Below are 69922 nucleotides of genomic sequence, written 5' to 3'. Positions count from 1 at the left end.
CAACCTCTGCAGAGTTAAACCTATTCGAATAGCCGCGTCCGCGGTTATGGACAGTTGGAAAGGCCATACTGTTCCGTCATCAGAACTTTTCTAAAAATATGAATGGTGACTTGTGATTTGAATTGAAAGGTGACTTTGACTTTGAATCACAACTGAGTTGTGGGAATGACACTAATGTTCCCACTTGAGTTAGGCAAATGAAGAGGCTTTGATTATTAAAGAGTTTATGAAATAAAACTGGCTTTCTGCAAATGAAACTAGAGCTTAGAACCCCCTTACTATAGTTGATAGTTTTTACCTTAGTTTTAGTTTGCGAGTACTTTAAAGTACTCATGGCTGTGTCCCTGGCTATTCAAATGGCCAGACTATGAAGAAGAGTACCAGAATCCGGAAGAAGGACAACAGGACGTCTACGACAACTAGGATCACTCCTGACGTCAACAGTTGCCTGTGGAATAGATGGACTACTACTACGCTATTTTCGCTTCCGCTATGTGTTATGTAATGGATCAATAGAACTTCTATTTGTAATGAGACTGGATCATGTGATCCTTTATTTGTAAGACGATTATTTGTTGTAATGAATGATGTGTTGTGATATCAATCTATTATGTCTCGCAAAAACAATATTCCTGGGATTGCGAGGAATGGCATAATAGGCATCTGGACTTAAAAATCCGGGTGTTGACAAATACCATACTTAAGTTCTTTTGGATGTGCTACTCATTTATCTGGCAGACCGGTAAACTTAAATATTTAAGCCGGTAGTTGTGTTACCAATGTTTCTTTGGTTTGTTTTGATTTGCTTTGACCCTCCTCGTGAAGATTCCGGATTTGTTTCCGCATCCAATCTGATGCACACTTGGTTCTTTTGCTTTGGCTCTGTCTACCTCTTTTTGGGTGTTTTGGCGTATGAGACTCAAAGTTCTTTTGCCAAGCAAGCATTTTCTTGAACTTAGAAATAAATCGAAACTTTTCACAAAAAACCGGTATAACCGGGGTTAGTTAAACTTTTCTTCGGATTGTTTGCTTTTGGTTCCTTCTCGTTTTTCGCGTGCTAAAAACCTTCCGGTTTATCTTGCTTGCCATGAAGCCAGGTTTCGGACAGTAGAAGAGCGAAGACTCCTTCAGGTTTAGCACGCTACTAAACCGGAAAAGAAATTGCCCAACAATCAAACCGGTGAACAGAAAAAAATAAACAGATTGCATGCAGTTCTGGTAGAGGCAGTCCCCGAGAATCATTCGAGGTGCCGGTGTCTTTTATTCATAGCAAATAAGGTAAAAAAAGGAACTCCTTACATCACATCTTTAGGAATAGAAAGGGCGCAGCAAAGCTATGTTCCATGGGCGCTTGGTTTCATCTCCGGACATGTCCGCCTTTCCTTCCTTCCATTCCTGTGCATCGATTAGGTAATACGCATCATTTTGTAGAACCTTGCTCACAATGAAAGGTCCTTCCCATGGAGGTGAGAGTTTGTGGCGCCCCTCAGTGCGCTGCACCAGGCGTAGCACTAGGTCTCCTTCCCAGAACACCCTCGGATTAACCTTTCGGCTATGATAGCGTCTGAGGTTCTACTGGTATATGGCTGACCATGCCAAAGCCAACTCTCTTTGTTCCTCGAGCAAGTCCATATTGTTTTCTCGGGCCTCTTTTACCTCTTCTTCGGTGTAAAGTTGAACCCGTGGTGAGTCATGGATAATGTCAGTTGGTCTGACCGCTTCTGATCCATACACCATGAAGAAAGGTGTGTATCCGGTAGACCGGTTTGGTGTGGTTCTTATGCTCCACAACACAGATGGTAGTTCGTTAAGCCAACATCCGTGCATTTTCTGAAGTGGCTCGATAAGCCTCGGCTTGATACCGGAAAGCACGAGAGCATTGATTCTTTTCACTTGGCCATTGCCTTGTGGGTGTGCCACCGAACACAAATCCAACCGGATATTGTTGTCCTCACAGAATGCCTTAAACTCTCCTTGAGCAAAATTTGACCGTTGTCAGTTATGATACTGTGCGGGTATCCATACCGCAAAATCACATGTCTCAAGAACTTCACCGCAGTGTGCCCATCACATTTAGCAATGGGTTTAACCTCCAACCACTTGGTAAACTTATCCACCATCACTAGGATGTGGGTCATATTTCCTCTTGCTGTTATGAATGGGCCAACCATATCCAGGCACCAGACAGCGAACGGCCAAGTTATCGGTATTGTTTTTAGACCGGATGCTGGGGTATGATTTTGCTTTGTGTACCTCTGGCACCCGTTGCATTTCCGGACTAAATCCTCAGCATCCTCCAAGGCAGTAGGCCAGTAAAACCCATGCCGAAACACTTTTGCCACCAACGCTCTGGATGAAGCATGGTGTCTGCATTCCCCTTGGTGAATTTCTAGGAGCATCTCCTTTCCTTCCTCCGGTTCCACACATCTTTGGAGGACACCGGTGACACTTCTCTTGTACATTTCACCATTGATGATGGTATAGGCCTTGGACCTCCTCTGAATTCTTCTCGATTCTACCTCATTCGCCGGTAAGCCACCATTAATCAGGAATTCCTTAAGAGGTTTAACCCAAGTTGGTGTTTCTCGAACCAGGAAAACTAGCACATCCACGTCCATGTAATCCACAACCATGGTTTCCTCCGGTTTAGATCCGGAAGTCCCCGGGTTAGCTGTAGCATTCCCTGGGTTTCCTTCGTCAATGTCCATTGGCACAATGTGTGACTGCGGTACAAAGATTGATTCAGACTCCGGACTTGGTTTGATCGATGGTGTCCTTAAGTGAGCCAATGCTGTTCCAGGAGGGATTTCTTGCCTGGACGAGCCCAGCTTTGAGAGCGTATCGCAGCTTTGTTTTCCGCTCGTGGTACATGGTGGAACTCACACCCCTCGAAGAATCCGACAATCTTTTGCACATAAAACCGGTATTAGGCCATGTTGTCATCTTTTGCATCCCAATCTCCAGAACACTGCTGTACCGCAAGATCTGAATCGCCGTAGCAAATGATCCGGTGTACGCCGATTTCTTAAGATTGCGTTGAAGAACTGATCCGGTGGGTCTTAAGATTGACGAAGTCACCACATGCGTCTCGCTGTCGACGGGAACGTCCCTCCCACTAAAGAATATTCCGCATTTATGAGACACCAAAGTATCAAATCTGGGATTCGAACTCTGGTGGACTGAGGATGCCACTAGCCTCCTAACCATCCAAACACGGTTTGATTCTCTAACTCTGCAAACTTTTCAAACAATGAAACCTAACTCTATACATACACGTAAAAAAAGCCGCGCCACAAAGGGTAAACACTGGTAGGAGAGAGAGAACGACACCACAGAGCGCGCTAGGTTCATCTAGATTATGAAACAAGGAAAACCATAAGCAAAAGAAAATAAAACTGAAGTTCGGCCCGCGACGACGAGCAGTTGCAACTGGCAGAGAGGGTCGTTCCATGTGTGCGGCTTAATTAACTCGCAAAGTCGTCGTCGTCGTCGTCACACGTATCTCCGGCCCAACTTTAATTTGGTGGGTGCGATTGCGCGAACGTGCGTGCGCTGCTGTATCCATCTTCTATCTGCCAGGACTCGCCGTCTCCTCCGCTGCTCCGTGTCGCCAATCGCCGTTGTCGGTGGCGCAAGAGCAGGCGCGCCGAGGCTCGAGCGAGGCAGATGGCGGGGCGCTACGATGGGGGCAACCCCTTCGAGGAGGAGGACGTGAACCCTTTCTCGGTAAGTCTTCTTCTCCAGAACCAGGATCCCTTTCCGCCATCGCCCGGATGCTCCGGATCTTCTTCCCTTCCCTTCTCGTTGCCGTGGGCCTACGGCGAGGTGCTCGCCCACGTTCGATCTGAGCATGGCGCAGATCTAACCACGCCTCGCCGATGGATAAACCCATCCATCTTTTTCCTTCTTCTTCTTCTCCGTCCAATCTTGCCGTCACCGACGCTGCTAGTACTGCGGCGATTCGCGGTGGTCTGACGATGCATTGGTGCTAAAACCCTCAAATTTGCTCTCCAATTTGAAATTTGTGGGTGATTTCTTGGCAGGAACAAACGCGAGGCAAGGCTGGCGGGCAGTCCAACTTCGGTGGCGGCGGTGCGTTCTACATGCCGGTATGGTGTTCTACCACTGAATTTGGGACTAAATTTGCCCGTAACTGCTGGGTGCTCACCGCTGTGTGGTTTACTTGATTTTAACTGCAATGTAGAATCCCAGAAACGTTGCTCCTGCATCAAATTCGCGGCTTTCGCCCCTTCCCCCGGAACCGGCAGATTTCAGTGCTACAGTGGATATCCCTCTGGAGTCGTCAAAGGTTTGTGTGATTCTGCGGTTTATTTCTTTGCAACTGCAAAATGCACATTGGGAACTTGTAGCTACAAGCGAAACTGTACCTATGGCTTCCAACTAATGTGTGATTTATGAATGCTCTCTAGGACCTGAAGAAAAGAGAAAAGGAGCTGCAAGCGAGGGAAGCAGAGTTGAACAAGAGGGAGAAGGTACAATGCCTATTTATGCAGTTACAACGCACTTTAACTGTAGCTATCACGATAAATCAAGTCAATAACAGAGTTCGTTTGAGGCTTATGTTAGTTCATATTAGTAGTGGTCTTCGGTGTGAAGTAAATAAGCTTCACAAGAAATCCAGCTTTCGGCGTGAAGTAATCTTGTGAAGCTTATTTAGGATCATCAGGCATTGTTGGTTCCCTTTCAAATCCAGCTTTTTAGTTGCACATTGTGTTACTGCCACTGTTCTACATAGTTATTTGAGCCTAAAGTTTTATCAGGTTCTAATCCCCTATATTAACTATATGTGTTAGGAACTGAAAAGAAGAGAGGAAGCTGCAGCACGAGGTAAGTGTTTCTTTATCCTCTTTCATAGATGACATAGCAGTTCTCCTTGATAATTTTGTTCCTATTTGCTCTGAGAAAAATGAAGGATCATATAGTAATAGACTTGTAAAACAAGTATATCCGATAAGCATAAGAACCTTGCTACATTGAATAGTTTTTCCATATTTACATTGAGTTATAGATTACTGCATGATAAGATCAAACTATTCTTGGTACTTATATTGTTTTGTACTTTCTCCCTCTCTACTAAGGAATTATAAATTTTATCGTTATTCTTAAAATTGAAAATTTAATTGGTATGGCACTTGTGTCTTGTATAACTAGTGAATTTTATAACATATCTTGTTTGAAAATGAACCTATTGTAATTTTTTATTTTTTCTAGAATATAGCATCATTTTGAAGATGAACCTATTTTATAACATATCTTGTTTGAAAATGAACCTATTGTAATTTTTGATGATTATGCTGTCATTTTTCCAATAGAAAAAATCATCAATTGTTTTGTTCATGCGTAGCTAAACTTATGTTCCCTTATTCTGTTTGATTGTAGCTGGTATTGTCATTGAGGAGAAAAACTGGCCTCCTTTCCTGCCACTCATCCACCATGATATTGCTAATGAGATACCGAGTCATCTTCAGAGGATGCAATACTTTGCATTTGCATCGTTTCTTGGTATACTTCCTTCTAGTTTTCCGAATTGCAAGTTTTTAAGTTTGTTGAAGAATTTTCTTCTTTTTCTTCAAATGCGATGGTGGACAAACATTTTCTCCATAACTTGGGACATGTTATTCATATCATACTCCCTCCGTTCTGATTTAGTCTACATTCTAGAAAAAAAGAGACAAATTAGTAGTGCATTTATTAGTACTACTTAGATATTTGAACAACCAATCCAAGCTACATTGAAAATAACAACATCCAATAAAAAGAGTAAAACCACCTCGTTTTCAGTGTTGTTGTTGACTAAAAGCTAGAATGTAGAGTATTTCAGAACAAATTTTGGGGCTAGAATGTAGACTATTTCAGAACGGAGGGAGTATTTAAGAAAGATCCGTTTTCAGATGCTTAACCCTTTCATCTGTGGGATATGGGTCGTTGGTATCATAGGCATGGAATTTTATTCAACCTTCACAGCATGTCGCTAAAATACTACCATCACATTCATTTCTTCAGCTGCCAGCAATATCATGGTTAAATAAATGGGCAGAGGAAATTATTAATGCCATTAAGGGCTATATTACTATATGCATGCATTGTCTCATGTATCAAGATTATGATATAAATTAAACAGATTTCCAAAACACTGGTAAAAAAATTGAGACTGTCTTTATAGTATCAGAAGTCTGTATTTTATTTTCAAGTTTTATGACATGCTAAACTATATACTAATATTTTTTCAGAGGTAGAAATGGTAGGTCATAATAAGAATAAATTCTTCTTTACTACATATCAGCAAAACTAAGAAAGCTTTCCCTGGCATTGAATAGGTTTGGCTTGCTGTCTTTTCTGGAACGTCATAGCAGTTACTACAGCCTGGATCAAGGGAGAAGGTAATACTCAGCCTCTTTTGTTTTTCCATGTGCCCTATGTATTGGAATTATTTAATGTTTGAATAATGAACGATTTATCCATGTACAGGTGTGAAAATCTGGTTACTAGCAATAATCTACTTCATATCTGGGGTTCCTGGTGCATACGTGTTATGGTATCGCCCTCTTTATAATGCTATGAGGTATATATTTGAAAGATTTCCGTATTATTTTGGTTGTTTCTCTTTCTCCTGAATTTTTGCATATGTATAGATAACATCATCTTGCAACTTGTGTTATAGGACTGACAGTGCATTGAAGTTTGGATTGTTTTTCTTGCTCTACTTGGTAAGTCTTACGACTAGATTACTCAAGAATGCATTGGTTTATCTCTGTAATGTTTGATAATTGAAAACCTACAAAAGTACATTGCTTGAACTTTCTTGCTTTGCAGTTTCACATTATTTTCGTCGTATTTGCTGCTGTGGCTCCTCCTGCTGTCTTTGAGGGGAAATCATTGGCGTAAGTCTCTTGCTTGCTCATATTCTAGCAATAACATTACAGGATTGGAAACAGTGACTTGCCATAGTACTTGAACTTAATACAAATAATTTATGCTGAAGATAGTATAAGCAAGACAGTTGCATGCATGTTTTTTTTTTTGCGCACTTTGATGTCAGTATATTTCAATTTGTAACGAGCATCGTATCAAGCTTGGGTGCAGAGTTACCACTTGATTTTGGATCCCCATGGTTGGACCCACCTTGATAGAGTTACTGAATTCTATTCATCCTTCTACACAAACATTAAATGTCCCACTTCTTTAAAATTTTGTAGTCCAAAATATTCCTTGGATATGTGGTGTGGAACTTTACAGTGGACTGATTTCTGTTTTATGCTTGTGCAGGGGAATTTTGCCGGCGATTGATCTCATCAGCGTGAATGCTTTAGTGGGGGTAAGTCAATCAGCTTATTGTTAGCCAGCTAGCAGTAGATCAGCCTACATGGTTTTGAACCACCAGGACAGCTTCCTGAGCCGAGGAGTTTTTGGGCTGGCCAAGTAATTAATAAATTCTTGTGCAGATTTTCTACTTCATTGGGTTTGGATTGTTTGCCCTGGAGTCATTGCTCAGCATCTGGGTTATCCAGGTCAGTCTTCCGATGAGCAACCATTCCGATTTACTAAATATACTTTGAAGTGAATTGTCTGAGCCGTTTTGGCTTTATACGCTTGCAGCAAGTGTACATGTACTTCCGAGGAAGTGGAAAGGCTGCAGAGATGAAGCGTGATGCGACAAGGGGCGCTATGAGAGCAGCATTTTGACCTCAGACAATGATAGGTCTCAAGCGTAATCCCATGGATAGATCGCGCCATAAACAAAAGCATATGTTTTCCTTGGCTAGTTGGCTCTGACTTGTGATGAAGTGACATTGTATGACTAGTCCACTTTTCTTATCAATATAGAGAATGTGCAGTTTTTCACAGCCTATGATGCATCCTGGCTGTGAATGCTCTCTATCTTGAGAGAGTATAGATACATAGAATTTACCCTTTACGATCTGGCATGTTAGCATGTATGCTGCAGATTATTTTACTTTAGAGATTATCTTCAATTCTTCGACGTCCCCTTTGCTGGGGTTGTGGTTTTCTGCACACGCCTCACTGTGATATACTCCCATCTAGTGCGTTCACAAGGTTATAATGATCTCAGGAAAAAATAGCGAAGACGTCTCAGTGTGGTAGACTTCCCTTTTTTTTAGAGCAATAGGGATCGTCATCCCCGGTTCCATTGCTCAGGCTCAATGAAACCCCGGGCAAAAGCAGGTTCAGCCACTTACAGATCTCATGCAAAAGCATGCCTTTTTGAGAGAAAATAAAAAGAGCACAGCCGCAGTGAGACATATCAACTGCAGCAAGAGAGAACAGCCGAAGCTACAACAACTACACCAGCTTTCTTGCAGCAACAACGCAAAGACAGACTGCTCCTTTCTTTTTCAAGAAGCGGATTCAGCACACAGGACTGCTCCTTTCTTTTCCAAGTTCCTTGGATCGCCGGCCTCTTGGTGTCAGGAGATGAGCAATGTGGTAGACTCCATTCTCACTGTCTGTCAATTCTATATTGGCTATTGCGCTCACAAGGTTTAATGATCTCTGGAAAAAAAATAGCCCACACACTCACTGATATTCTCTGCCTCACTGTGATAGACTCCCTTCTCACTGTCAATTGTAGTGCGCTCACGAGGTTTAATGATCTCTGGAGAAAAAAAATAGCAGAAACGCCTCACTGATATACTTCTCACTGCCTGTAAATTCTGTGCCCTCACAAGGTTACAATGATCTCATGAAAAAAATAGCCTACACGTATAACGTTTAGTAGTCGAAAATGTGCAATAGTATGTGTTGCTTTGTCTTGAATGGTGCACGAATGAGCACAAACAGCCACCATGGATGAACACAAACAGAATCCTAAGCAAAATTGAAGGCCAGTCTCTCACCCCCTTGTGTTATTCAAGAGGAAGCAGAGCCAGCCCGCCACGGCTGGATGCTCCTGTTCAGCCAATCCTCGTATTGTCCCTGCCGAAGACGAACGTGGTGGTCCAGTTGACAGCCACGTAGAACCTGTTCCTCCAGCTGACGACCCGCGTCAGGTAGGCCGACCGCCACACGAACCAGCTGACGAAGCCCGCCATGGAGAACCCGCGGGCGTCCTTCTTCTCCCTGAGGTCCACCAGCGCCTTGTACCCTCCGACGGAGGCCATGCTCCCAATGTGCTTGTACACGAAGGGTTCCCCCAGGTCGGCGTTCTTGCTCAGGCAGTGCGCCTTGCCGGCGTTCTGCGCCGCCACCTTCTTGAGCAGCTGAGCCAGGTACTTGCCCTCCCTCTCCGCCACCTGCGCCAGCGCCGGCAGCACCGGCTTCCCTGTGCTCTCCAGGAACCCCGCGCAGTCGCCCAGCGCGAACACGTCCTCCACCGACGGCACCCGGAGATACTCGTCGATGCCGATCCTGCATCATTTCAGTGTTCAGTTAACTGGATGTTTCAGTGTGTTCACTCATTCATGCATGGAGGAACCGGAAGTCATTTGGTAGTAGTACGCGGTACCTTCCGCCGGGGGACTTGGGCAGGTTGAGGGACTTGACGAACTCCGAGGGGCCGACGCCGGTGGACCAGACGAGGAGGCCGTAGGGGACGCGGGTGTCGTCGCTCAGCACGATCTCCTTGGGCAGCACCTCCTTCACCACGCCTTTCACCAGCTTCACTCCGTACTGCACACGCAATTACCACCCGTCACCAACAAATTCTCCAAAGCGTAAGTATTGTGGTGAGATCACAAGCAAATTCAGAACGGTTTCTACTAGTCAGTACCTTAGATAGGTGTCTCGTCGCGTACTCCTGCAGCCCGACGTCGAACGACGACAAGATCTCGTTGGCCTAGCAGTTAACAGATTACAGATGAGGCTGATGATTAGTTCAGGTAAAATGACTTGTTTCGGAAAAAAATAAAGTTCAGGCAAAATGACTTGACAGTTCAGGTAAAATGACTTTGACAGTCAGTAGTGTCGACAGTTTGTATGCAAGATCGATCGAGAAGCATGCAAGTGTATGTAGTGTAGTGTACGTACCTCAATGAGGGTGACCTTGACGTAGTCCTTGACATGCGAGTACCTGTCCCGCACGTCGCGCATGATGAAGTCGCTGAGCTCGCCGCTGAACTCCACTCCGGTGGGGCCTCCGCCGACCACCACGCAGTGCAGGAGGCGCTTCTTCTCTTCCTCTGGCAAGCCTGTTCATTCGAGAATCGAGATGAGATCACCGGCTCCAGAAAGCAACGACGCGTAACACAACTGAACTGAACAAGAATTGCAACGTAGCAGCAGCTATGCTCATGTGCTCAACACGGAGTAAGATAGATTTGCAATGCAGAATTGATCTGGCAAGCCTGTTCATTCGAGATGAGATCACCGGCCAGAGAAAGCAACGAGTAACACAGCTGAACTGATTATAAGAATTGCAACGTAGCACAGCAAACAATGCGGTCTCTGCTCGTCATCACGGAGTAGACAGATTTGCAAATTGCAATGCAGAATTAATTGATCTGGCATTATATTATGTAGTACAGTACCTGGGTTCTCGGAGAGCATGAGGTTGGTGAGTAGCTTGCGGCGAATCTGCTGCGCCTGGTTCACCTCACGTAGGAAAATCGCGTTCTCCTCGACGCCCTTGATCCCGAAGGTGAGCGGCTCGGCGCCGCTGGCGATGACGAGCTTGTCGTAGGCGACCCTGAAGCGGTATGGCCCGGCGCCGGGCAGGCCCTCACCATCGGCCACCGTGCAGTAGACCTCGCGCTTCCTGGCGTCGACCCCGGTGCAGCTGGCGAGGAAGAAGTAGGAGCCCGGGCGCGTGGCGAGCGCCGGCTGGATGCGGCTGACGGGCTCGACGACGGAGCGGAACTCGAGCGTGCCGACGCAGGTGGACGCCAGCAGCGGCGTGAACACCATGTGGTTCCTCGGGGACACGCAGACCACGTCGTAGAGGGACGTGTCCACGTCCTTGAGGAACCGGCACGACGCCCACCCCGTGCCCAGGACCACCACGCGCGGCTTCTCGCCGGGTTTGGTCGGGCCCAGGTCCGGCAACGCTGCGGCGGCGTCGGAGGGTTCTGACGGCACGGCCGAAGTGGATGAGGGGAGCAGCTTCGCGGGCGTCGTGCTGATGCCTCTGATTGGGGGGTGGTGGTGGTGGAGATGGGCCGCGGCGCCGCACTTGTCGGCGAGGGCGACGGACGCGAGGCTGTGGAACGACGAGGAGGTGGTGCGGGGAGCGCGCTGCCCCAGCGCGGCGGCATTGCGGAGCGCGGAGGCCGCCGGGGTGGGCGCGGCGCCGCCCTCGGAGACGATCCTGGAGAGGGACTGCGAGAGCTGGGAGCCCCTGGTGATCCTGGACCACGCCATCGCACGCACGGTGGCCGCGCGCGACGCTTCGATCTCGCGTGAATGGCGAAGGCCGCTGCGGTAGTTCGGGAAGAAGAACTGAATCAGCAAAACAATGGTGCAACGGGAGGTAGCATTGCATACAAAACAACAAGAGATCAATATATATAGTATAGATCGACGGCGAGACGAGCGCAGGAAGGGCATGGGGGAATGGCACTTGGCTTCGCTTCGTTAACCGGGAAATTATGGCCCAAGGCATGAAGACCAGCGCCGTTGCGCAGTCAATGACGGCGTGGAAACCGAATCGCGTCCGCCGCCGCCGCCGCCCAGTTTGATGATTCCAAAGCCACCATTGCTTTGCCCCCCCGTCATCATGGTGCGAGATCATCCATCCATCCATCCTGCGCTCGAGGAAACAGAGGTAAAAGTAGAGGAAAATTACCAGGCGCGATGAGATCAGCACGACGGCGACGGGAGCATCATAGACGGGCGTCTCTCGATCACGGGATCGGTGTGAAAGGGATTGATTTTTCTAGGAGCAAGGAAAGGAAAGTGGAAAAGATCTGGGAGACGAAAGAAAGAGTCGCGTGCGTGCCTGGCCTTGTGTCTTGTCTTGGAGCCCCCGGCTTGCGGGAGCTCTGCTCGGCTTGCGCGGCAAGAAGAAGAGACCGGGGCCCCACGTGGCGGGCGCACAGAGCACCTCTTGTTGTTGATTCTGCTGTGGGATTCGCGGTTCAGTAATTTACTCGCCCATTCCTTTTCTTCCTCGGCACTGCATGCCTGCCTAGGTGCAACTAGCGGGCCGGATTTCTTCGGTTTCATGTCCGCGCAAAGTTTTGGGCCGCACCACAGGCTTCTCAAAGCACCACAGGCATGTAACACTTGATGCATAATCTTTACTTTGATTCTAGTGTGAACAATTGACCAAGGCACTTAGATTGAAATGTAGGGTTTAATGCCAGGGTTGATTATCTAACCACTGTCCTGGTACTTTAGTTCAAAGCGTGATCTTAGAGTTTACTTGTGATCACCATGTGATACGCAAGTTAGGGTTGATATATTGCATAGGGTTCTATGTGTGGGTTGATCTCATGTTGAGTTGACTAGGGTTGCTCTTTCTCACAATAGTATGATGGTTACTTGAAGATACAAGTAGGACTGACATAGATGCTTGCCTAGGAAAGATCATGATGACCTTGAATAGTTCCTCTACTTAGGAAGTTAGGATGTATCTAGGGTTCCTTACTATTAGTCTCCCTCTGGTTTCATGTGATGGATGATATCTGCTTATCATATTAGAGTTAAATTTATTCTCTGATATTTTCAAAACATAACCATGTAATATACATGATCAACCTATTCCTCGTTAGTTGTATCCTTGTCATCTTCTCCTATCATCTTCATCTATAGGTTTAGAGATTTGGTATTAGGAAATCTTTAGTTGCGACTATTAACCTTCTTTGATAGTTTCGGGTGGATATTGATGGATCCTTATTCCATAGGGTTTAACCTTAATAACAATTCTTAAGGTTCTATAATCAACACCCAATGGTGATGATTAGTGTTTTGGCTTACCAAAGGTTTGACTAAGAAAATTTGACTCTCACCTCCAGGATCAAGTGATTGCTCAATTTTGCTTGAGTGTAACACTTTAGCTTGGGCTCTGTTTTATAGGCAGGGATTACTCTAGGGTTTATGACGAGCTCACAATATCTCTTTAGGTATAATGGTTAAGGCTTCACTTAGCTAGCTTAGGTTGAATTAGTTTTTTTTACTTTACCTCTTAATGTCAAGAATGTGATTCTATTCCAATAAGATTTGTGTTACCTCACCACTTCTCAATGAAATGGATTATATCATGGGGTGCTAACTCAAAGGGTGATGATGTTATCATCAAAATGGATGGATAGAACTCTCCCTTGGCTAGGGTTTGGTGAAGATAGATTTGGACCGAGACAAGTAGAATTAGCAAGGGATTGTATTGTTGTTCTTGTCCTAAGTTCAAGATTGAAGACATACCATGAAGATCATGATAAGAACATTAATTTGGCAAAAGACATCGAAAAGATAAGTCAAAAATAGTTTCTCAATTCTTTCTTGTTATTTAATTTATAGTTGAATAGGTATCTATATGTTGTAGCAAGGAATGCCATATTATGATCCTTTAGAAGATATGGTATTTGATCCTCACTTAAGTGTTGTTGTAATAGTTCTAGTTCCATTTGATCTAGTCCATAGATCAAATCACCTCTAATCAAAACAATGTTTTGGCAAAGGTCACATTGAAGTTTATAGCGTGTGACTTGATGATCTACTTCAGTTCCATCAGCTCAAGTGAAACTTTAGTCACCGCGGCAAGTTTAATTTAAAAGCGCAAAAATAGATTTTCTATGCATGAATGCAATGCACACATCTGTTTCCTCTCTTTGGTAACCTCCAAATCTGTGATGTTACAATTTAGGAGGCCCCGAAGGTTACAAGACCCCACCACCGAGGCCGCTAGTGCGTGATGCTCCGCGGCAACACCCTCCCCTCCATCAGTCAGTAAAAAAATCCCCCACTCACCGCCTCATGTGTCCATAGGAGGAGGAGAAGGAGACAAGGAGGAGGGAAAGAAGCACCGGTGAGAGATGAGATGAGATACATGGGAGAAAGTGGATCTGGGGACGTATAGGTAGGTGCGATTTAGCCCTAGAGTACAAATATTTTGGTACGCCATCGGTATATTACTACCATTGGCGTACTAGTAAGGTGGTACCGGTATGCCAATGGTATCCTGGTACCGCTGCCGTACCACTTTTTTGGTGCGCCAGCGGTAGCAATGCTACTATAAGCCTTTTCCTTCTAGTGAGAGAACATTGCACAAGACTCTACACATGAAAAAATAATCTCCCCTGGCTTAGAACTTTGTAAGAGCCAACCCAAGAAGATTACCAAAATAAAAGAGAAAATGCAGTTATCAAAAGAGAGTGTAAGAAGTGGCTATGATACGTCTCAAACGTATCTATAATTTTTGATGCTCCATGATTGTTTTACACCAAATTATATATGTTTTGCTCATACTTCGTTGCATTTTTATACATTTTCCCGCACTAACCTATTAACAAGATGTCACAGTGTCAGTTCCCTGTTTTCTGCTGTTTTGTATTTCAGAAAAGTTGTACAGGAAATATTCTCGGAATTGGACAAAACAAAAGCCGAAGAAAATATTTTTCCATAATGAAGACAGAGTCCAGAGGGGGGTCGAAGAGGAGCCACAGGGCAGCCACGCCACACCTTGGAGCGGCCAGGCCTGGGCCCGCGCGAAGGGGTGGTGTGGCCCCCCTGGCCTCCACCGACCTCGCCCTTCCGTCTATTTATTCACAGTCTTGGGAAAAACCTAAACACCCGAGCCTCCATCCAAGAAAAGTTTCATCGCGGCCGCCATTGCAGACCCTAGCTCGGGAGGGTTCTAAAGCTCTTCCCGGCACCCTGCCGGAGGGGGAAATCATCGCCGGAGGCATCTACATCGCCATGTCCTCCTTCGAAGTGATGCGTGAGTAGTTCATCCCTGAACTATGGGTCCATAGCAGTAGCTAGATGGTTGTCTTCTTCAATTTGTGCCTCATATTTAGATCTTGTGAGCTGCCCTACATGATCAAGATCATCCTTATGTAATGCTACATATCGTGTTTGCTTGGATCCGATAAATATTGAATACTATGTTGAGATCAATTATATATTCTTGTCATATGTTATTTGTGATCTTGCATGCTCTCCGTTGCTAGTACATACTCTGGCCAAGTAGATGCTTGTGACTCAAAGAGGGGGTATTTATGCTCGATAGTAGGTTCATGCCTCTAATTTTCTGGAATAGTGACAATAACTTCTAAGATTGTAGATGTGCTGTTGCTACTAGGGAGAAAACAACAATGTTTTATCTAAGGGTAATTTTATTGTTTACTTTACACACATTGCTTAATGCGATAATCTATTGCTTGCAACTTAATACTGGAAGGGGTTCGGACGATAACCGGAAGATGGATTATTAGTCGTAGACGCAGTTGGATTACGGTCTATGTATTATGTTTTAATGCCCAAACGAATCTCATAGTAATCATATTGTCGTGTATGGTAGTTATTCTGTCAATTGCCTAGCTATAATTTGTTCACCCAGCATGTTATTTATCTTTATGGAGAGACACCTCTAGTGAACTGTGGATCCCGGTCCTTTCCTTTACACTGATAAATTCATCCACTGTAATCATGCTCTCTTTACTTTCCGCAAACACTGTTCTCTTTAATTACTGCAAACATCTCTTTCCACTCGATACGTCCAATCCTTTGTGTTCAGCAAAACCGATTGACAACCTCACTGTAAGTTGGGGCAAAGTATTTTGGTTGTGTTGTGTGCAGATTCCACGTTATTCCTGACGCCGGTAGTGCGTCTTGCCAATAGTCAACTAGCAACACCTTCAGAAGTCACACATCTCTCCTACTGGTCGATTAAACCTTGGTTTCTTACTGAGAAAAAACTTGCTGATGTGCTCATCATACCTTCCTTTGGGGTTCCCCAGCGGTGTGCAATCTGCGCTCATCAGGCTACCTCCCCCAACTTGACTAAAATGAGGGTGATACACTTTTACCATTATAAGGCACAACCTCTCCTTGTCAATGGACAAGGACACTTGCTTCAATGATTATTACTTGATGTGGTCCGGTGTCTCCTTCCTCATGAAACTAGTGAAAACAAAACTAGAAAAGAAAACAAATATTTTTGTGTTTTTGTAGTTTTCTAATTTTATTTTGTTTTTGAGGCGCGAAGAGTTAGCTCACAAGTGATGGAATCATGAGTCTCGTAGCGTCAGTTCGTCTACCTAAGAACGACGCTTAAGTCAACAAACTAAATCTAGGAGGTGCCCCTCTTAGATTTGGATGAAGTGCATGTGAGACAAAATGTAGAACACAAGTGCAACCTTTTATGTACCGAAGTTAAAAGAAAAGGATACCACTTAAGATAGGAAACTCTCTATTACAAAGAAGAGCGGAAAACTACTGCTATACTACATCTTTTGTTGGCAACGGATCAAGTTGGAAGGTTTTATCCCAACTAGTTTATACCCCGGGAAAAGAAAACCCAAGAGAATTGCACAATAAATGGGGAAAATACCTCTATCTAGCTCTACTTACATGCATGTTCATAGATGATTCTCGATAAACATAATTAAAATTACCGTAGCTGGGTAATTGCATTGTATGTGCCTTACTCCTCTTGGTAGAACCTTTTATACCCGTCTACTATAATAATGTGATTTTTTCAATAATGGTAATATATTAATATCAAAAGATACCAATTACATCCAGCCTCTGCAACAACGCAACACCCTAATGGCAGTACGGATGCACACATCCAAAAAAGATAAAAGAAAACTAAGAAAGAAAAGTCCCTCTATAGTATCCCATGCCTAGGACTCTCCAAAAGCGACGCCTCCAAGAAGGGAACACTGCACCAACGCCGTCGTCGCCCGATCAAAGATCTTAGGTTTTCACCCTGAAGATAGTGCCCACTCTCAAAACAATGTCTCTAACAAGATCATTGCCAGGTGATACGTCTCCAACGTATCTATAATTTTTGATGTTCCATGCTAGTTTTATGACAATACCTACATGTTTTGCTCACACTTTATGATGATTTCATGCATTTTTCGGAACTAACCTATTAACAAGATGCCGAAGTGCCAGTTCCTGTTTTCTGTTGTTTTTGGTTCCAGAAAGGCTGTTCGGGCAATATTCTCGGAATTCGACGAAACAAAGACCAAACATCTTATTTTTCCCGGAAGGTTCCAGATCACCGAAGGAGAGTCGGAGGCGGGCCAGGGGCCCACCACACCACACCTGGGCGCGGGCCCAAGCCTGGCCACGCCACCAGGTGGGGAGGGCGCCCTGGTGCCCCTCCTGCGCCGCCTCTTCGCCTATATAAACCCTTGCGACCTAAAAACGCTACACCAATTGACGAAACTCCAGAAAGGCTCCAGGGACGCCGCCGCCATCGCGAAACTCCGTTTCGGGGGACATAAGTCTCTGTTCCGGCACGCCGGCGGGACGGGGAATCGCCCCCGGAAGGCATCTCCATCGACACCACCGCCATCTTCATCGCCGCTGCTGTCTCCTATGATGAGGAGGGAGTAGTTCTCCCCCGAGGCTAAGGGCTGTACCGGTAGCTATGTGGTTCATCTCTCTCTCCCATGTGATCTTTATGTGATCATGAGCTTTGTATCACTATTAATCTATGTGCTACTCTAGTGATGTTATTAAAGTAGTCTATTCCTTCTTCATGATGTAATGTTGACAGTGTGTGCATCATGTAGTACTTGGCGTAGGTTATGATTGTAATCTCTTGTAGATTATGGAGTTAACTATTACTATGATAGTATTGATGTGATCTATTCCCCCTTTCATAGCTTAAAGGTGACAGTGTGTATGCTATGTTAGTACTCGGTCTAAATTGCAACGGTCTATTATGCACTCTAGAGGTTACTTAAATATGAATTCCGAATGTTGTGGAGCTTGTTTACTCCGGCTTGAGGGAGCTCTTGTAGCCCTACACAATGAATGGAGTTTGTTATCCAACACGAGAGTGTTGAAGTAGCACAAGTGAAGAGAAGTTATTTATTTATGTGATCATTGTTGAGAGTGTCCACTAGTGAAAGTATGACCCCTAGGCCTTGTTTCCGAATATCGAAACTCCGTTTATTTACTGTTCTACTGCATGTTTACTTGCTGCCATTTTTATTTCAGATTGCAATTACTACTTACAATCATCCATATTACTTGTATTTCACTATCTCTTCGCCGAACTAGTGCACCTATACATCTGACAAGTGTATTAGGTGTGTTGGGGACACAAGAGACTTCTTGTATCGTAATTGCAGGGTTGCTTGAGAGGGATATCTTTGTCCTCTACCTCCCTGAGTTTGATAAACCTTGGGTGATTCACTTAAGGGAAACTTGTTCCTGTTCTACAAACCTCTGCTCTTGGAGGCCCAACACTGTCTACAGGAATAGAAGTGTGCGTAGACATTAAGGTATTTTCTGGCGCCGTTGCCGGGGAGGTAAGGTAAAAGGTATTCACATCCTCCGACTACTAAGCTATTTCCTAGCATTGTTGCCGGTGTGTGAGTGCTCGAAGCTATTTCCTTTAGATCCTGCAATTGCATCTTTTTGTTTCTTGTTTTTATTTTCACTAGTTAGGCTTAATGGAAAACAACAAAAAAATTAGAGATCTTTATGAACTTTATATTGAATTAGGACATGAGGTGTTTGAAGAGAGAATTAAAAAACCCATGGAACTTTGTTTGCAAAATAGTTGTAGCAATGTTATTAGCATGAACTCTTTGAACACTATTATTGCTAATGCTATGGAAGAATTTAAGCTTGGGGAAGCCGGTTGTGATATTTTTAGTCCCCCAAGTTTTGAGGAGAAAATTTTCTTTGATGATACTTTGCCTCCCATTTATGATGATTATAATAATAGTGGTATTTTGGTGCCACCTACTATGGAGGATAAAGTTTATTATGATTATACCATGCCTGCAATTTATGATAATTACAATGATGGTTGTGATAGTTTTACTCCCACTATTACTAATAAAATTGATTATGCTTATGTGGAGAGTAATGATACTTTTATGCATGTGAATAAGAATGCTTTATGTGATAGTTATATTGTTGAGTTTGTTCATGATGCCACTGAAAGTTATTATGAGAGAGGGAAACGTGGCTATATGCATCTTAATAATATTAAGTTTCCCCTCTTTATGTTGAGAATCTTGAAGTTCCGCTTGTGTTACTTTTCTATGCTTGTTGCATTATGCCTACATGACTTGTTTATTTACAAGATTACTTTTCATAGGAAGTGGGTTAGACTTAAAAGTGTTTCTTATTTGCTTTTGATGCTCTCTTTTGCTTCAACTTTTATTTCTTGCGAGTGCATCATTAAAATTACTGAGCCCATCTTAATGGCTATAAAGAAAGTACTTCTTGGGAGATAACCCATGTTTTTATTTTGCTACTGTTTTGTTGTGTCTTGGAAGTTGTTACTACTGTAGCAACCTCTCCTTATCTTTATTTTATTGCATTGTTGTGCCAAATAAAGTCTTTGATAGTAAGGTTGATACTAGATTTGGATTACTGCGTAGAAACACATTTCTTGTTGTCACGAAATTTAGCAGCCCCGTCTGTAGGTAACACAGAAAAATCTGCCAATTTACGTGCGTGATCTTCAGATATGTACGCAACTTTCATTCAATTTGAGCTTTTTCATCTGAGAAAGTTAAGTGCCCCTGAAAAATCCGTCTTTACGGACTGTTCTGTTTTGACAGATTCTGCCTTTTATTTCGCATTGCCTCTTTTGCTATGTTGAATGGATTTCTTTGTTCCATTAACTTTCAGTAGCTTTGTGCAATGTCCAGAAGTGTTAAGAATGATTATGTCACCTCTGAATATGTGAATTTTCGATTATGCACTAACCCTCTAATGAGTTTGTTTTGAGTTTGGTGTGGAGGAAGTTTTCAAGGGTCAAAAGAGGAGGATGATACAATATGATCAAGAAGAGTGAAAAGTCTAAGCTTGGGATGCCCCCGTGGTTCATCCCTGCATATTTCAAGAAGACTCAAGCATCTAAGCTTGGGGATGCCCAAGGCATCCCCTTCTTCATCAACAACTTATCAGGTCACCTCTAGTGAAACTATATTTTTATTCCGTCACATCTTATGTGCTTTACTTGGAGCGTCTGTGTGCTTTTATTTTCGTTTCGTTATTTTCATTCTCTGAATAAATTCATGCTTATGTGGGAGAGAGACACGCTCTGCTTTTTCATATGAACACTTGTGTTCTTAGTTTTACTTTTAATGTTCATGGCTAAAGTTAAAAGTTGTTGCATTTATTGCTATTTGGTTGGAAACAGAAAATGCTTCATGTGGTAATTGGTATATGGTCTTGAATAATTCGATACTTGGCAATTGTTGTGCTCAAATAGATCATGTTTAAGCTCTTGCATCATGTACTTTGCACCTATTAATGAAGAACTACCATAGAGCTTGTTGAAATTTGGTTTGCATGATTGGTCTCTCTAAAGTCTAGATATTTTCTGGTAAAGTGTTTGAACAACAAGGAGACAGTGTAGAGTCTTATAATGCTTGCAATATGTTCTTATGTAAGTTTTGTTGTACCGGTTTATACTTGTGTTTGCTTCAAACAACCTTGCTAGCCAAAGCCTTGTACAGAGAGGGAATACTTCTCGTGCATCCAAAACCTTGAGCCAAAACTTATGCCATTTGTGTCCACCATACCTACCTACTATGTGGTATTTCTCTGCCATTCCAAAGTAAATTGCTTGAGTGCTACCTTTAAAATTTCATTCCTTGTCTTTGCAATATATAGCTCATGGGAAAATAGCCTTAAAAACTATTGTGGTATTGAATATGTAGCTTATGTGTCTTATTTCTTATAAGTTGCTTGTTGAGCGGTAACCATGCTTCTGAGGACGCCATCAACTATTACACCTTTGTTGAATATCATGTGAGTTGCTATGCATGTTCGTCTTGTCTGAAGTAAGGGTGATTTATCATGATCAAATGGTTTGAGTATGCATATTGTTAGAGAAGAACATTGGGCCGCTAACTAAAGCCATGAATCATGGTGGAAGTTTCAGTTTGGACATTAATTCTCAATCTCTTATGAGAATATTATCTGTTGTTGAATGCTTATGCATTAAAGAGGAGTCCATTATCTGTTTTCTATGTTGTCTCGGTATGGATGTCCTTAGTTGAGATCTATCAAAAACGAGAAATCAAATGCGATCTATCTCCTTGGAACTTTGTACAGGCGGCATAGAGGTACCCTGATACGTCCCAAACGTATCTATAATTTCTTATGTTCCATGCTACTTTTATGATGATACTCACATGTTTTATACACATTATATGTCATTATTATGCATTTTCCGGCACTAACCTATTGACGAGATGCCGAAGAGCCAGTTGCTGTTTTCTGCTGTTTTTGGTTTGAGAAATCCTAGTAAGGAAATATTCTCGGAATTGGACGAAATCAACGCCCAGGGTCCTATTTTTCCACGAAGCTTCTAGAAGTCCGAAGAGGAAACGAAGTGGGGCCACGAGGTGGCCACACAACAGGGCGGCGCGGCCCAAGCCCTGGCCGCGCCGGCCTACTGTGTGGGCCCCTCGTGACGCCCCGTGACCTGCCCTTCCGCCTACTTAAAGTCTTCGTCGCGAAACCCCCAGTACCGAGAGCCACGATACGGAAAACCTTCCAGAGACGCCGCCGCCGCCAATCCCATCTCGGGGGATTCAGGAGATCGCCTCCGGCACCATGCCGGAGAGGGGAATCATCTCCCGCGAGGTCTCTTCATCGCCATGATCGCCTCGGATCGATGTGTGAGTAGTCCACCCCTGGACTATGGGTCCATAGCGATAGCTAGATGGTTGTCTTCTCCTCATTGTGCTATCATGTTAGATCTTGTGAGCTGCCTATCATGATCAAGATCATCTATCCGTAATCTTACATGTTGTGTTTGTTGGGATCCGATGAATATTGAATACTATGTCAAGTTGATTATCAATCTATCATATATGTTATTTATGTTCTTGCATGCTCTCCGTTGCTAGTAGAGGCTCGGCCAAGTTGATACTTGTGACTCCAAGAGGGGGTATTTATGCTCGATAGTGGGTTCATGCCTCCATTAAATGCAGGGACGAGTGACGAAAGTTCTAAGGTTGTGGATGTGCTTGTTGCCACTAGGGATAAAACATCGATGCTTTGTCTAAGGATATTTGTGTTGATTACGTTACGCACCATACTTAATGCAATTGTCCGTTGTTTGCAACTTAATACTCGGAGGGGGTTCGGATGATAACCTCGAAGGTGGACTTTTTAGGCATAGATGCATGCTTTGGATAGCGGTCTATGTACTTTGTCGTAATGCCCTGATTAAATCTCATAGTACTCATCATGATATATGTATGCGCATTGTTATGCCTTCTTTATTTGTCAATTGCCCAACTGTAATTTGTTCACCCAACATCTGTTTATCTTATGGGAGAGACACCACTAGTGAACTGTGGACCCCGGTCCTATTCTTTACATCCGAAATACAATCTACTGCAATTGTTCTTTACTTGTTCTTCGCAAACAATCATCATCTTCCACACAATACGTTTAATCCTTTGTTTACAAGCAAGCCGGTGAGATTGACAACCTCACCGTTACGTTGGGGCAAAGTACTGTGATTGTGTTGTGCGGGTTCCACGTTGGCGCCGGAATCCCCGGTGTTGCGCCGCACTACACTCCGCCACCAACAACCTTCAATGTGCTTCTTGGCTCCTACTGGTTCGATAACCTTGGTTTCTTACTGAGGGAAAACTTGCTGCTGTGCGCATCACACCTTCCTCTTGGGGTTCCCAACGGACGTGTCAACTACGCGCGTCATACCCCTTTGTGACACTTGGTTGAAACATATGTTATGCAATGATAATCCATGTAAATCCAAGCTAATTAGGACAAGGTGCGAGCACTATTGGTATTCTATGCATGAGGCTTACAACTTATAGGATGTCTTATGCATAACACATATGAATTATTACTACCATTGACAAAATTGTTTCTATGTTTTGAAAATGAAAAGCTCTAGCACAAAAATAGTAATCCATGCTTCCCTCTGCGAAGATCCATTCTTTTACTTTATGTTGAGTCAGTTTACCTATCTTCTTCTATCTTAGAAGCAAACACTTGTGTCAACTATGTGCATTGATTCCTACATACTTGCTTATTTGCATTCATCATACTACTTTGTGTTGACAATTATCCATGAGATATACATCCATGAGATAAACATGTTGAAGTTGAAAGAAACCGCTGAAACTTATATCTTCCTTTGGCTTCAAAACTTTCTACCAAGAATTTATTGCTTTATGAGTTAACTCTTATGCAAGACTTATTGATGCTTGTCTTGAAAGTACTATTCATGAAAAGTCTTTGCTATATGATTCAGTTGTTTAAGTCATTGTCTTTACCATTGCTTCGAATCACTTCATTCATCTCATATGCTTTACAATAGTATTGATCAAGATTATGATAGCATGTCACTTCAGAAATTATCCTTGTTATCGTTTACCTACTCGAGGGCGAGTAGGAACTAAGTTTGGGGATGCTTGATACGTCTCCAACGTATCTATAATTTCTGATGTTCCATGCTAGTTTTATGACAATACCTACATGTTTTGCTCACACTTTATGATGATTTCATGCATTTTCCGGAACTAACCTATTAACAAGATGCCGAAGTGCCAGTTCCTGTTTTGTGTTGTTTTTGGTTCCAGAAAGGCTGTTCGGGCAATATTCTCGGAATTCGACGAAACAAAGAACAAATATCTTATTTTTCCCGGAAGGTTCCAGATCACCGAAGGAGAGTCGGGGGCGGGCCAGGGGGCCACCACACCACACCTGGGCGCGGGCCCAAGCCTGGCCGCGCCACCAGGTGGGATGGCGCCCTGGTGCCCCTCCTGCGCCGCCTCTTCGCCTATATAAGCCCTTGCGACCTAAAAATGCTACACCAATTGACGAAACTCCAGAAAGACTCCAGGGACGGCGCCGCCATCGCGAAACTCTGTTTCGGGGGACAGAAGTCTCTGTTCCGGCATGCCGCCGGGACGGGGAATTGCCCCGGAAGGCATCTGCATCGACACCACCGCCATCTTCATCGCCGCTGCTGTCTCCTATGATGAGGAGGGAGTAGTTCTCCCCCGAGGCTAAGGGCTGTACCGGTAGCTATGTGGTTCATCTCTCTCTCCCATGTGATCTTTATGTGATCATGAGCTTTGTATCACTATTAATCTATGTGCTACTCTAGTGATATTATTAAAGTAGTCTATTCCTCCTTCATGATGTAATGTTTACAGTGTGTGCATCATGTAGTACTTGGCGTAGGTTATGATTGTAATCTCTTGTAGATTATGGAGTTAACTATTACTATGGTAGTATTGATGTGATCTATTCCCCCTTTCATAGCTTAAAGGTGACAGTGTGTATGCTATGTTAGTACTCGGTCTAAATTGCAACGGTCTATTATGCACTCTAGAGGTTACTTAAATATGAATTCCGAATGTTGTGGAGCTTGTTTACTCCGGCTTGAGGGAGCTATTGTAGCCCTACACAATGAATGGAGTTTGTTATCCAACAAGAGAGTGTTGAAGTAGCACAAGTGAAGAGAAGTTATTTATTTATGTGATCATTGTTGAGAGTGTCCACTAGTGAAAGTATGACCCCTAGGCCTTGTTTCCGAATATCGAAACTCCGTTTATTTACTGTTCTACTGCATGTTTACTTGCTGCCATTTTTATTTCAGATTGCAATTACTACTTACAATCATCCATATTACTTGTATTTCACTATCTCTTCGCCGAACTAGTGCACCTATACATCTGACAAGTGTATTAGGTGTGTTGGGGACACAAGAGACTTCTTGTATCGTAATTACAGGGTTGCTTGAGAGGGATATCTTTGTCCTCTACCTCCCTGAGTTCGATAAACCATGGGTGATTCACTTAAGGGAAACTTGCTGCTGTTCTACAAACCTCTGCTCTTGGAGGCCCAACACTGTCTACAGGAATAGAAGTGTGCGTAGACATCACCAGGCACAACCAGTTAAGGCCAGACCTTGGGTTTTCACCCTGAAAGGTAGGACTCTGAACTTCACCTGTGCTGCCGCCCCCACTTTCATACCACTGCTGCGAATCCCGGAAGACCAAGCAAGTTCCTCAACATCGCGGAGACTTTAACCTTCTTTAGCTAATCCCCTAATCTCGCCTTCATGAAATTCTCTTCTTCTGACTTCACCATGGACCAAAAGTCTCTTGATGTCAACACAGAACAGAGCTTCATACCGCTCCCTCCAGAACCAAACGGTTGGAATAAACGCATGGGTGCGCGCGACCGAATACCAGGTGATAACTGAAAGTTCCTTTTTCCTTGTCGAGTTTTCCTTGATAGTGAGAATATGTATATTGTAAGCACAATGTATATTGTAAAGCAACTTATACGTTTTTTCTTTCATCAAGCCCCCGAGCTTTTTGTTGGCCGGTGTTTATATCTTTATTGGTTTGCGAGCTATTTTTGCGCCACACCCGATCCTGTGAACTTCAGGCAAAATATGCATGTTCCATTCGCTGTCGGATCCTTCCGGAACTCATCACTACGGCTAGATGAAGAAAGATCGGCATCCGGAATGTCTTCATCTTCGCGAAAGAAAAACCCTAGGACCACCACCATGAAAGCCGGAACGGCCGGCACCCACGCCGCCGCCATGGCTGGGAACCGCGGTCCATCTTCCTCCTCCAACCCGGCCGGTGGAGGTCAGTAGCAACCCCGCTGCCGTCCTTTCCCCGCCGAGTTCCGACACACCACCGCGTCTCCCGCCATGATCTAGGTAAATAAGCCGAAGGCCACCACCACTAGAGCCGCCGTCCACCGTCGCCGCCCCTGGAAGACCCCCCCTTCGCGCGAAGGGGAGTCCATGGACGCGCCACCACCGCCCCTGCCTTTGGCAACCGGATGCGGCCGCCACCGCCGACCGCGACGGCGGCAGCGGCCATGAGGAGGAAGATGGGCTGCCTCTTCTTGGGTTCGGGTCATCGCCCGTAGCTGCCTCGCGCGAGACGACCCGGGGCGAAGGTGGAAAGGGAGGAGAGGGGATGGGAGGGAGCGGTGGTGGAGGGAGGGAAGGGCGGCGGCAGCGCTGGGAGGGGCGACGGCTAGGTCAGGGAGGGGCCCTGCACAGGCGACTTAAATAAAGCACAAGCGCCAACACATCTACCAGCAGTGATACATATGGGTACGGGTCAAAGATGGAGGCAAACGAGATTGCAATGAAGGCACATCGGCCAGATACCTGGAGATGCGCCGTCGTAGGCTGAGCTCACTAAGGTACTATCTGTGAGGCACGTGTGCTCATTTTCAGCCCAGATTCATAATTTGCAGATCCTCAGCTACTTCGGTGGACGGGTCATATATGATGATATGAAAGCAGCTTTTTCAAATATAAATGGAATTTCACATAGACTAAGCTGGAGAAGATAAGAATGCACTCTTAGAAGAAAATAATCACATCGAATGCTAATGTTTTTTTTCGAGGATGACGGGGGGGGGGGGGGGGGGAACCCCACCGCTTGTTATTCATATCTCGAAGAGGCTACGTAGCCAGTCTATATGTACATCAAGGTGAAAACATGGGGGGGGGGGGAGAGAGCACATCAGCCACTATACATCACGAATACATGAAATGAAAAAAGACCGAAGCTAGTCAAGGTGGGCCCTATCATCAAGCCTGTATCGCCATCTCCAGAGGGCGAGGTCGTCGCATACCCTCCTGAGCACCAAGGCCGATGTGGCAGTGCAAGAGTTGAAGACAAGATCGTTTCGGGCCTTCCACAGCCCCCAGAGGATGGTAGCCAGCCCGGCGTGCCAAAACGGCGCAGGGATGGGGAGAGGGGACGGAAGTTCCCACACAGAGAAGGTCCCTGTGGGGATCCGGACACCAAGGCAGCGCCAAGTCTCCCTCAGAAGGCAACAGTCGAAGAAGAGGTGTCGGCGGGTCTCAACCTGCGGGCAAGCCGCGCACACATCCGAAGGTGCACAACTTTTGTAGAACAGGTTAGCCCTAGTACTCAGCCGGTCGACATCGGCGAGGTAGGCGAAGATCCGCAGTTTCGTGGGGAGGCGCAGAGCCCACAAACAGCAAGCAGAGACATCACGCGGGTGAATGGGCGAGAGAAGCCGGTACGTCATCCGGGTGCTAAAGAGTGGCGCGGCCGGAGAGGCCATGCACCGAAGGTCCGGTCCCTCCCGGAGGGGAGTGGCGTGGAGATGCTGCAGGACCAGGCGAAGTTCCCCCTCCGTGACAGAAGAGAGCCGTGGCTGCAAGTCGAGGCCGTGGGCGGCAACCGTAGCCTGGGGCCGAGTGCAGTGGGAGAAGAGCGCAGCGAACCGCTTCGCCAGCGGGTCGCCTGGGAGCCATCTGTCGTGCCAGAAGGAGGTAGCGGTCCCGGACACCACCGTCACCTTGGTGATAGCCCGGTAGAGCGGAAAGCACTCCTCAACGATCCTCTCCAGGAAGGAGGGGGATGGGGAAGACTCCCCAAGGTTGCGACCTGCATGTGAGAAAAACCAATTCTTCCAGGGTAGTGGGTTAGGTTGGTGGAGTTTATGGACAAAATTTAGCAGCAAGCTCCTGTTCTGCCGGCGAAGATCCTTGATGCCGAAACCACCCCTCCTGCTTAGACAACTGAACTTTGTCCCAAGCAATAAGACAGCGAGCCCCAGAACAGAAGTCTTTCCTAGTCCAGAAGAAAGCCTGACGCCTCTTATCCAGACGCTCAATAACACCCTGTGGAAGCAAATATGAGCACATGTAGTAGGTAGCAAGGTTATCCAGAACTGCATTACGCAAAACAAGCCTACCCCCCGAGGATAAAAGTTGTGCGCACCAACCAGAGAGACGACGGTCGAAGGAAAGGATAAGCGGAGCAAAGGCCGAGGCTGGGAGTTTTGTGGGAGAGAGAGGCAGCCCAAGATAAGGCTGGGGGAAGGAGGAGACGGCGCACCCCAGCTCCAACGCCATGGAGTTGGCGGCGGCAGAGTTCACGTGCATAGGAACGAAACATGACTTATGGAAGTTGATGGCAAGCCCAGTAGCGTTAGCGAAGTCACTAAGAACCTTTTTTAGGCAGACAACAGCTGGAAGGTCGGCCCTACAGAGGATGAAGGTGTTGTCAGCGTATTGGAGAACAGGACATGGGGAGTTGTGGTCTACGGGATGCACCAAGGCCCCTTGGGTCCAAGCAGACCGAATGAGCCGCTGGAGGACGTCCGCAACAATGATGAATAAGTATGGGGAAAGGGGGCCGCCTTGACGTAACCCATTCATGCACCGAATCCAGTCACCGGGGACTCCATTTAGGAGAACGGCAGTGTGTCCGGTACTGAGGATCCTCTCCATCCACAAGCACCATTTCTCGTCGAACCCCCGGGCCCGGAGGATAGCGAGAAGGCTGGCCCAATTGACCGAGTCAAAGGCTTTACGGAAGTCGATTTTAAAGACAATGGTGGGCTGTTTCCGGGCGTGGCAAACCCTAAGAAGATCAGCGGCGTACACAATGTTCTCAGAAATTCGTCTCCCAGAGAGGAACCCAGTCTGGTCAGCATCGACGAGGGAGTGGATAGCTTTCTGAAGCCTTCATGATACAGTTCTGGAGGGAGATGGGGCGAAAGAGAGAGGGGTGGTTTGCAGAGTCCGTTTTCGGGAGGAGAACAAGGAAAGCTCTGTTGATACGGGTAAGATCAATGGAGCCATCGTCGAAGGATGAGAACACGCCAAGAATATCGGGGGACACCACATCCCAGAAGGTTGAGAAGAAGGCAGGACCGAAGCCGTCGGGTCCAGGGCTCAAGAGTTTGTTCATAGAAAGAAAGGCATTTTTAATCTCCTCCGCAGTGAAGGGCGCACTGAAGCTGGAGGCCATGGGAAGAGAACTAGGGTAGAGGGTAGCAAGGTCGAAATCCCAAGAAGTGTTGGAGATAGTTCCCAAGAGACCGACAAAAAAGTTTTTGAGGACGGCAACTTTACAGCTATGATCAGAGATCTCGACGCCGTCAATGGAAAGGGTGGGGATGGTATTCCTCCGCATCCGGCAGGTAGCAGAGGTGTGGAAAAACTTGGTGTTTTCATCACCTTCAAGGGCGTACTTAACTTTTGCACGAGCCCGCCAGTAGATGGATCGCTCACGAATGGAAAGATGGAGGACCTCAATTGTAAGGGTGCGGAGGAGACTTTCCGCCACAGTGAGGGTGCGCCCCTCCTCCAACAGGTCTAGGAGGTTAACGAGGATGCGACAATCTTTCTCCCGCTGGGCATTGGGGCTAATGTTTTTTAGTTTAAAATATGTATACAGTACAGCTCTTTTGCATTTAACATTGTGAAATTTATCCTTGTGGTGCCTACTATGTTTTCACAACGAATTGTATCTTTGTAAGGCACATCATGGCGTATAATATAATTATGTGTCAATTGGTAGAAACCTTTGCTTCATCTGGCTATTGTACATGCCACTTTTTTTTTTGAACTGATTGTCCATGGCACTTGGATTGACTTATAAAGGTCAAGCTATCAACTGAACTATGGCCAATTAGTATATCTTTTTTGCTTTACCAATTCAAAAATATTCATAAAGGGATCAAGAATTACAAAGTTCTCAACCTTTATTCCTGCACCTCAGTTCAGTGTCTCCGTTCCGCTACGAAAAGATAGAAAATAAAACTAGAGAAAGGGAATGTCCACGCTTCTATTTACTGGGCTTGCCAGTTACAGGTTTGAATTCCATCTGTGTTTTGTACAGGTTTGAATTCCATCTGTGTTTTATATACATGCATATGTTCTTAACACAGGTATTCAAAGTTACAATCATAGTTGGTTTGGACAACCATACTAACAGGGTTTAAATACTATACACAAGCTTCTAACACAGGCATTAATTAACGTAGCAGTAGCAGTATGCTTTTCTTAGGCTAATGGATATCGAAAAACTGTTTCATGGTTTACGCTTATTCTTCAAAACTTATTCACCAGCTCATATACGACCCCTCGGAAGCTGTAGATGGACTTAACACATGAACTTCTCTGGCCAATCTAATGATTCACATTTTCATCGGCTCTTTGTATACGCTTGCTCGTCGTAGGCAGGCAAGCACGCGGCAAGCCACGCCTTCCTACCTAGTTAGAAACAATGGTGCAGGGTATACCATTGTCAGGTAATACTGGTGAAACATGCCACAAGTCCCTGTCTAACTCTAGACTGCTAACTCAGTGTTGGCCCATTCCTCGGACACTTTCGTAGTTTATTCTATGTTGGGATACACTGCAGTAAGCCTATGAGGAAAGCAGAGTCGACCAATTCACCTTCACCGAGATCAACCCAAAATTAGTCTTTATCTCTTCAGTAGCAAACCCATGCGTGTCCGCCTTGAAGGAACAACAGTGTTCATCTGTACTGGATGACTCCGAGGCTACCTTCAACTTCAAATTCATAGTGGAACCATCTACTGCAGCAACCACCGACCTCTTTAAGCCACGTGACTCATGAATGGCACCATTGAAGAGCCGGATTTCTTCATCGTTGTACCCACCTATAAAACAAGCGAGACACAAATTGAAACTGCTTTGCACTTCTGATATGACAACTTCTATGGTCGCCTGGACTGCATCATCAATACGTGATACAGTTATGTCAACTGAGCCACAATCCCCATATATGCGTTTCGTGAATGCACGATTCCATGTGCCCCACAGGTCGTCTATGGCTGATATACCATCGATAAGCTGCAGATCACCACAGGTCGTCTTGCACCTCATGTCATATTCGACTAGAGCAGTGCCATACAAATCTATCCCTCTCTTAGGGCCAGTCATGTTGATGAGAGAACCCTACAAAATCGTTATTATTTAGTAGCTGTTCATATAAAAGTAAGAAACAACTAAAGCTAAATACTTCTCTTATATATATATTTTACTTGTAACAACATTTACTTGATGGATAGTTTACAATTGATGACCAAGATACTTGTCACATATCTAATTGACTGGTTATAACGTGCACAATGGTGTCAGGGAGGAAAATCGCCCCTCGATATTTATTTGACTGTTCGAATCCCAAATATTTAGTACATAAGCCTGTCAAAATGAAAAGATAAGATAAATTACTTGTAGTTATTCAGTCATTCATGCTATGCGTTTTCATATGCCCGTAAACAGAACTGTGGCGTACTGCCAAAGAGTCCAAAACTATTCTACTCTATTTGATTTTGTTTGGCATACATGATACTCAGATAGTTTCACAACTTAGAATATTCATAGAAAACATCATTTCATTTGGTATAGGGTGGCTGCTACAATCCAAACTACTGCTCTGCTACAGTTGGGCAGATTAATCACATGGAAGCATCTTTAATGATGCTAAAGAGATTAAGTGGCTGTTGTATGCTATTGGGAGTATGTACTGATATAATCTCATATATTTTATCCATGCGCTACGGTTGGCAGCATCCGAGCCAGAGATAACTTATGCGGTATGGAATACTTAGGGGGCGAATACCTAGTTAATTTTATACTTGATGGGGTTATGTAATTTGGGGCGCTAGACTTATTCCTTGAAATAATTACAGATAAGTATGGAACTGCACCTGCTTGACGATGAGGGGATCGTTCCTGCTTATATTGACAAGATAATTAAGCAATGGATCCATATGATCCCGCACTGCTACGTATCCATACAGCTCTACTGAGCCAAGATTCCCAGAAAGTTCAGCCAACTTTAATGAGAAAATTTGCAACAAGCGAGTAGGTATATGCCGTATGCAAGTTCCATTATAAAAGACGCAATCTGTGGGATCTGGCAACCGAGCTTCATAAAAAAAAGTCATATTGTAATTGAAATCAATACATGTAAAAGTATTTGCTATATGAAAAGTAAATGTGCTGCTTGATGATTCCATAGCCCTATTGGAAGTTTTACTTTTCATCTCAGTGGAAATTATCACTTTATTTTTACCTGGAATTCTGCTCCCTCAATGGTTTTTGGTTTAGGGAATCCAACAAAATAAGAGAGTAAATTTTAATCCCCATTGAAAAGGAAAATGTCCATTTTACTCTCCCAGAATATTTCATAGCCCCCAAAACAATTTATTGGTGTAGTTTGCCCCCAAGTATACTAGACAAGTTATTACAACCTTGATGAAAATACTCTATCTAAAAGTCGTCTTCTAAGTTGACTTTTTTTGATAGATAACAACATACCCTATTAAAATATATTTTTATAAATTTATATGCCTATTTGCATTAGGTGGGAGCAATTAAAACTATATAACACACATGGTACAAAAATACATGATAAACATAACATATTCCATCGCCTCTAAAATTTTGAACATAAAAGTAATGAGAAAAAAGGATAAATAAATATCATGATGAAGAGAACTGAACCCTTTCTGCCAAAAAAATAAACTTGTGTGCGGTGGGGGTGGGGGTGGTGGTAGGGGAGGTGAACCAAACTAGTTTAGGTAGTTGTCTGGAAAGTCAAAAGGCTTCAGGGGAGATACGATGACAAATGAATTCACAACCTAAAAGTAGGGTAAGATTATTTTCCTCTCCACTTTCGCAAAATCTAACGAATACAACCCCTGAGTACCACTTTGGCAAGTTTCCCTTCTATACATGGCAATGCATCGACATTTAACTTGTATAAAAGGAAAAAAAAAGTAAAGAAAATTAGCCTCATGATTTCAACAGAGAATATATCAGTTGACCCTATTACTTGGAAACTGCACTGATAACAAATGGAAATACGAAAGAAGTTGTTGATCACTTACTCTCATTACGGTCGGCAACCATATAGTATCTTTTCCAACTATGACTGGCCCTGTATATAGAACCATCACTGTGTCTGCCTTTTGCAAGTTTTTCCAATTCCATGGGGATTACATCGTCAGGATCTTTGGCTGCGATCCTTGGGGATTACACAAGATAGACACATGAAGGGTAAGTAATAACCTAACGTTGTTCAGAGCCGAGATCCAAAATTATAGCAACGAACTAAGGGCGCAAAAGTTAGCATCAAGATGAAGAAAACATACTGCTGGGAAAGACAACGGACAGCTGGATTGGGAGCCAGAATGAATGGGAGAACTCGTGGTACAAGCGTCGGTGTCGACAAGCAAGGTGGGGTAGAGGCCATGGAAGTGAGGGCAGGGCGAGAGGTAGAGGAGACGCGGTGCATTGGGTGATGAGAGGCGGCGACGCCAGGTCGTCGGAGGAGACGAAGAATAGGGTGGAGGATTTGCATCTCAGGGCGGCGGCTGGAGAGGTGGGGTGTGACGGGAAGGTGCAGGGAAAATTGCTGAACGCGCGGCTTGCTTTATATGCGTCCGTCAGTGAAATACTGAGTACATACATGGGTTAAAATCTGGTGCAGTGCGGTCATATAAATCTGAATGAAATCTGATGCAAACTGTCACAAGTTACATATACACTCGGTGCAAAGCGAAATATACTGCGCATAGAACGTTCAATCATCACAATCACTTGTTGCACAATCGGTTGACGGCATCCACCGTGGGAGCCGCCCTGGCTGCAATGCCGCCGCCGGCGCCGGCATCATCTCATCATCAGTGCGGCGGCTTGAAGACTTGGGAGTAGTGCGAGACGACGGCCTCCTGCACCATCTTCCTCGGGTCGCCCGGATCGCGCCCCCACCGCACCTCGCTCATGTTGGGCGTCTCGACGAAGAGCATGGTGAACTCGCCCACCTTCTCCACGCGCCCCCTCTTGCCGGCGCGCAGCACGAGGCTGCTGCCCCTGTGGTAGGAGAAGATGCCGCTGGTGAGGCGCACGATGTCCCCGGGCTCGAAGGCGTCGCACTCGGCGCCCCACAGCAGGAAGTGCGCCGCCGCCGTCTCGTCGGCCACCAGCAACAGGCACGTCTCCTCCCTGCCGTGCGCGTGGGCCGGCCGGGCCGCCTTGTCGAGCACGATGAACGTGGTGTTCACCGTGTTGGTCGCCGCCGGGACCAGGTCCTTGAGCTGCACCCCGTTTCTGCCGCCGCCAGCAGGTGGCGCGTCGCCCTGCAAAATGCAGAGTAAGTCAAGTGCACCATGGACGAACAGGTTTTCTTGCATCGCAATATTTCCGATGTCGCTGCATCGAATTCATGCTCAGCTCAGTGTTCTTGGTGAAGCAGCGTTCGGTTTCCATCGAGCATTTGAACGAACACCTTGTGGCCGTCCGAAGGAAGTTTTCGAAACCAACGTGCAGGCAACGGAACCAAACGCGTGAAAGGAGGGGAGAAGGAAGATGAAGATAGCGGCGGGCTCACCCCTTTGTGCGCCATCGTGATGACGCGAGCTCGCCTCCCCGCCGCCTGAGTGAGCCCTCGCTCCTCGCAGTCCTCCCCGCCGGCGAAACTGGCTCGCCCGTGCGTCTGGTTCTGGTCCTCCCTACTTTTTGTTTGCTTTTGGTGCAGCCCGGTCGTGTTGATCGCGCCAGGGTCGGAACCCACTTCGTCCGACCGGACCGGAGCCGTCAGACGAACCGCGTCCCGCTTCCACCTCCGTCTACCCCGAGATACGACTCGTCCTCACTTGGCTCCTCCTGCCCTGCGCAATTCCCCCCGCCACCTTCGCCGCCGGCCACCGCAGCCACCGTCCGTCGGAGATCTGGGATTCTCCGAACTCGGTAAGCACTCCTCACCTCTCCCCCCAACACTTCTGCCGATCCGTGCGATCCCGCGCTATCCCTGCACCCGCACGCGCGACCAGATCGGGCGCGGGCGATCGGGAACGAAACCGAGATGCACGGCCAAGTACAGGATTGTGGCGGACTAGCTCTGCGTTTTTCATTCGGTGCTAGCTACGAAATGGCCAGATCGTCGTCGGACAACCCTTTTTTGTATAGCTGTATATGATTTCGTTCTTAAACTTGCCTTGGTTACTTTACTTAGTTGTGCAGATATAGTGCGTAGACTGTAACTGTAAGAATACTAAACTTAGTTTACTTCTGTCTTAGGCTCTTAGCATACCACCATAGGTACAAGTTCCACTCGAGCTTGGTTGCACTACAGTGACCTCGGATTCTCTGACAAATTCCTCCCCCCCTACTTAGATCTTGACTTTCAATCCACTGCCAGCAGTTCACAGTGATTGATGCTTATTCACTCAGAGCTCCCCTCTTGCCGACTTCTTAAGCTGGTGCTCTCTCTATTTTCAACAGGCCCGCTCAGCTCCTCTCATGCGGACAATATAACTGCACGCGTTGCAGTAGAGTGCATGGTTGTTTCTACCAATGAAGCGCTTTGTGTACATAAACGACGAGTCCTACCAGAATGACTACTGCGATAACCAGATTTCTAACACAAAGTATAACCTGTGGAACTTCCTGCCGAAGAACCTATGGGAGCAATTCAGGTTCGTATTTTGTAGTTTCACTTTCACCTATTCTCCAGTGGCTTCGAAAACGGAAGCATCTTTCTCGGTACTTTATCGAGAAGCCCTGACTTAAGTCGAGTTGTTTGTAGAACTAATCCTTGATTCGGTGTTTCAGGCGTTTCATGAATCAATATTTCTTATTGATAGCGTGTCTCCAACTATGGTCACTCATTACTCCTGTAAATCCTGCAAGCACATGGGGCCCGCTTATAATAATTTTCGCGGTTTCAGCAACCAAAGAGGCCTGGGATGACTACAATAGGTTCATTTCAGACAAGCAGGCGAATGAAAAGAAAGTGTGGATTGTAAAGAATGGAGCCCGCAAACATGTACGTTTCTGTGCCATTGTATTTGCTTATACTGTAAGATCATTATAAGTATCACGGATCGACACCTAGGCTGCGAATGTTTCTCTAGGGGGGAGGACATTGGACTTGAGTCGGTGATGAACTTGTTCTTTCTTTCTTGCTTAGTGCCGATGATTACAATAGGTGTTATATAGAGGGCTCTACTGGCAGATATAGGTAAGACCAGTCTAATAATAACTTTCCTAACTTATAGATAAGATACCAACTAATGAGATAAGATGCCAACTAATTCATCTTAACTTGGTAACCGAGTTGCTGCTGCCGCTGGACATTCGTAACTAAGCAAACAAAATAGGGCGCGACTAGGGGAAGAGTGCTTGCGCCAGAGTGCGCGCAACTGGTGCTCCACACTCGCCGGGTGTTGCATCAAGGTGCATCTCGCGTGTGTGGCCTGAACCGATGTCCTCCGGTGCACCATTTTTTCTCTATTCATTTTCTTCTGTGGTGCGCGACAATTTCTCGTCTCGTGATAAATTCTTGGTTTTTCTCTTTGCACTCCAAGAACCAGTGATCCACTCGGTTCTTTACTGTCCAGTTTTCTTAGCTGTATACCCATTCACTATTTGTGTGAATTTTGATACCCAGCAAATGCTGTTGCGGTATACAGTGGCGGATTCGTGCACTAATAAGAGTATTTAACATTAGACTGTATCAACTAAGTCCATGTACATGAATATTGTGATCAAACTCATCAAAATAGAACATAAAAAATACCTCACTGAACCAAAATTGCGCAATAGTTCACCACATTGTCACACATATTGAATTTTCCTAAGTGAATATATCGCACCTGACTATGTTTTTTTTTGTTTTGAGTGATACAAATGGATTGGTTTTTTTTCATGCCAGAAATTTTTAATTGGTGTAAGTGAATAAAGAAGGCTGTTTTGTGAAAGTGGATAAATAAATGTTTAATTTTCGTAGCAGATGACATTGTATAAATAGAACTGTTTAGTTACTTAGTAATACCTCATTCTCTTGTCGTTTCAGATATTGGCATGGTAACAAACACATTCGTTTCACAATTACCATTTCTATATTATATTAATAAAATATATAGAAATGGTAATGGTGAAATGAATGTGTTTGTACACCAAGGCTGTCAGCCACCATCCTATCCTTGCGTCTTCGCTTAGGGACTACGTTGTAAACGTTTTTACCAACCGTACTATACGCCTATCTCTCTGTCTACGTAGTAGTCTATTTGAGATGTCAGATATTTTGCAAACCCAATACTTATTTTGGTTCTTACTGTTTGAGGTGTATTGAGGTAAACCACAGATGCATACCTTTTTGTCAATAACCTTACCACTATATGTTTTTTCTGTTGTAATCTCCAACTATATTTATTCTGTACAATTTTGAATCTTGCACCTCTGAATATGGTGTTTTCCGATTCTTCGATGTAGATTCAAGCACAAGATATCCGTGTTGGTAACATAGTATGGCTTCGAGAGAATGAAGAAGTTCCATGCGACCTTGTTTTAACAGGAACTTCTGAACCACAAGGCATTTGTTATGTTGAGGTAAAACATGGTGAAACCAAAAGTGCTACCTCCCACTTTTGTTTAATGACTAACCTTGAACTGCACTCAACATGTGGACTTAGGCTATGTACAATGGGGAGTGCCTAGAAGGGTGCTTACAAAAATAAACCAATTTTGTCCTTAAGCAGCAATGCTTATTTCTATAGAAAAGGTGCCTAGTTAAGAACCTTTCTTCTATAAATAAGCACTTGTGCTTAAGCAAAAACCGATTTATTTTTTCTAAGAATCTCCCTAAGCACCTTGTATTGTACATGCCCTTAGAGTAACTTAAATATATTTTGCTTTAAAAAGGGGAATTCCATTGTGTATACAAACTGATAGGCGTGCTAGATTATCCAACTTGATATTCCACTGTGAAGTGTCTAACTGTGAACTAATGCACAAGAATAGCAAGTATTCCTATCAGCTGAGGTGAAGCATCTCATCTTATCCCCTCAGTATGTACGTTATTTAATACAAAGGAGTAAACAAGAGTATCTACAACAGGCAGCAAGACTGTCACTACTATTAGGCTAGACAATCTGTCCAAGAAAGGAAAGAGAGTCTTAGATTCCTCTAGATCATAGAACTTAATATCTGTGTACCTTTTGTTTCTGTTTCCTGAAATGGTTTTCATGTAACTCAAGAGCAATATTTTAATTTCAAATGTTTCGGTCTATTGGTAGAACACACTTGTAATTGTGATTTGTGTTTCAAATCTGTTTAGATTCTGCTGTTCTTGATCAGCCCCTACATGGTTATTGGTTAGAATAGTTTAGCAATGACAAGGGGTGGCATGAATTTTGCATTCTATGATGTGCGATCTGACTGGCCCAATATTATTCTTGATATAACTGAGGTTGACTCAATTAACAATATTGGTCCTTGCTGCCAATTCTGGTAGTCAAGTTTTTAACATCATTTGTGATACCTTGATGAATTTTATTCCTTGTGTAGTACCTAGTTATATTTCAAACCTTGTTTTTGTACAAAATAAAACACAGCAGATGCATGTATGCTGTTAACGTAGATTTCTTGAGTTTTTGTAGACAGCTGCTCTTGATGGGGAAATTGACTTGAAGACAAGAGTAATCCCACCAACATGTGTAGGACTGGACTCTGAACAATTGCACAAAATAAAGGTTTGACATTTTGTATTATATGTTTATGATTCGGCCTGCTATTCCTCCTTACCTGTATGCATTAACCAAACAGGGGGTCATTGAGTGCCCAATCCCAGACAAAGACATAAGAAGATTCGATGCAAATATCAGGCTGTTTCCTCCATTTATCGATAACGACATTTGTCCATTGACTATTAATAACACATTGCTACAATCATGCTACTTGAGAAATACAGAATGGGCTTGCGGAGTGGCAGTTTATACAGGTATGTTTTGAAATAGTTTGGTCATGATCTTGTCTACCACTACAACAAACCAGATTGTAGTTGAAATTTATATAGTATGTTTTTTAAGTGTTAGTATCAATTCATACTGAATTCTGTGCCTGGAGAGCAACATAATCACAGTGTATTTTGAAGGAAAAACTGTAGGGGAGGCTTTGGCAAATATATGTTGTTAAGTATACCACTAGTTACAACGATATGTACATAGAAACAGGTTTGTTGACAATGTAGTCAATATTATGCATATTCTTTTTTATGTATAATTGTATAGCACAATAATCTGCTCAGGAAAGTAATATCTGACAACTGTCCTCTGAAAGTGTGATTACGCGAGTAGTGCAAGACTGCAAGGTTGAGTGCTTTGAGTCTAAGAGTTTTGGTACTTATGTATCTTGAAAAATTCTAATAGTTCCATGGATGTGCATTATGTTAGAACATATGGACCTGCGAGAATTGTGCTAAAATATGATAAACTGTTTCATGTACTCCCTCCGATCCATATTACTTGCCACCAGTATGGATGTACCTACAACTAAATTATGTCTAGATACATCTATATTAGTAGCAACTAATATGAATCAGAGGGAGTACAAAAGAGGAGTGTCAGTTATTATTTAGAGGACATAATTGTGATCTACTCTCTTTTACAAAACATAGTTTTATTTGTATATCAATTCAATTTAATTTTGATAACTCTGTAATGGTGCACAATTTGTTATTGTAGTCCTGACTGATCCTATAACACAAAGCATGTTTGTCTTGTCTTGATATTTTCTTTATCTTGTGATCATAGGGTACTGACTGTTTTTATCTCAATTTTTAGGCAATGAGACTAAGTTGGGGATGAGTAGGGGTGTCCCAGAGCCCAAGCTTACTGCCATGGATGCAATGATTGATAAGCTTACTGGTGCAATATTCTTATTTCAACTTGCAGTTGTTGTTGTTCTTGGATCTGCAGGCAATGTCTGGAAGGACACTGAAGCTCGTAAGGTGATGTTTTTGCAACTTATCTCATGGCTGTTGTTGATTTCAGCTTCCTTTTACTGCCAAATAGTTATTCTACAGCCTACACCCACCCTCTATCTTTGTACGTCATGTAAACAAAAAAATATTGGCCATGTCTATTTTTTCTTATGTTCTACTCGACTTATGAAGTAAGACAAAATTTACGTGACGTAAAACCCATTTACGGTTACAAAGATAGAGGGTGGGTGTAGAATAACTATTCTGCACCCTGGGGGTCAAATAGTGCGACTCTTCTATATATATATATTTATTACTTTTTTAAACTGAATATATATTACTTCCTATGAACCTATGATGATGTATCTTGTGCAAACATGTAGCAAAAGTCGTGTCGATGTGCAAGTCTTAAGAAACAGCTCTTTCCACATGATCTAGGTTTTAGGATCTGAAGCCGACTTTTCAGATTTTCTTTTCGTAATTATCGTGGAACATGCACATTCTGTATTCCTTAATGGTTTTCTTCTTTCGTGTTGGACTCCAACCTGAGTATGGTTTCTCCACATGATTTATAACCAGCTAAAACATTCATGACGAGCTACTCAGCACGAATGTCTGACTGTGATAGGTTGTGTATGTGGTTGATTTATTACAGCAAAGTTGTTTAATACAGTACTTAATGAAGTTACTTTATGTTCAGAAGCTGTAATGCTGCTTTTCTCAGAAAGACTGGCCTTTGCATGTATCTGCGTTCTAGTTCTGTATTGATAAGCCTAGCACCATTGTTATTATCGAGCCAATTTGGTTTAAAAATCTTGACTGGTTTCTTTAATGGTTTAGGCTGCTTCATCATCGAGTTAATGGGCTTTGTAATCTGGATTGAACTGATTCTGAATCACTGTTGCTCTTAGCCTCACATTCATTTCATTATTATTCCTCTTCCTCTTTTCCTTTTCTAGAAATTATCATCAGACTGTAAGCAGCTAGCATACTAGTCACTAGCTAGGCCAAGTTAAAACTATTTGTTCCAGAAAACCTATAGGCTGGACTGTTATGGTGTAGTAACTTCAAACCAAACTCCATAGAAATGACTGCTAATCCAGTTTGATAGATTTATTCCCTCCCTCCACCCCAACCTCCCAAATTTAATCTAAATCTTGGTTGGATAATCTCTAATCCAAACTTCCCAGCTTGGATCAAACATGTGGCTTAATTTATTGTTTAGTAAGCTAATCACTAAGTGAGTATATTTTCTTATACTCCATATACAAGATCTCATGGCTAATATGAGCCTTCTATGTATTCTTAATCTGGTCCTCTGACAATTCTTCAGCAATCATATGCCAATTACATTTTTTATACTTTGTTATATGATTATCTGATAGTTCTTCACATCGTTTTATAGCAATGGTATGTCAAGTATGATGATGACGAACCATGGTATCAGATTCTGGTTATCCCTCTCCGGTTTGAGTTATTGTGCTCCATCATGATTCCCATTTCAATAAAGGTATGACCCTTCCAGTTCATCTCACTCTGATATAATTCCTTTTCTTCTAAAATGTGATTATGTTCCCTATATCATGTTGTCGATATCATAGTTTATTACACTATCAACTTAGTCAAATAGGATATCACTCGTTTTCAAGATCATCAGTTGCAGTTGCAAACCACATGCATTTCAGTCAAGACTCTAAATTTGTTATGGAAAAACCCAAACCATGACAGGTACTGGTTCCCATCCAGCTTTACTGGTGAGTGGTTTTTCTTCTGGGCGATTTTGGTTATTTGATATAAACAAAAGTGATTTTACCGGAAACTACATGAGTTACTGCCCATCAATTTAGTTAAATAAGTTTCATATTTCAATTTGAAGTGCCATAGGCTGGTTTTTTTGGTTATCATTTTTGTTTCAGCCAGGATAAATTTTAGTGGACCAACATTATTATCTATATAACATCGCAAGTCTGATCGCCGTCCTATAGAACTTGCCTTTTAGCTTTTGTGGGACCTTGTCACATAGGACGCCTGATGCTTGATGCCACTTCATCCACCCCACCTTGATTTTGTGGCACACATCCTCATTATCACCATTGCTTTGCAGCATTGATCCCACGTATTGGAAAGTGTTCCTCTTAGGCACTGCTTGTCCTTCTAAACTAACATTTCCCTCTTCGCACCCAACACCACTAAAGTCACACCTCATATACTCGGTCTTGGTCCTGCTAAGAATAAACCCCTGAGATTCCAAGGTCTGCCTCCATAGAGCTAAAGTCCTATTGACGCATCCTGGTTTCATCTAGCACCCCCATCATTAGCAAAGAGTATACACCAAGGAATATCTCCTTTTATATCCTTTGTCACCTCAGCCATCATTAAGGGCAAAAAATATGGGCCCAACTGCCCAAGGCTGACCCTTGATGTAGTCCTATTGTGATTGGAAAGGTACCGGTCTCCTTATCACCTGCACAAATACTTGTCACAACATCATTGTACATATCTCTGGTGAGGTAATGTACATTGTTGGGACTTTATGTTTCTCTAGCACCCACCACATGACAGTCCTTGGGTGTGGGCTGACCCATAAGTTAATTTTGAATTAAGCAAGGGAATAGTCAGAAGACAAACTAAGGCCCCATAGCCTCTCACCCACGGCGCTGAAGATAAGGGCAGGTGCCCGATGTCTGGACTCTTACCAACCAATGCACATGAGATTTGTGTCCCTGTTTTAGTACAGTCAAATGCATGCAGTGCATACTTGCATTCGGTTGGCTCCATATCTTTATATATATCTGAGGTGAAGATTATCAGAACAAGGTTTCTGGAGTTACATTTATGTAAGATCACAGTTTTATTTTTATAATTTCTACAGAAAGTGGAAAACAAAATAACAAAAATATATTAGTAAAGTGGACCTCCATCGAAACAATGGTTGATGTCTCCCTTTGTTGAATCAATAGCATTGATATACCCAACTTAAATAGAACATACTATATAGCACAGCTTTGAGTACTAGCAAAGTAGCAAGCATGTGGGATAACACGAGTCCGTTTCTGCTAGTTGGTACTAGTGTTTCATTTATCTCTAGAGAAGACACAAAAAGCTTTGCGTCTCAGTCAATTGATAGAAGAAAAGTTTATGTACAACCCATGGAAGGGCAACACACCAAATATACAACGCTACACTCCTAAGTGCTAGGCACCATCAGGATCAACAGAGTGACCCACCACTCTTGCTTTCGCCCACAAACGGGACTCAGCCTTGATCTTGTCGAGCAAGCTAGCGTGTTGGGCTGCAAGACGGCAGCATTATGCTGCTTCCAGATCCACCATTCCGTGAACATGATCGCTGAAAAGGCGCTGTTCCGTGTGGTGGTGGGGACAGAGTGGATGGCCTGCTGCCACCAATCCACAAAGTCTTCTCTGACAATGGGTAGTCGATTGGTCGACCAAATCCATGAAATGAATTCATGCTATAAGGTGCGCGAGTAGGCGCAGATAGTGAGGAGGTGGGCCATAATTCCCCGATTGATCGCACAACCAGCACCTCGGGGCATGCTGCCATCTAACAATGATCCTGGCAAGCCAACCAGATGAAGAACTTCACCTGCTGTGGGACCCAAGACTTCTAGTTATGCTTCCAAGATCTCTAGGTAATCACCCACCTGGAAAAATGATGTTGTAGCAGGTCTTGAAAGAATACTGCCAGCCAGATGTCTAACGCAAGGCCATGGTATGGATATATTGCCAGAGACGGTGAGATAATAGCCCCTCTGATGTCCGTGATCCAAGTCGTCCACGAGCGCCTTCTGGACCGAATGCGCCCCAAGACAAGCAAAAGGTTGGGCGCAATCTCGGAGATGGTCCGTCCGTCAAGACAGCGGTCCTCCCAGAAGAGAGAAGATGTTCCGTCGCCAACCACGAGTCTTGAATTCCCAACACAGATAGGATTTCAAAGCCAGCTAGGTTTATTCAGTGAGGAATAAAAGAAATTTGTCCTACATGCATCATGTGGGTTTTGTTAGGAACTGTTCTTGAGTCATAGCAAACGCTGTCTAGTAGTAATACTGAATTGCAGATGACGTCTTCCTGTGCAGTTTTTAAGAGAACTTTCTATGTGTCATGTAGGTTTCTTTGGACTTTGTTAAAAGTCTGTATGCAAAGTTCATAGATTGGGACGAGGAGATGTATGACCGGGAAACAGATACACCTGCCCACGCAGCAAAGTACAGGACCATTTGCATTAATCTTGATAAGTTGGACAGTTGCTGTTTTCATTCTCCAAATCTAATCATCTCTCAATAACTTTCAGCACAGCAATCAGTGAAGACTTGGGACAAGTTGAGTATATTTTGACAGATAAAACGGGGACGCTAACAGAGAACAAGATGATCTTCAGAAGGTGCTGTATTGGGGGCACCTTGTACGGGAACGAAAGTGGAGACGCGCTGAAAGGTCATATTTAGCCTCATAAAGATTTCTCTTCTTAATTCTGCCAGTAAATATCTCATAAAGCTTGGGTCATGTGCATGTTTGTTAAAATGATTGTCTGTTGAAGTATTATTTCATTAGTGAGCTTAGGGTGGTATTAAGATAGTGTGAATAGTAACATGTCTTTACTCCGATCACTAAGTTTAAGAGCCGTTATTGTTAACTAGTGGGTCATTAATCGTTTCATGAGACTGCCTAATAAATTGCTTTTCTGTTGCACTTGGTTAATTGCATCCATCCTCTTAAAAGCGGCAAAGATGCCAGCATGTGAGCACTATTTTTTTTCTTAATCGAACTCTTGCAAGATTTTCCAGTAAATTACATTTGTATGTTGCTCCGTGGTTAATGTTATATACAGAAGTACATGGCCTCACCATGGCAATGAGATCAGCTCCCAACTATGGCATATGATCCCCAACCACTTAGGAAGATATGTTTTAGCTTGGCACTTGAGCCAGTTTGTTACTTACATTGGATTATTAGGCATCTATATAAAGGACCCTCTATGAGGAATTAATCAAGCAAAAATTGGACTGACACTTCTATTTGGATTCTCTCCCTAGTACTAGTACACAACAGTTAACCACTGCCATCTTTTAATAGTAGTAATCATGTAATCTCGATTTCTCAAAACTACTTAGTTAATTTTGATATTGAACTGCAAAAAAGTGCTGTTAGTTTGTTATCATGTTTACTGATCTATTGTTTTATGTCTTTAGATGTTGAACTGCTGAATGCTGTTGCCAATAATTCGCCCAATGTCATTAAATTCTTGACAGTCATGGCACTCTGCAATACAGTTATTCCTATAAAAAGGTTATATCTTTTCTCATGCTGCAGTAACACTCCACAGCTCATCTTGATTCATTTTACCTTATTTTTCCTTTTTTTTGAACCTCAGTCCTAGCGGAGCAATATCATATAAAGCTCAGTCCCAGGATGAGGATGCTCTGGTTAATGCAGCCTCTAATTTGCATGTTGTGCTTGTTGGCAAAAATGGAAACAATGCTGGTAGGTTTCTGTACATTTCACCATGGTCTCCTGGCTTGTAATTGTTTGTTTCTTCTCTTGTGGTTGTTACAGATCATTAATAAATCATGCATTTAAGCAGAAATTCACTTCAACAGACGGGTGATTCAGTATGAGATACTTGACATTCTAGAATTTACCTCTGATCGAAAAAGAATGTCTGTTGTGGTATCAGACAGTCAAAGTGGCAAGATTTTCCTCTTGTCCAAAGGCGCAGATGAGGCTATTCTTCCTTTGGCTTATCCTGGTAATCACCTTTTTTGTTCAGTTCAAAATTCACATTTTTGTTCTTTATTTGTTGACTTGATTTTTTAAAAAAATTATGTGTATGGATGCTTACCAGTTCTGTCTTGACTCTTTGCCTTTGCCAAAGCATAAGATAGAAAACTCATAGCTTTCTCAGCCCAATTGGAAGTCTCCACATGCATTGACCTTTTCAGGATTTTAATTTTCAGGGCAGCAAATAAAGACATTCGTTGACGCGGTCGACAAATATGCTCAGCTGGGCTTACGTACGCTCTGTTTGGGATGGCGTGAGCTAAGTTTGGAGGAGTATCTAGAATGGTCTCGGTTATTTAAGGAAGCCAGCAGCGCGTTAATTGATCGGGAGGTAATTGTCATAGTGATTTCCTTTATCTAAATATATACTGTATTATGCAAACTAAAACTGTAATGGTTGTTTTTGCAGTGGAAAGTTGCCGAGGTTTGCCAGAAATTAGAACACACCCTGGATATTCTAGGTATCAGTGCAATAGAGGATCGCCTGCAGGTATTAACTTTGCCTTCAATTTCTCTTTCATGAAACAGGCCAATATTGTTAGTTTGTTTTTGGCATTTTCTTACCATGTCTTCTGGCTTGATTCGTCTATATAGGCTGGTGTGCCAGAAACTATTGAAATACTGAGACAGTCAGGAATCAACTTTTGGATGTTAACCGGAGATAAACAAAGCACTGCTATTCAAATAGCTCTTTTGTGCAACTTGATTTCTTCAGGTAGCTGTCTTTTACTGAATAATTTTAACTGCCTAGAAGGTTCTTTGGGCCCTTCATTCAATAGCTTATTATTTATTGATCAGAACTTGCCAACCCAATGTGCAACCATAAATTATCTCTGCCTCCTGTTATTCAATTCTGTGTGACCAAGCCTCTTCTATTGTTTGATATGTGTTGTTCTATTCTTTTAAATGACTAAGCCCATACATTGGGGGTCAAGTAGAACTTAACATTGCTATGATCCAAATCATAAAAGGGGTCTGATGGCACAAATTTCAGGTAGATTATCTTGATTGCACAAAAATGCAATAGTTTAGGGTACATTAACTCAGTTGGACGACAGGGCGAGGGTCCTTTGGTGCAATTCCTTTTCATGTTAAATATAACTAACAAAAGGCAACACTGCTGTTTGACTTTTGTTCTATTGTCCTAGAGCCCAAGGGTCAACTCTTGCATATCAATGGGAAAACCGAAGATGAAGTTGCTAGGAGCTTGGAAAGAGTTTTACTCACTATGCGGATAACGTCTTCTGAACCTAAGGTTAGTTAAATTGTAGATCGAAATAATTAGTACCATTCATGCCTTCACGGTGAAATTAACACCCTGAAGAAATTTGCTACTCCCACCATGCCATATTTTGGACATCGACACGGTCTCCATGGTTGCACTTTGCGCATCTATTTCTGTGAAAATATGTTTTTAGAATCAAAGTATGCATACATTATGAAAGTAGGTGGATGTAGTATTATCAATATGGTATTGTAAATATTCTTAAAGTTTTCTATATTGATGATTGAGAGTGCGGCGTTTGTGCTCCTGAGTTACAGTAATCTTGGTATTTGAAAATTTTAAAGTTTAAAAAAAATTCAAATTTTTTTGTGGAATATGCACATGTTCTCTACATGTTTGCAGATTTTTGCTAAATAATACGTTGTATTCTAGGCTACACTAAAATCACGAAATCATGGCTTTGAAAAGGTCAAAAATAACTCAAATTTGCATCCAACGTTTTGCTTTTTTGTGCAGGCCACATACTATAAAATATTTTGATACAAAAAATTTCGTACATAGTAGGCATGTAAATATTGTGTTTTCAGAATTTTTTGAGACAATTTTTTTTTTTTTTAAAACGAGCTCACTGGAGCTCAGGAGCCAAAACGGCTTTTTGGATGGTGGAACCTTTATATGTTTGACGTAGATTCTGATGGCATATATCATGAAAACGTTTATTTTGTGTTTAATCTGCTGATGTACTATTTTCTCGGAACAGGAGTTAGCTTTCGTCGTGGATGGTTGGGCTCTTGAAATTATTCTAACGCGCTATAAGGAAGCTTTTACTGAACTAGCAGTTCTTTCAAAGACAGCGATATGTTGTCGTGTTACACCTTCACAGAAAGCACAGGTAAATCCTTGCCCCTGATTTTCTCATGTTTATCTAAGCCATATACATTAATCGCTGTTAGTTACTTTGATTGATAGACCTCACAAGTCCAAAAATGCAATACATCAATTATGGCGCGTATAAAAAAATGAGAAAGAGAATCAACGAGTTGATCTCCATGTACTTGTTTATAGGAAGGAGAATGGGCTTCATATGCACCATGATCATCTTATTGTCTAGCACTGAGATACTATTTTCATGTGTTTTGATATATATCACCCACATCCACCAATTTGTTTTGAGGAGCTGACCAATGTGCACAATCCTCATTAATCCATCTGTACATCTACCTACGTATCATTCATATCTTTCATATGGATTTGTTTCTCCAGTGGGGTGATATTTTTTTCATTTTTTGTGTAGCTTGTCAAGCTTCTGAAGTCATGCGACTATCGAACTTTGGCAATTGGCGATGGTGGGAATGATGTCAGAATGATACAGCAGGCCCACATTGGTGTAGGAATTAGTGGTAGAGAAGGTCTTCAAGCAGCAAGGGCTGCTGACTATAGCATTGGCAGTAAGCTCTCTTCAAATTGAACTATCTTATCACTATTCTTACAATGACTACATTCTTACCTCGTAAATTTTGCACCTCCGATCGTTCATGTACAGCAAAGAAGTTCAATCTACCACGTGTTGCTATTTTTTCTTGATTATTCTGGATAATAAGTTTATTTTCAACGAATGATGAATGTACTAACAAAATCTTGGTGTGGACTGTCCATTGTATCAGCTAGAATTCTTGTCCGTGAAAACTAATATTGAAATCAGGCCCAAGTGTCAATGTAATTTCCTTTAACCCACTTTCTCTTGTCATTCCCTTCTCTCCCTTTACTCTTAGTTCTTCCTTGCCTGTGCCCCTTCCTTGGCCTTGTGGGCACCTGCCACTCAGACTTGCACCAGTCCCTTGATGACTCTTACCTGTGGCTGAATGTTTGGTTATGGGAGGGAACATGGGAACATTTGCCTCTGGGATGGAGCTTCAATTGATGGGTGTTAACCACTGGGTACCTGTGTGGTACTGACTGTTGTAAAGCGGTAAATTGGTGGAGTTGGTGGGAATGGCTTGGCTGTGGAGGAGCGCACGTTCACCATCGTGCTCAGTTTTGGTGAAAACCTGAGAGAGGATGGGGCAAATAAGAAGAGCTGTAGCATCAGTAGGATGAGGAAAGACTTCTGGTTTTCTTTGTTAAAATCTGGTACCGACTATTGTGGCGTGGCCAATTCACCATTGTGCTCAGCGGCGGTGAAAACCTGAGTGAGAATGGGGCCAAGAAGAATAGCTGTACATCAATAGGGTGAGGAAGGATGTCTGACTTTCTTTGTTAAGACTTATCAATTTGGTGGCGAATTTTAGGGATGTGTTTGACTAATAGATAAAGCACAATCGGATAATAGATAAAGCAAACACGTGCAGTCCGTTCATGGATGCGGCAAATCATAGGGATGCATTTGACTAATAGATAAAGCGCAGTCGAAGGAAGACTATATGTTGGCAGATGGACATTGGTTTAGTAGCGAGGCAGGGGTATTTTACCTGCTCCGAAATCTACATGTCAACTGGAAACATAAGCGCACAAAGCCTCAGAAGGCAAAACTGCCCCTAGAAACCATCCAATGGGTTCTGAACCAAAATCATTACTTTAGGAGGCATAAGAGATGGTTTCATGCCCAGGATTGATATATGCCTTTTTCCTTGAAATATCAGTGACTATGTTTTAGTTTCTTTTATGTTTTACGTGTAAATGGATCACAGAAGATTTAGCAATCAAAATGTATATCCGAAGCCATGCTAATGTGGAGAACAGTGTAACTATTTTCCTGAAATATTCAGAATACAGTTGAAGAATTATGATTGTATGTTATTCCAATATAACTTTTGTTTCTGAGGAAATTCTTCAACTGTTTATTTCATAATACATAATGGTTGATACACTAAAGTACTTCTGCCTTTTCTTGCAGAGTTCAGGTTCTTGAAAAGGCTTATTCTTGTCCATGGGCGATATTCATACAACCGCACTGCCTTTCTTTCGCAGTATTCATTCTACAAGTCATTGTTAATTTGCTTTATTCAGATACTGTAAGTCATAAAAAACTGCATTTTTTGCAGCCTTTTTATTTTATCTTGAATATTCTTTTCATTCCATCTGTCGCTAAAAGCATACTGGATACTAGTTGATGTTCTCAACGTTTGCTTGTTATGTCCATGCAGTTTTTCTTTTGTTTCGGGTATTGCTGGAACAAGTTTATTCAACTCAGTTAGTTTGATGGCTTATAATGTCTTCTACACAAGCATTCCTGTTTTAACTACTATTCTGGACAAGGATCTATCTGAAAAGACAGTGACACAGAATCCAGAGATTTTACTTTACTGCCAGGCGGGAAGGTCAATTATACCTCCTTCTATTTGTTGTTACAGCTTCCACGTGTTCTAGATGTTCTGTTAGTATATTGAATAAATCGTCTGTAGCCTCTTAGGTTTAAGTTTGTGTTTCCTTCACTGATATGTGCATATTTTGCAGGCTTTTAAATCCAAGTACTTTTGCTGGTTGGTTTGGTCGATCATTGTATCATGTGAGTACACCTTTGTTGCACCATCTATGCTATTAGTCTGCAAGTGATAGCTGCAAAAATTATCAAATACAGTTCATGCATTTTCACTAGAATTAGGACTGTTTAACTCAGAATTTAGACTTGCATGCTCTTCAATATCACAACATGGCATTCATTCTGTTGTTGCTTTTGATTGAAGATTTTAAGTCGTTGATGAGCAAGTGGTTACTTCCCAATTTCATTGGGCAAAACATCTATTAACCCTGATATTTACTTATCATCTACACATGGTTCTTGCACTCATACAAAATGTGGGTATGTTGTATTGTCGGTGGTTGGTTCTGTGTTATGCACACATTATTTCTTGTGGTGGAGTGAAGTTACTTCGCCAACTAAGAATTATGATATTTCTCGGTTAACTTATAAAATAGAAAACGATGGAGACTGAACCTGCCTAATTTGGAATGCCCATTCACAGATTTTGACGTGGCTGATAAGAGTTGCATCTTTTCTTGGTTGATATTGCAGGCAATTGCTGTTTTCTTAATCACTATTCATGTGTATGCCAATGAAAAAAGTGAGATGGAGGAGTTGTCAATGGTTGCCCTCTCAGGAAGCATTTGGTTGCAGGCGTTTGTTGTGACATTGGAGATGAAGTAAGAAAGCAAAAAACTTTTAATGCAACAACTTCTGCACTGTTGGTTATACTTTTTCCAACATGTCTTTCCATTTTGCAGTTCTTTCACATTTCTGCAATTTCTGGCGGTATGGGGAAACTTTGCTGCTTTCTACATCATAAATTTCTGCATCAGCAGCATACCATCTGCTGGGATGTACACTATCATGTTCCGCCTTTGCAGACAGCCGTTGTACTGGATAACAATGCTGGTATGTACTGCCATCACATTCTTTTTCTTCGTTGTACATAAATCCGCACACATGTCCTCATAATGGTATGATATCAATGTTTCAGCTAATCAGTGGAGTTGGCATGGGTCCTGTACTAGCTCTGAAATATTTCAGATATACATACAGACCTAGTGCCATTAACATTCTTCAGAAGGCCGAGCGATCACGTGGGCCTATGTACACCCTGGTAAATCTTGAATCTCAATTGAGATCAGAGAAAGATAATGCTGCGATCAATTCCATTTCGACCACACCAGTCAAGAATAAGACCTCAGTTTATGAGCCCCTACTGTCTGATTCTCCTATGGCATCCAGGAGATCACTAGCGTCATCATCATTTGACATCTTTCAGCCATCGCAGCCAAGGGTTCCTGCGTCTTATCCCAGAAATATTAAAACTAGTTAACGTTTGGTTCCCCTTGTAGTACAGGTTATACCCCTACCTCCCTTCACCATTGCTTTCGGAATGAAATACAATAGCCCTCAACAAAGAAATGGAATGATAGATAGAGGTCAGTCGAATTAGATGTGTAGCATAGTGTTGTAAAGGATTTTGTAAAAAAAAAAACATATTATCCAGAATATAAATGTCAAACGATAAAATGTACCTATATTCTGATCAAATAAAAACCTGGTTGCACTGCGGAAAAGATTTATAGTTGTATGGGTGGGTGCAATAATATGGAAGTCGCACTTGCACATCTCAAAAAAAATCTTAAGCTGAAAATAGAGACATGTGAACAGGTTATAAGATGTGAACCCGTAAAAATGTACTCCATCTGTTCGCATTTAATTGACGCCCGGACATGCAAACATGCTTTACTAGCTAGCTTGTAGTGTGTGTCGATTAAAGAAGAACGGAGGTAGTAGCTAAGAAATGACAGGCACTGTATAAATTAAACTAGATTATATTTCTTTTTGTGCACAAAATACCGTGTAGTGCATGTATGATCCTACTTATGTATGAAATTGTGCAGGTGCACACATGATGTTTCACAGTGGTTGCACGCACTCATACAAAAGAGAAAATATGCGCTCTAAGAATTTTGGTTCAGTAAAAGGATTTATACTGCGTTGTACTTTGCTGTGCAATCTAGTAATACAATAAAATGAGTATTACAAATATGGTTGTATTTCATCGCCAAAAAATTGAACAGGGAAAGATTTTCATAGAGAGTACTGAGGCAGAATCTAACTGATAATGGACCCATCTTGTGATCTGTCACTCAAGAACTCACAGACATCACGGCAAGCAATGGTTCTACCCTTCTACAGATTCAGTATCTTATGTCTTCTAAGTACATAGAATCGAGGGCATAAAAAACGTTTCTCTGTGCCATGTAAGATTTTACATGTACTTGGCCAGCATCGTCCTGTGGAAAAACTTCAACGTTTTTTTAGGAGAGCATGCCAAAGGTGTACCATGTTTATATAGAAGTCAGAGATTTAAGTACAAGAACACTACTCCGAGCAACAACTCGACATAGTTCTAACTCCTAAGCTACAACGATAAAACAACAACACAACATGAAAAAACATGTCCTAAGCTATACACGAAGGCGTGTCTCGGCCGGTGCTGACTTTAGAATGTTTTTAAACCCTATTTTTGCGATTTAGTTTTTGAGCTCAATAAAAGGAAATTTGACGAGCTTTGCCATTGTCTGCTCATCGTATATTTTGTGGAGATGATTCTCTTCACCATGCGCTGGCTCTTTCACTTCGCTCAAGTGCGCCTCAGTTCATGGAAGCTGCCAAAGTTGGCTCGCCCCTCTGAACTTCCTCCGCGTAGCATGCGTTTCTCCCTGATTCGTTTGAAGCTCCTATCCGATCCTAGTTCCTAGGCTCGTTGTCTCCATAGGGTCTCATACCTCCTCGTCGCTTTGTTGTGGGAGTTCCTGTAAGTGGGTGAAGTGAATGACCTCACGCTAGACCTAGAATCATGTATATAATGTATAGTGTCCATGTGTCGCTTATGTTATTTTTTAGCACGTCTAGTTTGCATTTTCTCTTTTAAATTTTGATGACCAAACCTTGAATTAGCAAGCAGCCCATACGGTGGTCACAGGGACTCCCAATTAGCATGGACTCGCAACTAGCATAAGCAACCAGCCCAGATCAAGCGATGGCTAAGGAAAGCAGCGACCGGCCTATGCTCTCAAAGAAGAATAGAGCAGTGACTTGGCTAAGTGGCGCCCCATGGCTCCAAAACCACCGGTGTTGTGCCAAGAAGACGAGAAAAAAAAAGCCGATGCCCCGGCGCAGTGGCAGGGGGCACAGACTAGCCATACAGGGCGGAGTCTAGTACTGGTTGCATTTATTTAGTGGGAATTCTTCTTGGCAGTGAAGGTCTGAAGGATTATGTTGTCATATCTCGCTTCCAAGTTATATTAAATCGTATGGTCGTATTATAATTTACTTTATTTATTTTTGTTAAGGTTCTTAACACTTTGAGACGCTGTTTCTACAAATGCCAATTTGTACTTTTATTGGCGTGAATGCATGGACCATTTTCAGTATTTCACCTTTATGTTTCGTTTTGGTTGGAATTTGAACAGCCAAACTTAAATTTTTGGATCCGTCCCTGCCGAGAGGAACAGTTTCGCGGCAACCTCATTTGGTTCCAGCTGAGCTTGATTGGCTAGCTGGAATCACCTAATGCAATGTCTATATTGTCATATGGCTAGTTTTCACGTCTTTTTTGCGCTTTCTTCAGTTGTTTGTACTTTGTAGACGTCTGCCAATGAAGGCTGAATCGCTGCTCTAGGATCAAAGGTTCTGTATTGTGGATTACGGATTGGTAGTTTACTGTGTTCAGCCTACTGAACATTGACCACTATAGCTGAACATGTGGGTGCCAAGACTTCCAAGTGTCACTTACAATTTCTTATTCTGATCATCTGATGGGAAATTGGGAACTCGTCTATAAAATTACTAGCATGCATGTAGCTTCTGTCCTTAATCTGAACCTTTTCTGAGAAACCATCTATAAATTTACTAGCATGCCATTTGGACACCTCAAGTTCTACAAGACAAAAGCTGTAACTGCCGGCTGTCCGGCTGTCTTGCTTGTCCACAGGTTTTATATTCTCTGGAACAGCTAAACACCACCCTTACCGAAACCATCATGAAGCTCATCCATCCTATAGGCCTTCTCCTACTCTCTTGCATTTTTCTCCTGTGCGCCGTCGTGCCGGTGAGAGCCGACTTACGGCGTGAAGCTGAAGCACTTGTGAATTGGAAAGCTAGCTTGGCCAGTGCCGATGAGTCCCTTGGATCATGGTCGTTGGCCAACTCCACCAACCTTTGCAGATGGTCGGGCATCAGGTGCGATTCAGCCGGGCACATCGCAAAGCTCAACCTCTGGAATGCAAGTCTGAACGGCACACTTGACCAGCTCGACTTCTCAGCCTTTCCTCACCTGAAGGAACTCAGCTTTGGCCACAATGGTCTACACGGTACCATTCCGGCAAGGATTGGCAACCTGACGAGCTTGGTCGTGTTGCAGATCGCGGACAACCCGTATTTGAGGGGCGCCATTCCACGCAGCATTGGCCAGCTGAAACACCTTGCTTTACTGAATTTGGCATTCTTGGGGCTCGATGGCACACTACCTGAAGAGGTGGGTAACTTGACAAGCTTGGAGGAGCTCAGTCTCAACTCGGTTACTTTGACTGGATCAATCCCACTAACAATTGGGATGCTCGTGAAGCTTGACTTTCTGGATCTCTCAGGCAACAATCTGACTGGCACCATCCCACTGGAGATTGGAAACATGACAGAATTGCTGCATATGGACTTTTCGTGGAACTACTTGGAGGGACAGCTACCCACTACCATCAAATATTTGACAGAACTCCAGTTTTTGGTTTTGTCAGGAAATCAGCTGGGAGGCCATATCTTCGCTGAGCTTGGGAATAGCAGCCTCCTCGATACAATCAATGTTGCAAAGAACAATTTCTCCGGGTTGTTCCCGTCATCGGTTTGCGTAGGAGGAGCACTGAGAACTGTCAGTGCTAGATATAATGGATTTACCGGCATTCACCAGCAGACCTTTCAAAACTGCACAACCCTGCAAGATGTTGACTTCACAGCAAACAACATTGTTGCAGAGCTAAGGGATTGCTTTGGCGAGCATCCAGAGCTTGCGATTATGGCTTTCCGTCAAAACCAGCTGTATGGCTCACTTCTGAATGACCAGGGTGAGGTATTCCTTTGTAACCTTACTTATTTATCACTCTTAGACCTATCAAACAACGACTTAAATGGAGGTCTCCACGAGTGTATTGGGGACTTGCCAAGTTTGATATTCATGGATCTGTCAAGGAACTCTTTCAGTGGTGTAGTTCCGTTCTCATGCCACGATAGTCTTTACTATCTACACCTAGCCAATAACCATTTCAGAGGGACTTTTCCTTTGGGTCTTAAGAAATGCAAAAGCCTTATCACTCTAGATCTTGGAGGCAATCATTTCTCTGGTACGATACCTTCCTGGGTAAGCATGAGCTTGCCTACACTAAAATTTCTTCTACTGTCATCAAACATTTTCGACGGCAACATACCCTACCAGATATTTCAATTTCGCCAACTCCAGCTATTGGACTTGTCAAAAAATAGGCTCACCGGACCCATTCCAGACAATTTTACCAATTTCACTGGTATGATACAAGAACAGGAAACCATTCACACCCGTTTCGGCGAGTTTGATAGAGAAGAGATTGAAATAGTTTGGAAAAATGCTGGTCGTGTTTACAACCTGTGGAAGGGCCCCGTGGTGGGTATGGACTTGTCTGACAACTATCTTTCACAAGAGATCCCTAATGGGCTTACAGCCCTTCTTGGACTCAGGTACCTGAACTTATCAAGAAATCAACTGTTAGGCTCTATTCCCAAAGACATCGGTAATCTGGTACTGCTGGAATCACTGGACCTTTCGCAGAACCAGCTTTCCGGGGGAATTCCTCCAAGCTTCGCAGCTTTGAAGAGCATCACTGTTCTGAACCTCTCGTATAATGGTTTATCAGGGAGGATTCCTACCAGCAGTCAGCTGCAGACGATTGAAGATCCATCGGTATATACCCACAACTCAGGGCTGTGTGGTTCCCCATTGGAAGACTGTGTGGACTCGTCGACGTCGACGCAAAACGATGCGAGCCAGGCTGAAGATAGGGAGGCATTGTGGGTGTATTGCTTTGTGGCTGCTGGATTCATCCTTGGGTTCTGGCTGTATTGGGGCATGTTCATGTTTAGCGGGACCTGGAGATGTGCGTTCCATCAGTATGTGGACAACATGCAAGGGAAGGTAACCAAGAAGATGCATAGCTTCAAGTCGTGCTTACGGGGCAGAGTCCCTTATGACAGAACGAAATGTATCATGTGGTGCTGAAGTAACGTCAAGCGTGTCTGTAGTATTTCCTATGTAGTACTTTGGTGTGCATGCAGTTTATGTGGTTACAGATGAAATTTGAAAGTTTTGCCTGATTGAATGGTAGCTTAGTGCCTGTTTGTTTGGGCTGCAGCTGAACGAGAAGCAGCTGGAGCTGGTAGGATCTGAGAAGTAGCTGGAGCTGGACAGCTGGTGAAATGTAAAAATGTTGTTTGGCATCCTGCTTTTAGGACGGCTGGTGGACATGAAGCTGGCAGTGATGGTCTAAAATACCCTTATATGCTGAAGATGATGTATAAGTATTTCGATGAATTTCGCTGATTATGATAATACGCTTATCACTTTGTTAAGCATTACTTTCTACATGGTAATAGAATATTATAATAAATAAATTAGACCATGATAAATACATTAGATTTTTCATAATAGACTTTTCATCAAACCGTCCGCAATATTTTCGCGAATCACATGCATGTAAACAAACTAGCTACACATCTTCAATCAAACCATCCGCAATATTTTCACGAATCACATGCATGTAACCAAACTAGCTACACATCTCTGATCATCATCACTTCAGTGTCACTCTCACTAGTGCTCATCTACAAAACAGCAAACAACAACATATAGCAGCATATTTCAGCATATAACAACATAAACAGGAAAAGGAGCAAGATAGGCGCGTGAGAGAGAGAGCGCGTGAGGCGACCCACCTCCGCGCGACCGCCGCCCGCCACTCCGGCGACGGCGTCCACCCCCCCGCCCGTAGGTGGCCACTCCGGCCCCTACGTCCACCCCCGCAGAGGTCCTTCCCTGCTCCCGTCTCCCCCCTCCCTCCCCATGGCTCCCCCCAGCGCCTCAAGATCTGACCGGTGGGCAGACATGGTCGAGGAAGAAGAGGCCTCCGACAGCTCCTCGTCGCGTCGCTCCTACTCCGACGTGGTGCGCGATGACAGCCCCAGCCCGCCGCGTGAGGGCGCTGTGGATTCGGCGCCGATGGGGGCGTCGGGGTCGGCGCGCACGCCACCTGTTCGACGCTTGGCCTCGGTGGTCACAAGGCCGGAGCGGCCTTGGAGGGCTCCCTCCGGTCCAGGGTGGCGCGCGCCTGGCCAGCAGCAGAAGCGGCAGCGCTTCCTGGGCCCGCTTCCTTCCTACAATGTGCCGGACGGCGTGCCGGCGGAGCTGGCCGGTCTCTGCTTCAACTGCGGTGAGCCGGGTCACGTGGCGGCGGCGTGCACGGGCAAGACCAAATGCCTAAGGTGCAAGGGAGTGGACCATGTGGCGCGGCAGTGCACGGCGGTGCTCCCTCCGCGGGGACCGCCGCCTCCTCCGGCTAGGAGGCCGTCTCCTCCGGCTAGGAGGCCATCTCCGCCGCCGAGATGGGCCGACCTGCCGCTGCCACCTCCTCCGCCTCAGGTGGTGCCTCAAGGGAGCTGGGCGGGCTCCTCCCCGCCGGCTGTGGAGCAGCGGCAGACCCCTGCGCGGGAGCGCCTGGGCGCGCGTGGTGCACCGCCGAGAGGGGCCGACCTGCCGCCGCCACCTCCTCCGCCTCAGGTGGTGCCTCAAGGGAGCTGGGCGGGCTCCTCCCCGCCGGCTGTGGAGCAGCGACAGACCCCTGCGCGGGAGCGCCTGGGCGCGCGTGGTGCACCGCCGATGGAGGCGCGGCGTGAGCAGCCACCGGTGCTGGTTCAGCGGCTGACGCCGGCAAGGGAGCGGCTTGGGCCGCGTGGTGACCCGTCGGCCTCTTCTCCGCAGACGGATATGCGCTTTAGGTCGGTGGAGGAACTGCGCCGGGAGGGTCGTAGCTGGGACACGCCGCTGCGTACGGCTGGCTCGGCTGCGGCGGCCTCCAGCGACACTGCCGTTCAAGGGGCGGAACGCTGCATCATCTACCGCACGCAGGAAGTGGAGGAGGCAGAGCAAGCCCTGCGCTGGAGCCTGGTTGCTTATGTCTCTGGCACCAGGAGGCCGGTGAGCTGTGGTGCGGCTCGGGACGCCATTGCTGAGCACTTCTCCGCCTCGGATGGGCATGCCTCGGTTCACAGGTTCTGGCCGGCAGACTTTTTGGTGGTCTTTGACTCGAGGGCTCGGCGTGATGAGGTGCTCAACGCTGGGGCTGGCGTGCTGGACGCCGCAGACTTCTCCCTCCGTTTCAGCCCATGGAACAGACAGCTGCAAGGCACCCGCCGTGTGTTCAGCTACCGTGTACATACTGAGGTGGTGGGTGTCCCAGCCATCGCCTGGAGCTTAGCCACAGCCAAGACCATCTTTGGCTCGTCGGCGTGGGTGGAGAGACTTGGCACTGATACTGCTAGCCGAGCCGATATGGGGAATTTCAGAGTAACGGTTTGGACTGATGACCCGGCACGGCTGCCTCGCTCCAAGCAGCTGTGGTTGGCGGAGCCCCTCGAGTTCGACGAGGAGGATGAAGACCTCTTGCTGCCGGTTGTTGCCCTTGTGCCCCAGGAAGTGGCTTTGCTCGAATACAACGCTTCCATCCACTTGATGAGGGTCGAAGACGTGGGAGCTGCTGGTGGTCGCCATTCACGCGGCGAGGGTCGGCGTGACCACGGTGATGCTGGAGCTGGTGGCTCTGCAGGCGCACCCCCTGGTGGCCATGGACCGGGTGCCTCCTCGCCGCCCTCGAGGTGGCCGGGGGCCGGCTCAGGTGCGGATGCGCAGCGGCCGGCTGGGCGTTGGGTCGGTGGCCGCGAGCGGAGAGTTGCTCTGGGCCGTACGACCGAGATTGCCCCTTGGCCCGTTGTGGCGGTGAACTAGGATCCGTCGACGGGGCGCACGCCTCAGCTACAGCTGCATGGCGCTGGCGATATCGCCGTGGTTCCGCTGGTCAGCTCCTCTAGGAGTGTGGATGATTTCGCGTCCCCAGCCTCTCAGCCGGCTCTGGTGTACCCTTCCGGCGTGGTGGCGGAGTCGCAGGAGGCCTCCTGTGCTAGGAGCTCTCCTTCACTCCAAATGAGGCCGACTGGGAACGACGAGGGCCTTGGCCCCGTGCTCTGGTCTGACGTGGATGGGGACTCTGAGGCTGTTTCTCCTTCCGGCTCGCGTTGCTCGAGCGTCTCGTGGGACACTCCGCTTGACTTTGAGGTCGGTCCTCCCGGCAAGACAAACTCGCAAGGGATGTCCATGTTCACCGTCGAGATCTCCCCGGACTCCTACCTGCAGCGGCCGGGCCGGGAGATGAGGAGCGCTGGCCAAGAGTCGCCTTTGGCTGTTGATATGCAGCTGGTTGATGTGGGGGAGGCGTCCGACGTGGAGCCTCCCGCTCCCCTGGGGACGCGGCTGGCGACGCCGTCTCCCTTGCAGCCGGCTTGTACCGCCCCGGCTGCCTCTGCCTCTACAGATTTGGGCATGGGGCTGGCGGCCTTCCGTGAGAGATGCAGGATCAAGAAGTTGCAGCCGCTGTTGCCTCGGCCGGCTCCGAGGAAGCCAAGGAAGAAGAGGCAGCCGCCCTCGGTGATCCGCCGCAGCAGTAGAGTGGCGGGGCGATTTGCGCCCGGGTCTTTGATCAAGGCGCAACAGAAGACACTGATGCTGCAGCTAGGTATAGCCAGGGAGGGTGAGACCATTGGTGAAGATACGCTGCAAGCCTACCTAGACTACTTCCAGAAGAAGCCACTTACAGATGAGGATCTTTCAGCCTGTTTGGCGCTCTTTGGCTGGGTGCCGTCGGCCTTGCCGCTTGCCGGCAATGAGGATATTCTTGTGGTGTAGCCCCTGTCTTACGTGGCTCGTGTGACGTTCTTGTGTTGTAGCCATCCCTCTTTCTGAACCTTGACTATGTCGGATTACCTCTCTTTGTTGGTGTGGAACGTAAGAGGGCTTAACTCCCCTGCCCGTTGTGACGCCATCTATCGGTTAGTTTTGCTCTCGGGTGCTAGCGTGGTGTGTTTTCAGGAGACCAAGTTACATCTGGTCACTCGGGCGGTGGTGGACCGTTGCTGTGGTAGAGATTTCGACGGTTTCTTCTTCCTCCCCGCGGCGGGTACGTGTGGAGGCATTCTCCTTGCGTGGAAATCGTCTGCGGTCTGCTTCACCAACCCGCATATCTCCACCAATGCGGTGACGGCTAGGGCTGAGGTGTCTGGATCGGCCGGCTGGTGGTTCACTGGGGTTTATGGCCCCCAGGCGAATGGGGACAAATGTCAGTTCCTGCAGGAACTGAAGGACATTCGCGACTTGCACCCAGGTGCGTGGGTGGTGGCCGGAGATTTTAATCTCATTGTCGACGCCGCAGATAAGAACAACAACAACCTCAACCGGCGTATGATGGGAAAATTCCGTAAGCTTCTAGCCGATATGGAGCTCAAGGAGCTTTATCTAAATGGTCGGAGATACACGTGGTCTAGTGAGCGTGAGCGCCCTACGCTGGAGCGCCTCGACAAGGTTTTCTCGACGGTGGATTGGGAGACGGAGTACCCCTCCTCCTTTCTCTCAGCATTGAGCTCTTCCACCTCGGACCACTGCCCCCTACTCCTCAACCCGGCGGCCCAGCTTAAAACTGGGCGGAGATTCAGATTCGAGGCTTTCTGGCCTAAGGCCGATGGTTTCATGGAGGTGGTGGCCGGGGCTTGGGCCTCGACGCCGGTGATCGCCAATCCTTTCAAGAGGTTGGCGGCCAAACTCACAGCTACTTCTAAGGCTCTCATGAGCTGGAATGACAAGTTCATTGGAAATGTTAAGCGGCAAATTTTGCTTGCCAACGAGCTTATCTTACGTTTGGACGTGGCGATGGAGACGAGGCCCCTATCCGCGGGCGAGCGGGGTTTGCGGAAGCTACTCAAACGGAAGCTGTTGGGCTTGGCATCCCTGGAGCGCACCATTGCCAGGCAGAGATCGAGGATCACGTGGCTCAAGGAAGGTGACGCTTGCACGCGCTTTTTCCACCTCCAAGCTAACCATCGGCGTCGAAAGAACTTCATTCCCCACCTGCGGGTCGACGGGGTCTTGGTTGCGGACCAAGATGACAAGGCCCGAGTTGTCGACGACTTCTATGAGCAGCTGTTGGGCTCAGTTCCTGAGCGTGGGTTCTCCCTTGACCTTGACTTCCTCGGAGTGCGGACGCATGACTTGTCGGACCTGGAGGCGCCGTTCTCGAAGGAGGAGGTGTGGTCGGTGATCAAGTCTCAGGAGCCTGACAAAGCCCCTGGACCGGATGGCTTCACCGGTAGATTCTACACCGTGTGCTGGCATATCATCAAACATGATGTCATGGAGGCCTTCGAGACTTTGTGGAGGGGGGACGCACGTGGTCTTCAGATGGCGAATCAGGCTTTGATCTCCCTCCTCCCTAAGCACGCGGACGCGGTTGAGGTGCGGGACTTCCGACCCATTAGCCTCATCCATAGCGTGGCCAAGTTGGTGGCCAAGGTGCTCTCCTCCCGCCTTGCGCCGAAGATGCCACAGATTGTGGGCCCGCATCAGAGTGCCATCAGGGGGCGGTGCCTTCATGATAACTTCCAGTTGGTGCAATGCACGGCTAAGCGTTTGCATGCCACCAAGACCCCGGCCGTTATGTTCAAGCTCGACATCACCAAGGCTTTTGACACGGTCGACTGGGCCTTTCTCCTAGAGGTCCTTGCCAAGCTCGGTTTTGGTCCACGTTGGAGTGCGATGGTTTGTGGTCTTCTTGGCACGGCATCCACGAGGGTGTTGGTCAATGGAGTGGCGGGCTGCCTGATCTCCAACAGGCGTGGGCTGAGGCAAGGGGACCCTCTCTCACCTTTGCTCTTTGACACGGTCATGGACGTGCTTCACCTCCTGTTTGAGAGGGCTGCGGCCGATGGGCTGGTTGCGCACCTGGCGCGTCGTGGTCTCCGGCATCGTACGTCTATGTACGCGGATGACGTGGTCACCTTCCTCAAGCCGGATCGGCTGGATCTCCTCACCTGCGCGGCCATTGTGGAGGACTTTGGTGAGGCGTCTGGCCTTCGCACCAACCTCGCCAAGTGTTCTGTCCATCCCATCAGGTGCTCCCCTCAGCAGATCGACCTTGCTCATGACATACTTCGCTGTGAGGTGGCGGTATGGCCATGTAAGTACTTGGGGCTGCCGCTGGGACTCCGTAAACCCACTGCAGCCCAGCTGCAGCCCGTGGTGGACAGTGCGGCCAACAGGCTTCAGCCCTGGTGCGCCAAACTGCTGACGCGTGGGGGCGGACTATCTTGGTCCAGACGACCCTCTCGGCTATCCCGGTGCATTCGATGATGTCTCTTGACATCCCGCCTAAGACTTTGCAGGCGTTGACGAAGATCTGTCAAGGTTTCATGTGGAAGGCCAGACTTGATGTGAGAGGTGGGCACTGCCTGGTGGCTTGGGAGCAGGTCGCCTCCCCCAAGGTGCTGGGGGGCTGGGCCTCCCTAATCTGCGCCTCCTCAACCTTGCTCTTCGCTCCCGTTGGGCGTGGCTGCAAAGGGTTGACTCGACCAAAGCCTGGGCGGAATTCAACCTTCAGATTCCGCAGTTGGCTAGAGCCCTCTTCGAGTCTGCTACAGTGGTCATCTTGGGTGACGGAGAGCGTGCGCTCTTTTGGAAGGACAGATGGCTCAATGGGGCGCGGGTCGCCGATCTTGCACCAAACCTCCTAGCCTTGGTGGCCAGCCGCAAGGTCGCACTCGCACTGTTAAGGAAGGCCTTGGCGGTGAATGGCTGCGCGACTGTGGCCCAGACTTGGGGCATGCCGCGGTGGCGGAGTTCTTCCTCCTCTGGAGTGTAGTGGGCGCTGCACGGCTGGTTCCTGAGCGCTCGGATGAGTTTGTTTGGCGTTGGTCTATTGATGGGAAGTTCTCGGTGAGCACGGCCTATCGGGCCTTCTTCGCGGGTAGGGTTGGGGCGCCGACGGCCTCGCAAATCTGGCGCTCGCGTGCCCCCTACTCCTGCAAGTTCTTCGCGTGGCTCGTCTCTAGGAACAGATGTTGGACAACTGATAGGTTGCAACGACGTGGACTTCCCGCCCCGGCCTCTTGCCCCCTTTGCAATCAGGAGCCAGAGATGATTCAGCACCTGCTTCTGGGATGCGTCGTGGCTCGGGAGGTCTGGGCCTAGGCTTTGAGCCGTTGGGGTAAGCTTGGTTGGCTACCTGCTGCTGACGAGGACCTGGTCTCTTGGTGGACCTCAAGACCTAGACAAGGGGCCTCGCAGCGAGACCTGTGGACTTCGTTGATCCTGGTTTTCTGGTCCATCTGGACACACATGAATGATGTTGTCTTCAATTCGGCGAGGCCGGCTGTCCTGGCAATCAAGACAAATATCAGGGAAGAGTATGGGAGGTGGCGTCTAGCGAGGCTCTTTCGTAGCGATAGCTTTGGCTTCCCGGAGCCGGTGGAGTTGTGGTGGCAATTAGGAGAGTAGGCTTTGGGTCGGGGAGCTGCCACCCCATGTTGGCAGCATGAACTTGCCGCTTGCGGTGTCGCCGGGCTTCTTTGCCCCTTCTTCTATATATTAATACACCTTCCAGGGTGTATTCTCGAAAAACAACATAAACAGCTAATTCTTCTTCCTATCTTGGTACATCCTCGTTAACCACATTTTTCTTCCTCGCTAATTCTGATTCCTTCTAATAATACATGAACAACTAGTATGTAAAGAATGTGGCCGACGGCTGGAGGCGAACGAGCGGCGAGGCGGGAGAGGCCTGCAGGGGTGCGGCGGGAGACGCCGGCGGCGCGGCAGTAGAGGCGCGGTGGGAGAGGCCGGCGACGCAGCACGAACCCTAGCGGGAGGCTGTGCGAGTCGAGTACGGGGTGGGATTTGGGGGATTTTTGTGAAGGGGTTTGCTTATATATACGCGGTGGCATTTTGTTCGTAAATACATAGATATCTGGTGGCATGAGTTAGCGGGAGGGTTTAGCAGCTGCGGGAAGCTGCGGGAAGTTCCTTCGGAGGTGCTTGCGGGCTTGTAGTGCAAAATGAACAAGCGCTTGTAGAAGTTTGGACTAAAAGTTAGATGTTGTCTGGACTTGTGCTTCTAGAGGTCCAAAAGCAGTACAAGCTCAAGCCTCAGCCCAAACAAACAGGCCAGGCTTTTTGAAGGACAACAATTAGATCTTTCGAATCAATTCTCATATTTGTTTTGAATCTTTAGCTAGTTTTTTGTTTGATAACTGTAGGCATCCGGATCATTCCAGTATTGGTACATAAAATCAAAATCTTGAATTTAAAGAAAGAATTTGAGGTGCGCTTGCAGCTCCATCTCAGCAAAATGTGTTGGTTGCTCATCAGTCTGATCAACAAAGACATGCATCCGTGTGTCGTGAATTTCAAATGTTCATATCCTACGGACCAGTGAAGCACCTGCTACACATGGTCATATCCAAGGGTATCAGTGATGCTTTCCAGTTATTTTTCTTGTATGCTCCAAGGGTTTGCTAGTCTTGTGTAAGTCTCCGCCCTATCCCCGCTTCGGTGGTGCGTCTAGCGCGGCGGAGGGCGCATGGAGTCGTGTGCCCGTCGAATCTCCTAGGATCCATTCGGTTTTCGTATTCGGTGGTATGATTTCAGGCCAGTATCTTCCGATCTACGGTTGTTATCACTAGGGATGGTTGCTGCTCTGGTGTGCTGGTCTTTTGGAGCATTAGCACGACGACTTTCCGTCTGTCTACTACAACAAGCTCTACTACGATAAGCTTTGCCTGGCTCCGGTGATGGAGGGGCGAGGACGGCGGCGCGCCTTCGGCTCGCGCTAGTGTCTATAGTCGTCGCTAGGTGGTCCAATAACCTATTTATAAATTTTATTACTTCTGAACCTCTTTGTACTATTGATGATTATTAATAGACAGTGAAATTTTCGTAAAAAACAAAAGGCATCACCGATACCCCTGGTCTTTTAATTAGAGATCCCCTGTATCTCATGGATTGTGACAAAACATTCAAACTCACATGGATGTGTTATTTCAAGAATACCTCGTAGGACGGTATCTTTCAAAAGCATTTTGGCCTTAGAACACATTAAGGTGAAAACCAGCCTCCACATGCATTAGTACGAGTACCAGGGCCGAGCCGGCAAAATCCGAGACCCTGTGCGGCACTCAAAATGGGGCCCCTATCTTATAAGAAAATTTAAACTATTCAACAAATATAATTTATAAGTCTCAATATCTTATATGACAATTGGATATATACACAGAACCATATCTATTCAACTTACATAATGTTTATTTGAAAAAACATCATTCCTTTAGGGTTCTTTAAAGTAAAATATTTAATGATATCCTCGTAATCAACCTTGTCCGACACTTCACTCTCAAGTGATGTTGTCGCCAAAACATTGAGTCCTCAATGATATGCTCATAAATCATAATCAATATCATCTTCATCTACCTGACTACCTCAACATTATTTTCTGTCTTTGTCTGACCATCTGCACCATCATTGTAAGGAATAAAATCCAGTGCAAGTGTAGCAGGACCAACTGACTAATTGTTGGAAGACACTTTTGTTTTTCTATAATAAACTTCTCCACAGCCCCTTTTTGAGATTGAATTAGAGTTAGTTTTTTCCCTTTTCTCTTGCGGTTTTTGGCACCGAAATTGCGCCCCATTGATTCTGAAACACTACATACAAAAATTAAAATAATAAATTCAAAGATCATTCATATATCGCAACGTTGTTGATCAGCTATCATCATAGAAAGCGGAAAATGAGAAAATTCGAATTACCTCGTTTAGTCGTCGGACGGATGGGTCGCGGCTTAGGCTGTTTGTCAGTGTGGTCGCGGCGTCGCCGGGTAAAGGAGACGTCGCTCGCTGCGAAAAACCGCGTCGGCGTGTCGCTCCGTGAGGCGAGGTCGCGAGGACGGTTCGTTTGCTGGTATTGATGAAGAGTCTGTGCGTCCAGGCTCCAGCTAGCGTTCCAACTTCCAATACGGCAAGGCTCAGGTAAGTTTCCTTCTTATTATTATTTTTTCTATATATAAATGTATAGGCCTATAGAGAAATCTGGGGCCCCTAAAATCTTTGGGGCCCTGTGCAGCTCGCACCTACGGCACATGTGGCCGCCCGGGCCTGACGAGTACTCATCTTAGCTGGAAATGGAAGATAAATATGTGTTTTTCTAATTTCTCCAGCAACTTCTTTACCCTTTTCCTAACTCAATAGATCTCCAATCACATAGGCAAGGTTTCCTTTGTCGGGCAACTCAAGATCTCAAACTCATCGCTCTTGATGACCATCTATCACAAAACATGATAGCCCTTTCATAAAGTGATTCGTCAGGTTAGCGTAAATGCAATCAGCGTCGATCACTCATGTTTGTCTAGGACTACTAACAGGCTTGATTTACTGTTTCACATGTTTTGATGACTTCAGGTTATCCTTTAAACTCTTAGCCTTGGTGATCATGTTTTTTTTTTAAAACGGAGCAAAAGCTTTGCCTCATCCATTAATTAAGAAGAGAGCTCTCCCGCACCACCTCCCAACCCTATCTGCCTCCCACCGCTGCCGCCGCCGATAGCGCCGCCGGGCAAAGACCGCGGGGCGTGGCGGTGGAGGCCCTTCCCCGTTGCCGCGCTGGGGACGGCGGTCGGGCTCCCTCCTCGACGCAGCGACCGGATCGGACGTGGATGGTGTTGGGCGGCGGTGGCCAGACCTCGATCTGCGCTCCGGTCCCGCTCTCCCGTCGGCTCCTCACCGCGGCACGCCGGAGGTGGCTGGTGGTTGGCGGTGGCCAGGTCCTTGATCTACGCCACTATACCTCCGCCTCTCGTCGGTGCGTGGATGTGATCTTGGGCTTCTCGCGCGGCACGAGGTCGCCCGGGGCAACAGCCTTGGGTTCGACGGTGGAGGCGGCCCTCTTCTTCGCTGGAGATGGTTGGCCTGCGGATGGTGGTGGTGGGTCTTTCGATCTGTCACTGCGTTCTGGCGGCGAGGTGGAGATGCGTGGAAGCCAGCGACGGCTGATGTCGCCGGTGGAGAGCTGGCTATCAGCTGCGGCGGTGCTCAGGGCGTGTGCGGTGTCTCTGGACAACGCGATCTGCGCTTGGTGTCTTCGGCGGCATCTGTGGCTAGTCTGGGATGGTCGCCGACGTGGGGGGGCTGACCTGAATAAAGGCGACGGTCCTAGGGTCTCTCTTGGACGAAGATGAAGACTTACCTGAGGTTTGCTCTTCTCGATCTGGCAGGAGTGTTGAGTTCTGGAAGGCGCCACCGGTAAATGTAACCGTGTTTTTTTTGCCTGGAATTTGCTGGATCGGTGGTATTCGGTCGTGCGCACCCATGCTTTTATTTCGGTCGATTGGTTCCGGAGAGAGCGGCGCGAAGCTCTGGTCTGTGTTAGCATCTAGAGACATTTTGGTCCATGATGCAGTCAGATGAAGGGAATAACATGAAGGCCACAGTGGAGGACTAGCTAAGGGAGGTTCAAGTCTCCGCATTGTTGAGGGACTTGCTTGGTGTCCCGGGCTTCGCATCAGTCATATGGAAGTCGGGGCGGAAGCACAGGTGAAGTTCAGAGTCCTACCTTTCAGGATGAAAACCCAATGTCTGGCCTTAACTGGTTGTGCCTGGCAATGATCTTGCTGGAGGCATTGTTTTGAGAGCGGGGACTATCTTCAGGGTGAAAACCTAAGATCTTTGGTCAGACCACGACGGCGCTGGTGCACCGTTTCCTTCTTTGAGGCGTCGTCTTTGGAGATTCTGTATTTCAGGTGTTATCTTCGTGGTGGTTGTATTGCTGTTGCTAAGTCTAGGATGCTATAACGGGACTTTTGTTTCTTAGTTTTCTTTTCTTTTTTTAGCTGTGTGCATCCGTACCGCCATTAGGGTATTGCGTTGTTATAGAGGCTAGGTGTAATTGATATCTTTAGATATGAATATATTCCTTTTATCGAAAAAAAATTAATTAAGAAGAGGGTGCTCAGTTTTTAGGTGAAAACGGGGCAAAAACCAACAACAACATGGCCAAGCCTACACAAAACTCACGTCCACATGCACAACCAAATCTAACAAAGATCCAAACAATACGGCTACACTCACACTAGTCAACATAGAGAACTACATGATGACACGAACGAACTCCAAACACGACACTTCAAAGCGCCGACAAAGGTATGCCATGATATTGGTGATCATGTTTTGGTTATCACGGTTTAGAAGAAGAATAGCTGGAATAGGTTTTTCTTGTATAGTACAATCTACTAGGGGACCCATAGTCCAACAAATTACCCGCGAAAAAGAAAAGATTACCCCTGCCTGCCTAGTTTTGCACAAGATGAGTATTTCACTGATGAAAAAAAAGGCAAAACAGAAGAAAAAAAACTTGAGGATTGGTTCGTAGGCTGCTGGTACATCGATTGATCGATTGAGTAAAGACATTGTCTGCTTATGGCCGGCTTTAATCCTGGAGGTGCACTACACGGCAATGAATACGAACATGACGAATGATGCAGACCAACTGTTATGGGATCACCGATTTTGGAGGCCATCGTCAGTTATCAAGTTAATGTTGCCAGCAAGCCCAGCATGGGTCAAGTACTAATTTGCTCCTCGGCTCTCCTAAGATTCTTTCGTGAATCCTATGAACGCGGGAAATCATTTTTCGTAGTAGGAAGGATATATTCGGTGGCAAGAATTTGGTCGAAATGATATACTCCTACTAGTACGATAATTAAAGACCATGCTTCGTCAATGTATATCTGTCGCCCGCAACAGCCTAGCACTAAATGCCTTCTGCTCGTGGCATGTTTCGGCAGGCTTGCCACATGATGTACTGGCGTTATCGGCTATCCTGTGTCGTGTACATACAATGATACCGTCTCATGATCGCCGTCCTTACTTATGAAATCCAGGCCTGTCGCCGTCGCTGTGTCAAACGATTGGCATGAAACCTGTTTGGCTTGGAGTGTCTAGAAGCAGAAGGAAAAAAAAAATCCATTCTCAAGTCTTTCTCCTCATCGGCCGCCATCAGAAAACCTAGCCTCGCCCCCACCATACGTTTGTTTCCCTCCTCTGGCCAGCCTCGTCGGCATCGCGAGGGTGAGAATCTGATCTATGGGTGAAGTTATCAGTAAAAGTAGTGTTTTTAAGAATTAGGTTAGGCCTTTGGTACCTGTATTTTTTTGGTCTTCGCATCAATATAGATGTTATTGTCTATAATAATTGATCTTCGGTCCTTCGTTCGACGAAAAATCTTCTTTTGAATGTTAGTGGTGTTAGAAAATTAAATTTATCTAGGTATGAATATATGGTCTTAGATCCCATCTACCAAATCCTCTTCCTTGCTGAATCAAGGAGAGGAGTCATCATCAAGCTATACGTGTGCACATCTCGGAGGTACCGCTCGTTGTGGTGCTGATCGGATTAGATCGTGGAGGGAATGACTACATCATCCACGGTACTATACCGTCTCCGCTCGTATCAAAAAGGGCATGTAGATCTCATCTCTCTCGTTGCTTGCATCTTCCTAGATTGGATCTTGGCTCTTTCTAGATTAAATCTCGGGTTTATTCGCTTC

At 45.3% G+C, this 69922-nt stretch overlaps 6 protein-coding genes across 7 annotated transcripts; 3 read left to right on the top strand and 3 right to left on the bottom strand.

Annotated features, from left to right (window-relative positions):
- The first annotated feature begins 3560 nt into the window (after window positions 1–3560).
- On the top strand, window positions 3561–7865 carry LOC124674033 (secretory carrier-associated membrane protein 1-like). The gene is made up of 13 exons (XM_047210071.1): window positions 3561–3726; window positions 4044–4109; window positions 4205–4309; window positions 4431–4493; window positions 4815–4848; window positions 5401–5523; window positions 6339–6401; window positions 6490–6583; window positions 6683–6728; window positions 6835–6902; window positions 7288–7336; window positions 7464–7529; window positions 7618–7865. Exons 1-13 carry the CDS (start codon window positions 3667–3669, stop codon window positions 7702–7704), a joined length of 924 nt encoding a protein of 307 aa, XP_047066027.1. The 5' UTR covers window positions 3561–3666; the 3' UTR covers window positions 7705–7865.
- Window positions 7866–8933: 1068 nt separating this feature from the next.
- On the bottom strand, window positions 8934–11334 carry LOC124669425 (internal alternative NAD(P)H-ubiquinone oxidoreductase A1, mitochondrial-like). Its single transcript, XM_047206044.1, has 5 exons — window positions 10506–11334; window positions 10006–10166; window positions 9749–9814; window positions 9485–9648; window positions 8934–9387 (listed from the first exon to the last, which is right to left on the bottom strand). The coding sequence occupies exons 1-5, from the start codon at window positions 11332–11334 to the stop codon at window positions 8934–8936; spliced, it is 1674 nt and encodes a 557-aa protein (XP_047062000.1).
- Window positions 11335–30289: 18955 nt separating this feature from the next.
- LOC124672691 lies at window positions 30290–32887 on the bottom strand. The gene is made up of 3 exons (XM_047208881.1): window positions 32785–32887; window positions 31600–31820; window positions 30290–30844 (listed from the first exon to the last, which is right to left on the bottom strand). The coding sequence occupies exons 1-3, from the start codon at window positions 32885–32887 to the stop codon at window positions 30290–30292; spliced, it is 879 nt and encodes a 292-aa protein (XP_047064837.1).
- A 692-nt stretch (window positions 32888–33579) lies between these two features.
- On the bottom strand, window positions 33580–34089 carry LOC124672690 (SOSS complex subunit B homolog). The gene has a single exon (XM_047208880.1). It carries the CDS (start codon window positions 34087–34089, stop codon window positions 33580–33582), a length of 510 nt encoding a protein of 169 aa, XP_047064836.1.
- Window positions 34090–35201: 1112 nt separating this feature from the next.
- On the top strand, window positions 35202–52247 carry LOC124669184 (phospholipid-transporting ATPase 2-like). 2 transcript variants are annotated; one of them, XM_047205861.1, is made up of 25 exons: window positions 35204–35373; window positions 35510–35723; window positions 37172–37288; window positions 38338–38430; window positions 38504–38678; window positions 39520–39686; window positions 41065–41169; window positions 43787–43884; window positions 43971–44113; window positions 44869–44965; window positions 45051–45160; window positions 45261–45425; window positions 45634–45788; window positions 45867–45947; window positions 46052–46172; window positions 46606–46712; window positions 47443–47574; window positions 47977–48130; window positions 49576–49693; window positions 49826–49999; window positions 50136–50187; window positions 50695–50822; window positions 50904–51054; window positions 51140–51262; window positions 52053–52247. In XM_047205861.1, exons 1-25 carry the CDS (start codon window positions 35252–35254, stop codon window positions 52062–52064), a joined length of 3114 nt encoding a protein of 1037 aa, XP_047061817.1. In that variant the 5' UTR covers window positions 35204–35251; the 3' UTR covers window positions 52065–52247. The 2 variants fall into 2 exon arrangements, with proteins under 2 accessions (XP_047061816.1, XP_047061817.1); XM_047205860.1 differs by lacking the exon at window positions 52053–52247 and having other exon boundaries at window positions 35202–35373; window positions 51140–51725.
- Window positions 52248–54199: 1952 nt separating this feature from the next.
- LOC124672689 (LRR receptor-like serine/threonine-protein kinase FLS2) lies at window positions 54200–56633 on the top strand. Its single transcript, XM_047208879.1, has 2 exons — window positions 54200–56419; window positions 56565–56633. Exons 1-2 carry the CDS (start codon window positions 54200–54202, stop codon window positions 56631–56633), a joined length of 2289 nt encoding a protein of 762 aa, XP_047064835.1.
- The last annotated feature ends 13289 nt before the right edge of the window (window positions 56634–69922 follow it).

Source organism: Lolium rigidum, chromosome 7 (genome assembly GCF_022539505.1).
Source record: "Lolium rigidum isolate FL_2022 chromosome 7, APGP_CSIRO_Lrig_0.1, whole genome shotgun sequence".
NCBI lineage: Eukaryota > Viridiplantae > Streptophyta > Magnoliopsida > Poales > Poaceae > Lolium > Lolium rigidum.
This window is presented reverse-complemented; position numbering and strand designations above follow the sequence as displayed.

Coding starts and splice junctions, on each gene's coding strand:
- LOC124672690 (XM_047208880.1), bottom strand. CDS start 34,089: ATGCAAGAAAACCTGTTCGTCCATGGTGCACTTGACTTACTCTGCATT.
- LOC124672689 (XM_047208879.1), top strand. CDS start 54,200: ATGAAGCTCATCCATCCTATAGGCCTTCTCCTACTCTCTTGCATTTTT. Junction 56,420..56,564: donor AGTCGTGCTTACGGGGCAGA/GTCCCTTATGAC, acceptor ATTGAATGGTAG/CTTAGTGCCTGTTTGTTTGG.
- LOC124674033 (XM_047210071.1), top strand. CDS start 3,667: ATGGCGGGGCGCTACGATGGGGGCAACCCCTTCGAGGAGGAGGACGTG. Junction 5,524..6,338: donor TGCATTTGCATCGTTTCTTG/GTATACTTCCTT, acceptor GGCATTGAATAG/GTTTGGCTTGCTGTCTTTTC. Junction 6,903..7,287: donor TTTGAGGGGAAATCATTGGC/GTAAGTCTCTTG, acceptor ATGCTTGTGCAG/GGGAATTTTGCCGGCGATTG.
- LOC124672691 (XM_047208881.1), bottom strand. CDS start 32,887: ATGGAATTGGAAAAACTTGCAAAAGGCAGACACAGTGATGGTTCTATA. Junction 31,821..32,784: donor GGTTGCCGACCGTAATGAGA/GTAAGTGATCAA, acceptor TTTTTTATGAAG/CTCGGTTGCCAGATCCCACA. Junction 30,845..31,599: donor ATCCCCTCATCGTCAAGCAG/GTGCAGTTCCAT, acceptor ACGATTTTGTAG/GGTTCTCTCATCAACATGAC.
- LOC124669184 (XM_047205860.1), top strand. CDS start 35,252: ATGAAGCGCTTTGTGTACATAAACGACGAGTCCTACCAGAATGACTAC. Junction 45,426..45,633: donor TCTTCCTTTGGCTTATCCTG/GTAATCACCTTT, acceptor TTTAATTTTCAG/GGCAGCAAATAAAGACATTC. Junction 49,694..49,825: donor ATTTGCTTTATTCAGATACT/GTAAGTCATAAA, acceptor ATGTCCATGCAG/TTTTTCTTTTGTTTCGGGTA.
- LOC124669425 (XM_047206044.1), bottom strand. CDS start 11,334: ATGGCGTGGTCCAGGATCACCAGGGGCTCCCAGCTCTCGCAGTCCCTC. Junction 9,815..10,005: donor TCAAGGTCACCCTCATTGAG/GTACGTACACTA, acceptor GTTAACTGCTAG/GCCAACGAGATCTTGTCGTC. Junction 9,649..9,748: donor CGACGAGACACCTATCTAAG/GTACTGACTAGT, acceptor TTGCGTGTGCAG/TACGGAGTGAAGCTGGTGAA.